Source organism: Spea bombifrons, chromosome 2, assembly GCF_027358695.1.
Source record: "Spea bombifrons isolate aSpeBom1 chromosome 2, aSpeBom1.2.pri, whole genome shotgun sequence".
NCBI lineage: Eukaryota > Metazoa > Chordata > Amphibia > Anura > Pelobatidae > Spea > Spea bombifrons.
The window spans coordinates 137148630-137207318 of record NC_071088.1 but is presented as its reverse complement, the minus strand read 5'-3'; the positions used below and the strand labels follow the sequence as shown (position 1 = coordinate 137207318).

The 58689-nt window shown below is 45.9% G+C and overlaps 5 protein-coding genes across 7 annotated transcripts in view; 3 read left to right on the top strand and 2 right to left on the bottom strand.

Annotated features, from left to right (window-relative positions):
- The first annotated feature begins 9936 nt into the window (after nucleotides 1–9936).
- Nucleotides 9937–17788, top strand: PLEKHB1 (pleckstrin homology domain containing B1). The gene is made up of 7 exons (XM_053456668.1): nucleotides 9937–10037; nucleotides 12061–12119; nucleotides 12810–12962; nucleotides 13560–13662; nucleotides 16306–16345; nucleotides 16946–17045; nucleotides 17461–17788. The coding sequence occupies exons 2-7, from the start codon at nucleotides 12083–12085 to the stop codon at nucleotides 17598–17600; spliced, it is 573 nt and encodes a 190-aa protein (XP_053312643.1). The 5' UTR covers nucleotides 9937–10037; nucleotides 12061–12082; the 3' UTR covers nucleotides 17601–17788.
- Nucleotides 17789–21968: 4180 nt separating this feature from the next.
- RAB6A (RAB6A, member RAS oncogene family) lies at nucleotides 21969–40323 on the bottom strand. Of its 2 annotated transcripts, none has more exons than XM_053456664.1 (8): nucleotides 40045–40323; nucleotides 31176–31234; nucleotides 29916–29969; nucleotides 29314–29419; nucleotides 27289–27400; nucleotides 25083–25176; nucleotides 24006–24072; nucleotides 21969–23072 (listed from the first exon to the last, which is right to left on the bottom strand). In XM_053456664.1, the coding sequence occupies exons 1-8, from the start codon at nucleotides 40112–40114 to the stop codon at nucleotides 23008–23010; spliced, it is 627 nt and encodes a 208-aa protein (XP_053312639.1). In that variant the 5' UTR covers nucleotides 40115–40323; the 3' UTR covers nucleotides 21969–23007. The 2 variants fall into 2 exon arrangements, with proteins under 2 accessions (XP_053312639.1, XP_053312640.1); XM_053456665.1 differs by lacking the exon at nucleotides 29314–29419 and adding an exon at nucleotides 29107–29212.
- A 3591-nt stretch (nucleotides 40324–43914) lies between these two features.
- On the top strand, nucleotides 43915–47403 carry MRPL48 (mitochondrial ribosomal protein L48). Its single transcript, XM_053456666.1, has 8 exons — nucleotides 43915–43970; nucleotides 44055–44107; nucleotides 44568–44605; nucleotides 45109–45197; nucleotides 45440–45609; nucleotides 45971–46073; nucleotides 46370–46459; nucleotides 46968–47403. Exons 2-8 carry the CDS (start codon nucleotides 44055–44057, stop codon nucleotides 47040–47042), a joined length of 618 nt encoding a protein of 205 aa, XP_053312641.1. The 5' UTR covers nucleotides 43915–43970; the 3' UTR covers nucleotides 47043–47403.
- A 1162-nt stretch (nucleotides 47404–48565) lies between these two features.
- Nucleotides 48566–50198, bottom strand: LOC128474356 (cytochrome c oxidase assembly factor 4 homolog, mitochondrial). The gene is made up of 2 exons (XM_053456669.1): nucleotides 50168–50198; nucleotides 48566–49117 (listed from the first exon to the last, which is right to left on the bottom strand). The coding sequence occupies exon 2, from the start codon at nucleotides 49105–49107 to the stop codon at nucleotides 48847–48849; it is 261 nt and encodes an 86-aa protein (XP_053312644.1). The 5' UTR covers nucleotides 49108–49117; nucleotides 50168–50198; the 3' UTR covers nucleotides 48566–48846.
- Nucleotides 50199–50379: 181 nt separating this feature from the next.
- Nucleotides 50380–58689, top strand: part of PAAF1 (proteasomal ATPase associated factor 1) — an 8645-nt gene continuing 335 nt past the window's right edge. The window contains exons 1-12 of one of the 2 annotated variants that reach the window (XM_053456655.1): nucleotides 50380–50456; nucleotides 51376–51416; nucleotides 52053–52156; nucleotides 53171–53260; nucleotides 55190–55288; nucleotides 55574–55724; nucleotides 55973–56167; nucleotides 56890–56981; nucleotides 57558–57673; nucleotides 57755–57837; nucleotides 57918–57997; nucleotides 58688–58689. The exon at nucleotides 58688–58689 is cut by the window's right edge and continues 335 nt beyond it. In XM_053456655.1, coding sequence (XP_053312630.1) covers nucleotides 50410–50456; nucleotides 51376–51416; nucleotides 52053–52156; nucleotides 53171–53260; nucleotides 55190–55288; nucleotides 55574–55724; nucleotides 55973–56167; nucleotides 56890–56981; nucleotides 57558–57673; nucleotides 57755–57837; nucleotides 57918–57997; nucleotides 58688–58689 — 1100 coding nt within the window. In that variant the 5' untranslated portion in view covers nucleotides 50380–50409. Of the gene's footprint in view, nucleotides 50457–51375; nucleotides 51417–52052; nucleotides 52157–53170; nucleotides 53266–55189; nucleotides 55289–55573; nucleotides 55725–55972; nucleotides 56168–56889; nucleotides 56982–57557; nucleotides 57674–57754; nucleotides 57838–57917; nucleotides 57998–58687 lie in introns of those variants that run through there. The other variant, XM_053456656.1, reaches the window with a different exon arrangement.

Sequence of the window (58689 nt, the reverse complement as noted above, 5' to 3'; positions counted from 1 at the left end):
AGTCTTTGGGACGTTAATGCAAGTAAAATGTTCCACATATTAATATTTTGGCGTTCACTGAACCCATGCCTTTGCAATCCTTTAAAAAGTGCGTGTACATACAACTTAAACCATCCTAAGACAAATGGAAGGGTCTATATATTCTTTATGAAGCAATAAAATATTCTTCAGGACCGGGTACAGAGCCACAGCAATAAGGGAGGAATAACACCAGATCTGCTAGGAATGGCCAGCGATGTGCAGTCTTCTTTAGTTATAAACAGAAATAGGTGCCTATATATAATGGATCCTCCAGTTGGTTTTCAAATAAAAGATCCAGGTATAATCATAAAAAATAGTAAATAAATATTGTGTAGAATGTAATATAACTTAATGGTAGAGCAAAAATACTAAGGTAGCCCCTTACAATATTAAGGGCATCGATACGCCCAATAAAAGTGTGTAGAAGGGTCCCGCAGCATCAGCCAAGACCCCCTCTAGAGCGGCCCCCACTCAGCTGCAACGAAATCGGGAATGGCTGAGTCGGCGTCTTTGGTCCGTAATAATGAAAGAATTGCCCTGTAGATAAGAGGGTCCCTCGCAGCCAGGCGGACCTGCGGTGCTGGGGTCTTCCAGAGATGTGGAGCTGGAGCCAGGAGGCTTCTTCCTGTACCTTACTGAGAAGGTAGAGGTGGTAGATCAGTGGAACAACTTTCCAGCAACAGTGGTAGAGGGTAATACAGTAAGGGGATGGAAACACGCATTGGATATGACTATGACCGGGAACTAATCAGGAAAACAGGCAGAGCAGACGCCCGATTGGTTCTTATCTGCTGCCAAATACTACGTTTCCATCTCCATTGCTCCAAACCCCCCCGTACCGCCGCCTGTCGGCTTCTCCTGCCGTAGCTTCACCTTGTGAGCGGCGATCGATATACTGTCACGGCATAAGATGTCCGGACGCTGAAGTCCTTCCAGACACAAGAATTACCCGAAAATGTAAGGGGGGCATTCAGCCGGCTTGGTGCCGATTTACACAAAATCAACTTGGAGGGCAGGAGACGTACTGGACTCCAACCGCCCCTCCCCCCAAAAGATACAAAATAACACTTATAGTAACGCTTATCACGCAATATAACAATGTAACAAAATGACTTCCTACATCTGGATACTTCTGTAAGTAACGTTCCGGTTGCCGTCTCCTGCAGACTGGGAATTCCTTTTGGCCGCGCCGTCTCTATGATGCCTCCTCAGCCGGGAGACGGAACATGTTCTGGTCTCTGAGCCGGACTTCCCTGCGCTCCGGCCACGGAGAATCGGCCATCTCTGCGGGATTCTCTTCACTTTCAAAACCAACTGCCGGAGGCAAACTGGGAAAATAAATATTATTGGAGTTTACTAACGTTCAAAGATTCAATACTTTTATTAAATGAAAATAAAAATGAGTTGTTTCTCGATTTGTCTCTCTTTATACTTTTATGTAATTGTTGAATTTATTCCTGTTTACCCCTAATAAAAATAAGCGTGGGGTAAGACGGCAATCTCTGACCTTTTTAATTTCCCGCGTGGCATTATAATTATGTTAATGATTTAGCGCCATCATAGTCAATAAGGTTGTAAAAATGGTAAATGCCGAGGTTGGCGTCCCCTCCCTGCCACAACTACCCACATCACTTATCTGCCCAACCAGCCCATTTATACCATTTCTACACCTCGCCCTGCCAACGGCCTCTATTACACCTGGACTGCAATTAAAGGATATTTACTGGGGCAATAAGACATAAAACGCAGCTTTCTTCAGTCCTGCACCGCTTTGTAGAGTTTTGCAGTTAAATTTATAACAAAAGGGTGTTTTACCCCATAAAGACTCAATCATGTTTAACCAATATTCCTCTTTTTGTGTGTTCCTGTACCTGCCAAAGACTCAATTATTTCCAAGTTTAATATTCAGCCATTTTCATGTTATTAAATAGTATTTATTAGCACCAAAATATAAAGAGTAAAACGCGGCCAGAATACGTCACGGGCCGGATATACAATAAGGCTGCTTAGCATTAAAGGAAAGTGGCTTTTATCTCATGTGGTTCTATGGGCTGATTATTTACGGCAGTGGAACTAAAGTCTTAATATCTAAAAGCCCAATTCCTCATTTACTGAAAGTCCCTGTAAGACATCGTCTGGCTCCCCGCAGGCCGTATGATACGGAGTCCGGGGGCTTCTAAAGTACATTGTCTGAAATCACAGAGACAGAACTCAGACAAACGGCGAATCTGCAGCTGCCCCGGCATATAAAGAAACCCCAAAAACAAACTTTTACTGTAATAATAGTGAAGGATTTTTAACACCACGACGAACAGGAGATTAAAAGAAGTTAGGGCTGAAAATTGGGACGGCAAGAAAAGAGGCAAATCAGTAAAATAATAGAAAGTAAGAGGATTTATGGGTTTTTCATGCAGGAAACATTTATATGCAGCATTTAAATTCACCAAACATTAACACCCCGGTCATTTTATATGATGGATACAAAAACCCCCATCAATAAATTAGAAGAAATCCACCAGAGTATTTACATCCATAAAGCAGACGCACGGAACCCTCACTATGCGGGTGAGTGAATTGTGACATCATAGAGTCTGTGACATCACAACACTGTAAAGCCGGAGCGCGCTCCTCTGCTTGCTCAGTGTAGTTGGGCGCTCGCACTTGTAAGCAGCTATTCATAGCGGACTTGAAGTGTTGTTACCAACGGCATCAGAGATTGAGGAGATTTAAAAGAAGAACCTGTTAAAAAGGAGAGCTATGGGGGGCTGCTGTCTACTCCATGGACTGAGGTGGGTTGGAAGGAGTTGCTGCCCCAAAAAAGTGCGGAAGTTTTTCAAAAGAGTGAAAACAGCTTTCACCAAAACCGCTAAAAAGACTGAGGACCTGGCCGGTGGAGACCGGGTCCTGAAAAGGAAGAGAGAGAGCAGCAGTACAGAGGAAGAAAGAGGGAGAGCGAGGAAGAGGACCAAGCGTACTGCTAATGAGAGGGAGGAGAGCAGCCTGTGTCTGAGGGCAAAGCAGGCAACAAGATGCCCAAGAACCAGCACAGGTTTCTCCGAACGGTGTAGATCCAACGAGAAAAACATCCAGACTCTGGGGCAGCAGGAGAAAGAAGGAGCGGAGGAACATCTGGAGGAACATCTGGAGGAGCGCAGAAGGGGAAAGGTTCCCATTAAAAGACGCAGGAGTGAGATAGAAAGTGGTGTTGCTGCGAAAAGATATCGGAGCCTCCTCCCCATGACGCCCTCCGGCTTCCTCTTCCATTCAGTGCTGGGTGAAGGGTCATTCGGAAAAGTCATGTTGGCTTCTGTACCTAGAAGAGACTCTATGGTAGCGGTCAAAATCATCCGCAAGAAAGCCGCTAAGCCCCGGTCCCTACTGAAGGAGAGGAGAATCCTGGAGATGGCTCGGGACAGCCCGTTCCTGTGCCACGGATATGCAGGCTTCAAAACAGAGACCTGTGTGTTATTCGTGATGGAGTATATGGCTGGTGGAAGTCTCCTGTCGTATATGAAGAGGGTCGGCCGCCTCCCCGAGACCACAGCTGCATTTTATTCGGCTGAATTAATCTGCGGCATCCAGTTCCTCCACGCTCGCGGAGTTATACATCGGGACCTGAAGCCGGCCAACATCTTGCTTGACGTAGAGGGCCACGCCAAGATCTGCGATTTCGGTCTTGTCGCAGAAGACATTTTTGGAGCAGCAGAGACAACAGGACACCACGGAACATTCATGTACATGGCCCCCGAAATACATCTAAAGCAAGCATACGGTGTTGCCGTGGACTGGTGGTCCTTCGGGGTGATTCTATTCCGCATGCTGAACGGAAGGTTACCGTTCTATCACGGTAACTGCAAGAAGGTAGCGATGAGTAACATTGTAAATGGAAGCCCTCGGTACGTCAAAGACCTCTCCGAAGACGCTGCGGACATCCTAAAGCATCTTCTGATGAAAGATCCTCAGCATCGCCTCTGGATCACGGGGGGCATCAGGCGGCATCCGTTCTTTCAGGACATTAATTGGGAGGATATAGAGAGCCGCCGTTCAACCCCCCCGTACCGGCCGACATCAGCATCAGATCTCCGCTTGAAGACACTTCAGGAGATTCCATCAGTCTTGTTGAGCACAAAGGACTCGTCCTCTTCATCTTCATCGTCCTCTTCCTCGTCATCGAGCAGCCAGAGTCTTTCTGGCTTCTCCTTTGTGACTCCAGACTGGATGGCCTGAAGGATGGACTAAGCCCCGGCCAAAAGCTGAAAACATAATATTCAAGAAGGAATTTTTTCCCTAGTTTGTGGCAAAATTGGAAAAAGACACAAACTAGGGTTTTTTTTTCCTTCTTTCCAAATAACATCATAACATCATAATAAATTCGAGAAACACCTACATTTTCTGTTATCGTTTCCTTCGTGTTGTATAACTACAGCTGCCATTGTCCACAGATAATTCTACAGAACTATGACCTCACAAGACAGATAGTATAGTGTGATTTATGGAGATAAGAATGGCCCAAATAAAAGTGAATTTTAAGTAATCCACTTAATGTGGCCCCAAATCTAATTTCATTCATGTAATATCAGACCCTATAATTCTCCATTTCTAAAGGTTTTTTTATTTTTCCATAATTAAGAAATTATGGATTTTGAAATAACTTCCGCTACTCAATGCTGTTCAGTCTTTGATTCCTTAGCATGTCTTTAATAACTTTCAATATAATCCATTACCTCCTTCCTCGTCAGCATCTCCCAGTCCCGGGGCTGAACCCGGTATCATCGGCCCTTGAGTGACACATTTTGGGGGCCACATCCCTGCTATATGTATTCATTTAACTAGACTATAATATTCACAAATCCATCACAGGTGTCAATTCTATTCCCCCGACGGTCGTGCAAACCGAATTTAGTGGCCTATTGACCTTTGTACACGGAAAACATTTAAAAGCGTCCATCATAGAAGCGCCGGTGAAAGTGCCGGGTAGCAGCAGAGGTTGTCTACGAGCATCGCGCAGATGTTCACCGGCAGAATGTCATATCTGGGGGGACAGAGTAGCATATAGGGGGGTTTAAGGCATACCGGGGGGGGGCAGAGTGGCATTTCAGTGGCATATAGGGGATATAAGGCATACCAGGCAGCACTATAAACCATATCAGGGGGCAGAGTGGCATATCTTGGGGGTATAAGGCATATCGGGGGGGCACAGTGGCATATCTGGGGGGTATAAGGTATATCTGGGGTGGAGTGGCATATAGGCGGGTATAAGGAAAATCAGAGAAGCACATTGCAATATAGGGGGTATAAGGCATATCTGGGGGGCAGAGTAGCAAGCCGTTTTTTTCAATCATAGTTTTTATGAAATATGGAAAAATAGTTTATATGTGAATTAATATTTACTAGTAAAACTTTTTTAGGTATTAAAACCTAGTTTGAGAAATATCGTGTTTGGGTTCTTGTAGCGTTTATTATGTCAGTTAAATAAGAAGGCAAGTAGAGAAATGCCAGTGTGATAGAGATAAGGGTTGTGTGAGTGCAATGAAACGTTAATGTAAATTTTAAGTTTTTTATTCTCCTGTTTGGTTTTAACACCCAGTTTGTTCATTAAATTATTTTAAACAAATGAAAAATGTGCAACAAATAGATTATGAAAATAATTGTTAGTTGCAGCCCTATGGCTGAGCATTGTGGGAAGTGCAGTCAACAGTAAAGCTGCAGATGCTAGCTGTGAACTACAATTCCCATGATTCTCAGCCAGCCAGGTGGTCCACCATAATGCTGGCTTTGTATCATTGGAAGAGGAGTCAACAGCAGAAGAATTGTTTTTTAATTTTTTTTTAAAAAAAGGCTAATAGCCTCCCTCCCAGGACCCCTACACACACTGCCTTTACACACACCTGCCCATAAACACATACACTGCCCTTACACGCACACATATGCACATACAAAGCCCTGACACACACATACCCGTATTGGCTCGGATATAGGCCGCCCCCGTATATAGGCCGCACCCTAAAAGTTTGGTGCTTTTTTAAAGAAAAAGTTTTTTTCTTTAAAAAAGCACCAAAAAAACATGCTGCCACTCTGCCCCCCCCCGAGATATGCTGCCACTGTCCTCCCTCCCCGAGATATGCTGCCACTGTCCTCCCTCCCCGGGAGGTTGTCTAAGCGCATCGTGCGGACCTCCGCACAATGCGTTTTACCTCTGCCCCCGCCGGACATCTACGCAATACAACTTCCGGTGCCGGCCCTGGATGTGCCGGCACCGGGAAGTTGTATACGCGTATTGCGTAGATGTCCCCACACGATGCGCACGATGCGCTTAGACAACCTCCCGTGCCGGCACCCCCCGTGGGAAGTGCTGGCAGGGGAGGCTGTCTGAGCGTAACGGGGAGTAGGATGCAGGTCCCCTGCACCGCTGCGGGGGATCTGTATCCTAACCCCGCTGCCTGCCTGTCGGGCGCTAGACCCCGAATATAGGCCGCACCCCCACTTTAAAGACTTAAAGTGGGGGAAAAAAGTGCGGCCTATATTCGAGCCAATACGGTATAAATACACTGTCCTTACACATATACACATACGCTGCCCTTACACGCACACAAACATGTACACTGCCCTTGCCCCTTCTCCCCACCTCTTACCTCTTCCGCCATCATCCATCCTGTGGTGGGAGCGCGAGGTCTGTCACTTCACTGCTTTACCGCTCCCTCATCGCTACGCGCCGGCTGTTGATGCAGAGTGCGGGGGCACAATGTCATATAGTGATTAGGGAGCACAGAAGCCGAGGTCTGAAGTAACGTTGAGCCGACTAGAGGGAGATTGTGATCTCCCCAACTAGTCCTACAGGCTGTAGCTGATCGGGCGGCTATGTGCCCCCTCTGGTGAGTATCGCTCTCGCCTCACCCTTTCTCCGGCCCTGCAATGCGGGACAGAGGTGGGGATAGGCAGATGAAGTCATATCACACGCAGGATGTATCCGCTGATCTGTCAGATAACGCGCTCCTCCCTCATATACATGAAAGCTCCGCACTCCGGTAATTACGGAGATCTGTTCTGATGACGCTCGGAAGGGCTTTCGGGGCTTACGTTTTTTCTTGAAGGAGCGCAGATAATAGAGAGAGATTTGGAGTTTATCTCTGTACTCTAATTTTGGTTTAAAAGTTTAGGTATTTAAGGGGCACTTATGATCCAAAGATAACTTGTCGGCTTCTTTTGAACGGATATTCGGGAAGGTGAGTAGGCAGGAGAGTCAGCTTTTAGCATTATGGTCGGTGACTAAGCCTAGGGTGGCGGGTCCAGGGGGACAGTGTGAAACCAGGGGGCAGGTCGCTCTCTCGGGTGATCGGGCCACTCGGGAGCGTTACACTGCGGGGGCTGCGCAGACTGCATTAAAAGGCGCCGTGTACCTTTAAGACACGAAGCGCGGGGATATGACATCATCATACCTGGGAACTCTCCCAATTTGCCCGGAGACTCCAGGTGAATCGCCCTTGCCGGAAAACCCTGGGTGGTGGAAGCCCCCACTCCCCCTCCAAAAATGTGCCCTGTGGCATAAGTGAGTCCGCCCACAACATCGGTGGGACCGCCCACCGACGCCAGCAAGACCTTCTACGCACATCCCGCAAAGGGGGCTCCGGGTAGCTGGACACAGGGGGGCTTTTATTGTAGTGAAAATGGCAGACCTGGAGGGGGTGGCTGGGGGTGCTGCCCTGAGTCGGGGGCTAAAGTAGCGTTAATGGTCGTTTCCCCAGTATCCTGGACGGCCAGTTCGGGTCCGCTGCCCCCATTTAACCCCTTAAGGACCGGGCTCATTTTTCGTTTTGTACCCTGTGGGACCGAGGCTGTTTTGACACTTTTGTGGTGCTTGTGTTCAGCTGTAATTTTCTCCTCACCCATTTAGTGTACCCACATAAGTTATATATTGTTTTTTTTCAGGACAAGATGGGCTTTCTTCAGATACCATTATTTTGATCGTATCATCTTATTTACTATAAAAAAAATAAAAAAAACATGGTGAAAAATTGAAAAATAACACATTTTATGACTTTTATTTGAAAAATCTTTTACTCACCTAAAAAAGCAAGTAAAAAAACTAGCTAAATAGATTCTACTACTTGTCCTGAGTTTAGAGATACCCAATGTTTTTATGTTTTTTTGCTGTTTTTTGTACGTTATAGGGCAATAAGTACAAGCAGCGTTTTATGATTTCCAAATCTTTTTTAACAAATCTGGTCAGTCTGCCTCCATCTCCTCTTTGGAATATCTTTGAAGCCGGTTAACTCAATTTAACCCATTCAAACCATATATTTTTGAAAACTAGACACCCCAGGGTATTCCAAATGATGTTATTTTAACCCTTTCCATGCACCAATTATAGAACTACACTTTGTCAAACTTTGTAATAGTAATTTTTTTTATTTTTTTTTTCCACACAAATTGTACTTTAGTTATACACCGGAGCGGTCACAGCCCACCCAGAGGTAAGTGTTTGGTGTCGCTGGATGCCTCCTGATCGAGGCATTCCAGCGACACCATTTAAGTTTAGGAGGCGATCGTTGATCGCCTCCTAAACGCTTTTAAAACGGGCGTCCGCCGCCATACATTGACGCCCCGGGGAGGGGCCAGACATGGCCCCCGATGCCGATCTCGGCCTTGCTGAATGCCTCGACATCGAGGCATTGCAGCAAGGCCGTTTAAGCGAAGAAAGTGATCCTTGATCACTTTCTAAGCTTATTTAATTTCTTGACGGTTCAGGACCGTCAAAGGTCATTTAGTGACCTTTTTGTCATGACGGTCCTGAACCGGCAAAGGTCGCGAAGGGGTTAATGAAGACTTTATGATTCCGTATCTTCATGCTTATCCACAGTTACGAGCGGATCTGTGATAACGCTTATTAAGTGGGGGGAGGGGCATTTAAATTTTTATTATTTAGATTGCAGAAGAGATTTGGGAAATAAATACAGAATTAAGGGGGGGTTTAGTGGCCAGCTCAGCCAATCAGGTGCCCAGAATACGCGCTGTATGGATAATATTAGCCGGGTGTAAAGGTTGCTGTTCACGAGGCATTAAGTCAGGGCTGATACGGGGAATAATCGCAGCTGATCTGCAGCGGCTCTATAAATAGACGGCCGCGAGACCGTTAGACCGCGGATCTGTAATCTCTTTCTGTAACTTGGTAAATCGCACAGGGTCCACGCGGAAGGGCCCTCCGGGGATTAACGCGGGGTAATAAACACATTATAGATGAATGGACGCAGATAGTAACGGGGGCCAATCGGGTCTCCTTCGCTCCTCAGGTTTCATGTATAACCAGAGGCTTCTGGAATATTCCAGCGCTGTCTGCTGCTGTATTAACCCTTTGGAGCCAGGCGTGCAATATATACCTCAGAACCCCAACTTCATACTTGTGTCCCTTTTTTTCCTCCCCCTACAGAAGCGCTTTCCACTCAAGCGCATAGACCCCTGTCCACTGGGCCAGCACTGGGCCGGACTGGGGGTAACTATTCCACACGCGTGTAAATGTTCTCTGCCGCACACATCTCCCGCGTAAACAATAGCCGGGAAAAGGGCAGATGCTGCAGAATCCCCTCATAGATACATTAAAAGGAACCGCCCACCTCTCCTACATTAATCAGCAAATGACGCAGTAATTATTTAAAGCTAGATCATAATATTATTGCTCACACCACTCAGGCACACAAAGGGTTAGCTGGCAATAATATACAGTATGGGCGTCTGTAGTTACTGGACCGGTTCTATATAACTCGGGCTAAGCCCGGGATACAAACCGCCCCACTGAACGAAGATGCTGGATCTTCTGGAACAAGCCAGGTGGTCGCGGTGCATGCTGGGATATGTAGGCGGTCGGCGACTCTCTCCCTGCTGCGTGAAGCCGGCCTCGGACTACAACTCCCGTGATGCTTCGCGAAGGCGCTGATCCTACCTGATGACAATCGTCAGGGTTTAAATACGCAGACACGGGACGGGTACCGGACTCCGGCGGAGGCAGGTGAGCGGCGATCCAGGTAAGTGCCGAGTATCACCGGGCCGGGCTTTCAGGGAAACTTTCTGTTTACTTTCCACACTTTGTCCGGGTTGGTGAGCCGGGTATACGGGCCCCGTGTCCTTAACCTGCAGAGACTTAATATTTCTTTATTCCCATTCACTTTTTCTAAATTATTACTTTTTTCAGGTTTTTTTTTTCTTACCTTCCTAATTTTGTAAAAAAAAAATGTACATAAGGTGCTTGCGAATATTCAGAAATAATGGTGTAAATTATTATAATTATAGATATAAAATCTGTTTTTTTGTAATTGTTACATTTTTCAGTATATATTTTTTTTTCTACTTCTGCTTTGTTTAATAAATAATATTGCAATAGGAAACAAAATGTACATCATTCTTATTGCACTATTCAGAGTGTGAAATAATATATATATATATATATATATATATATATATATATATATATATATTAATTATTTATTATTATTATATTTTTAGATAAACCGGGTGTAATTGATGAATATAACATATATATACATTAAATGGGACAGTTCTGGGGAAAGGGCTCTATCGTTTCTCTTTTTTGAAATGCATTTCCTAAGTAGATTTTATTTTATTTTTTTTGCTTGTTGTTATTATTATTTTTTTATTTTTTCCCCCGGATGAGAATCATTTGATGGGGTTGACGATCTGGTAGAAAATCGCACATCGCTCATAGACGCTAAAAATATTATCGATCCTGCAAGAGAAGTTTCAATTTTACCAAGAATTGAGATAAATTCATATTGTGTTTTTCTATTAAAAAGAAGAAAAAAAATTCTGGTGCAAAGTTTCAAAAGTGATCTTATCACCATAGTAACGAATAGAATGGTCCAATCAGTAGGATGTTTCCACTGGTTGCTACGGTGACAGGACTGGTTTTCCAGCCTCGCATCAGAATCCCTTTTGGTGTATAAGCTCCGTAGGGTTAGTGACGCCGCAGGAAGGGTCCGTCGGTGCAATAGATGCTCTGCGTCTCTGATGACTTCCTTGCAGTTGATCGCACTTTGTGGGGTCAGGAGAGCCGAGCTGCGGAACCCTGTTTCCTGATCGCTGCGATCAGTAGGCAGGGAGATCAGTAAGATGAAGAAAAGAGGTTTTTTTTCTTCTTATTTATTTTTTATAATAATTCTGTTTTTTTCTTTTGCTGGTAGCGGCCAAAAAACAAAATGCAATTTTTATTTTTAAATGAAATGTAATTATTTATGTAGACGCTTAATTTCTTCTGCAATTTTGTTACGGAAACAAATATTCCTTTAAATTTTAATCTCTAAAAGTTTTTACAATTGTATAAAATGTCTCTAATTACGTTTAATGTTCCTGTTATGTTTGTAGAATCCGCAAACAAATCTCTAGATTGCCATGATGGATAAAAGCTCCTAATGATAGTAATTGCCGCTACATTCCTTTGCTGTAAGATTATTCCTCCCCATTAAGTTATAGCCCCCTTATTGTTACTTTATTGGCTGTTGTTGATTGGTTCGTGCAGCCGCTGTAAGGATGGTAGGAGGAGAAGGGATCTTCATGGTGGGTATTATATATTAATATGATGGGTATCGGATATATAATCACATAAAAATCCCTTTAACCTAAAAATGGCCAAAAGATCCATATATATATCAAATGATTCATTATGTTAATAAAAGAAGTTCCATAAAACATCATCAGTTCCCCTTAATGAAAGTGTACAGAACAAAAGGCCAACGAGGGGTACGCGTGTTCCAGGGTGCACTCCCCCCGAGGAGCCTACAAAGGACTCGGGACCCTGTGGGCGATCGCAAGCTATTCTATTATTTATATATAATTATTATATAAGTCCATAAAGAGGTAGGTGTAAGGATCAGCCATCGGCTTCTAGAAGGATAACGCAGACAATTATGTAAAGAAGGTTGATGATAATCCCCGGTATTGGGAGTTTTAATCCATCCTGATTCACGTTCGCTGATGTCACTTAACCTGCCTTCTGGTGGAAAGCACTGACCGCGTCTCTCTCGCTCTCTAAAGCAGAAGGACGTCTCTCAGCAGTATGGCGTTGGTGAAGAGCGGCTGGCTCTGGAGACAAAGTAAGTGCTCTCTCCGTGCGCTCTCTCCGTGCGCTCTCTCCGTGGGCTCTCTCCGTGGGCTCTCTCCGTGGGCTCTCTCCGTGCGCTCTCTCCGTGCGCTCTCTCCGTGGGCTCTCTCCGTGGGCTCTCTCCGTGGGCTCTCTCCGTGGGCTCTCTCCGTGCGCTCTCTCCGTGCCCTCTCTCCATGCGCTCTCTCCATGCGCTCTCTCCATGCGCTCTCTCCATGCGCTCTCTCCATGCTGCTCTCATGTGCTTTTTGGGGCATCTTAAAACCCCATCAAACCATATATTTTTGAAAACTAGACACTCCAAGGTATTTCAAATGTTGATACTCGGCATTGAGGCATTACACCAAGACCATGTAAGCAAAGAACGTGATCTTGGTGCGATTTCTAAGATCATTTGATGCCAGGCACGTCGTTGGTCATTAAGGGGTTAAGATGATTAAGTCGCCCACGACCGGGTTTTTCTTCCTTGTCGCCAAAACCTATAATTCCGCACAGAACTTGTTGGCACAAAAACCATGACACTCGGCATGTACCAACAGTCCCTTCTTCCTTTGCTTTTTTGGATATTTGGCTGACACTCGATACATTCTCACACTCACACTCACACTCTCTCCCTCCTAAAACTAAATGATGGATTCTGAACCGAAATACCGTGCTGAAAGCGGTCCGTCTCTCTCCGCAGGCTCCGTGTTGCGCCGTTGGAAGAGGCACTGGTTTGACCTGTGGATGGACGGCGGTCTGGTCTATTACCCGGACGAGACCCGGCGCAACATCGAGGAGCGAATCCTTCTGAAGTTTAACTGTGTGAATGTAAAGGCCGGTCTGGAGTGCGGAGGTGAGGCTTCCGCGGTGCGGAGCGAGGAGCTTTGGGCAATGTGGGCGATCGAACGAGCGCCGCCGCCGTGGACTGCTTTCTAGTGCTGGCGGGAGGGTCATCAATGACCTCTAGGACCAGTCCTGGTTTGTATCGGGTGTTCAAGGCGGTCACCGGTCCTGCGTGTCGGCCAGACGTGGATCTGTTCGTGCCTTGGTATGGATTTAGGGGACCTAAACAATTGGCAATCTGCACGGTTATTCCTCCCCATGAGGTTCTCTCTGCTATTAAGTTGTTGATTTAGTTCCGTCGGCCTCTCCTTAGTGTAATTAGAGGGTTTGTATGTCAGGGAGCGGTTAGTCCTCCTGACTTTCAGATGTATGATAGAAAGGGCTTAAGATTTATCCCGCTGATACGATGTAACCGGGTCGCCGCTGAAAACAGTCTAACCGATCAGTCCCAACGCCGAGACCTGCCCTACAGGGGGGCAGAATCTCCTAAGCAGACCCGCGAGCCGGGACGTAGGATGACGATTAACGCGGCTGATTATTTAACGTGATTTAGTTCAGGAAAGCCGTCCCGGCAGCTGCGGTTTAAACAGACGGTCGTGTTTTGCAGACATTCAGCCCCCGGAAGGCGGTGATCGGGAAGCGTTGGTGACGGTGGATCTGCGGGATCAGTCCCGGCTGCTGCTGTGCGCTGAGAGCCCTGATGATGCCGCGTGAGTATCGCCATGTTATATGCGCCCCCCCAAACGGAACAACTCCACCACTGATAAATAATCATAATATTATATATACACTGCAGTTCAAAGGTTTGGGGTCACTGTCTGTAACATAATTACAAAAGAGTTTCTAACCATCAATTACCGTATTGGCTCGGATATAGGCCGCCCCCGTATATAGGCCGCACCCTAAAAGTTTGGTGCTTTTTTAAAGAAAAAGTTTTTTTCTTTAAAAAAGCACCAAAAAAAACATGCTGCCACTCTGTCCCCCCCCCCGAGATATGCTACCACTGTCCTCCCTCCCCGAGATATGCTGCCACTGTCCTCCTCCCCTGCACCCCCCGAGATACGCTACCACTGTCCCCCCCCCCGATATGCTACCACTGTCCTCCTCCCCCCCCCGATATGCTACCACTGTCCCCCCCCCGATATGCTACCACTGTCCCCCCCCCGATATGCTACCACTGTCCTCCTCCCCCCCCCCGAGATATGCTGCCACTGTCCTCCTCTGCCCCCCCCTCCTCGACTTACCGGAGCAGACTCCCGGGTGTCTTGCGGGGCCGGCGAGTGACATCTACGCAATACGCGTATGCAACTTCCGGTACCGGAAGTTGCATACGCGTATTGCGTAGATGTCTCCCGCCGGCCCCGCAAGACACCCGGGAGTCTGCTCCGGTAAGTCGGGGGTGGGCAGAGGTAAAACGCTTAGACAACCTCCCGTGCCGGCACCCCCCCCCGTGGGAAGTGCTGGCAGGGGAGGCTGTCTGAGCGTATCGGGGAGTAGGATACGGGTCCCCTGCACCGCTGCGGGGGATCTGTATCCGAACCCCGCTGCCTGCCCCGAATATAGGCCGCACCCCCACTTTAAAAACTTAAAGTGGGGGAAAAAAGTGCGGCCTATATTCGAGCCAATACGGTATCCTTTTAAACTTAAACTTGGATCTGCGAACTCAATGTGCCATTGGAACACAGGAGTGATGGGAGTGATAAAGGGCCATTGAAAGACAGGAGTGATGGGAGTGATAAAGGGCCATTGGAACACAGGAGTGATGGGAGTGATAAAGGGCCATTGGAAGACAGGAGTGATGGGAGTGATAAAGGGCCATTGGAGCACAGGAGTGATGGGAGTGATAAAGGGCCATTGGGACACAGGAGTGATGGGAGGGATAAAGGGCCATTGGAGCACAGGAGTGATGGGAGTGATAAAGGGCCAATGGGACACAGGAGTGATGGGAGGGATAAAGGGCCAATGGGACACAGGAGTGATGGGAGGGATAAAGGGCCATTGGGACACAGGAGTGATGGGAGGGATAAAGGGCCATTGGGACACAGGAGTGATAGGAGTGATAAAGGGCCATTGGAAGACAGGAGTGATGGGAGTGATAAAGGGCCATTGGAGCACAGGAGTGATGGGAGTGATAAAGGGCCAATGGGACACAGGAGTGATGGGAGGGATAAAGGGCCATTGGAACACAGGAGTGATGGGAGTGATAAAGGGCCATTGGAACACAGGAGTGATGGGAGTGATAAAGGGCCATTGTAACACAGGAGTGATGGGAGTGATAAAGGGCCAGTGGGACACAGGAGTGATGGGAGTGATAAAGGGCCATTGTAACACAGGAGTGATGGGAGTGATAAAGGGCCAGTGGGACACAGGAGTGATGGGAGTGATAAAGGGCCATTGGAGCACAGGAGTGATGGGAGTGATAAAGGGCCATTGGGACACAGGAGTGATGGGAATGATAAAGGGCCATTGGAACACAGGAGTGATGGGAGTGATAAAGGGCCATTGTAACACAGGAGTGATGGGAGTGATAAAGGGCCAGTGGGACACAGGAGTGATGGGAGTGATTAAGGGCCGTTGGAACACAGGAGTGATGGGAGTGATAAAGGGCCTCTGTACGCCTATGAAGAGATTCTATTAAAAATCAGCCGTTTCCAGCTACAATAGTCATTTACAGCATTAACCCCGTCTGCGCTGGATTTCTCATGCATTTGATGTTATTTTAATCGACAATATCTGCTTTTCTTTCAAAAACAAGGAAATTACAAAGTGACCCCAAACTTTTGAATTGTAGTATGTAGGGATATATATATATATGTGTGTGTGTTTTGTTTTTTTAAATACACACTTTTTAACGGATGTCATCACAGTGTATCCTACATATTACTCTATACACACACCTATATGTTTTAGCCCAATGTCTTTAAAGGAATCATGTTGTGGGGTTATTGGGGCCGGTCTAGCCAAGGAGATCGGCCCCATTCGGCCCTTGTCTAGTCGCCCGTTTCTCCTGCTGTAAAGACTCAAACCTTAATCAGTCGTTGGTCTCGTCTTAGATTCAGGAGCCGTATGACTATCCCATGCGTGTTTAATTCCCTCACTGTATTACCCTCTACCACTTCTGCTGGGAGGCTGCTTCACTTATCTACCATCCTGGTAGAGTTTTCCAAATCTCACTGTCAGAGCGTATTCCTTGGTCCATTGCAGTAAGATGTGTGCCGGGTAGTTTTATCTAGCAGATGTGTGTACAGGCAGAGCCAGTTATGTAATAACATATTAATTAAGACTAAAAATATAAAGATGCTGCCTTTTAACCCGGAGACGATGAATTAACCCCTGTATGTTCTGTTTTTCAGGGCCTGGAAGTTGGCTCTCCTGGATGCCAAAATGTATCCGGTAAGAACAGCTTTTGGACTCCTTTTTACACGTAATTAATTGGATTATAGTTCCGTTTTATAATATTTAAGTGCCGTTTAAGGAGAGATTTATTTAATGTCTAAAGCTGTTTCTATGCACATTATTGGGGCTTTTAGGAAACCCTGTTCTATCAAATAAGTCTTAAAAAAAATAAAAAAAAAAAAAGTGGCCCTACTGTCATACCTGCAAACATCCCCGGGAACATTACACGTACTGCTCCTCATGGGAGGCAGAGGGGAATGGGGCTGGCTGTGCATCATGCTGAGGGGTGGGGCCAGGAGAGTGGGTGGGGCCAAATGTCCCTCCCGCTAAAGATCAAAGGCTTGGTGATCGGCTACGATTCCTGCATCCTCATGAAAAATCCACAGCATTTCCAGGGATGCCTGTTGTTAGCGTGTGCGATTATTAACTTTATGGCTGAAAATATCGAGACAGGTGGCAGCTATGACTGACAAGGCCTGTTGATACATTGAATTAAACGCGTCCGCCGAAGCGAAATGAGTCGGCAGAACGTAAACCGGGTAAAAGTTTTGGTGAAAAGTTCTCGGAGACGTTCTCTCCTTTATTTTTCCCGCGCAGGTTTACGTGTACGATCCTTACGACGACCATTACCAGGCGGTGCCTCTGAATGCCCACCATGCCGTTTACATAAATCCCGGATACGGCGGCTGTGGTTATGGTAAGTGTAATAATTATTACGTGGTGGGCAATTATATGTAAAGGGCCCGATAGGAAAGGAATGCCGTTTGCCAGCTGCTGCAGAACGGCTTATGCCCTCTTGTGGCCAGAGTTGGTATTGAAGCATTCATGTGGTTTTCCTTCAGCCTCCATAAGCCGGTATCTTCAGGCTGGTCTTTAAATCCCCCTGGGGTGTGTTGAACACTGAGGGTTAATACCCCCAAGCAGTTGAAATGGGGACTACATGACCATTTAAAGGGACCATTGCATTAAAGTGCGTATGATGACTGCCCCTTTGTAGGTTTATTGATTTTGGCCTTGGAGGTGGCCCAGCTGGCCAACCCCGGCATGAGTAGCCAGGGCTGTAAAGTGTCTTCTGCCCCTCCATAGTAACCCGCTGTCCCTTTCACCTCCAGGTCCTGGGATGACCCCCGTCATTATTCGAGACGACCCTTACCGCAGCACGTACGGGGAGCAGCTAGCCCTGGGCATGCTGGCCGGGGCTGTCACCGGATCCGCGCTGGGCTCCCTCATGTGGCTGCCGTGCTGGTTTTAGGAAGCGGCGTGTCCTGCGCTCATCCGCTGGGGTTTCAGCGGTAGCCTCGACACGCGTGTGCACCGGGTATGACGCGTTCCATGTCGTTCGCTTCTGGATTACAAACCGCGCCCTCCCAGAGATTTTATTAGTCTCGTTAATCAACCGAGTAAAATATCTTTGCGGAAGCTTCCCGAAATAAAAAAAAAACATTCTTCTTTTGAAATTTTAGATTTTTCTTTTCTGAACCAAAAAAAAAGTTTGTAGTAGTTTCTGGCGCCTGTGATTTTATTTTATTATATCGCATTTGGTTTGGCAGGATGGGTCGCTTGCTTATTTGGTCTTATAGGGGTTAATGTGAGCAATTTGTATTTTTTATTATCCTATAACAGGGCCAAGTTTCCATAATAAGATAATTTAACTAAAATAGATGTAGCCAAAACAACAACTTCCATCCAGCTCAGTGGTTCTGATAGATAGTGTTCCATGGCTAGGGTTGCCATATCAGCAGAAATAATACATTTCACATCTTGCAAGTGTACCGTGACATGCTGCCATGCCGTACTGGGGTGTGTTAGCTGATTGACAACAACGGCGGCCTCCGGGTCTCCAGATAAAGGGAGTTTACTGGAACAAAACGAGAGAAAACCAGGTTTTTGTGACCAACTGGCATACTGTATACAGCACGCTGGGGGGGTTATATTACTGTATACAGCACGCTGGGGGGGGTTATATTACTGTATACAGCGCTGGGGGTTATATTACTGTATACAGCACGCTGGGGGGGGTTATATTACTGTATACAGCACGCTGGGGGGGGTTATATTACTGTATACAGCGCTGGGGGTTATATTACTGTATACAGTGCTGGGGGTTATATTACTGTATACAGCGCTGGGGGTTATATTACTGTATTCAGAACTGAGGGGTTATATTACTGTATACAGCACGCTGGGGGGGGTTATATTGCTGTATACAGCGCTGGGGGGGGTTATATTACTGTATACAGAGCTGAGGGGTTATTACTGTATACAGCGCTGGGGGTTATATTACTGTATAGAGCACGCTGGGGGGTATATTACTGTATACAGCACGCTGGGGGGTATATTACTGTATACAGCATGCTGGGGGGTTATATTGCTCTATCCAGTGCTGGGGGTTATATTACTGTATACAGCACGCTGGGGGGTATATTACTGTATACAGCACGCTGGGGGGTATATTACTGTATACAGCATGCTGGGGGGGTTATATTACTGTATACTGTGCTGGGGGGGTTATATTGCTCTATCCAGTGCTGGGGGTTATATTACTGTATACAGCGCTGGGGGTTATTACTGTATACAGTGCTGGGGGGTTATATTACTGTATACAGCGCTGGGGGGTTATATTACTGTATACAGCGCTGGGGGGTTATATTACTGTATACAGCGCTGGGGGGTTATATTACTGTATACAGTGCTGGAGGTTATATTACTGTATAGAGCGCTGGGGGTTATATTACTGTATACAGTGCTGGGGTTATATTACTGTATACAGCGCTGGGGGTTATATTACTGTATACAGCGCTGGGGGGTTATATTACTGTATACAGCGCTGGGGGTTATATTACTGTATACAGCGCTGGGGGGTTATATTACTGTATACAGCGCTGGGGGTTATATTACTGTATACAGCGCTGGGGGTTATATTACTGTATACAGTGCTGGGGTTATATTACTGTATACAGCGCTGGGGGTTATATTACTGTATACAGCGCTGGGGGGTTATATTACTGTATACAGCGCTGGGGGGTTATATTACTGTATACAGCGCTGGGGGGTTATATTACTGTATACAGCGCTGGGGGGTTATATTACTGTATACAGCGCTGGGGGATTATATTACTGTATACAGCGCTGGGGGGTTATATTACTGTATACAGCGCTGGGGGGTTATATTACTGTATACAGCGCTGGGGGTTATATTACTGTATACAGTGCTGGGGGTTATATTACTGTATACAGCGCTGGGGGGTTATATTACTGTATACAGTGCTGGGGGTTATATTACTGTATACAGCGCTGGGGGGTTATATTACTGTATACAGCGCTGGGGGTTATATTACTGTATACAGTGCTGGGGGTTATATTACTGTATACAGCGCTGGGGGTTATTACTGTATACAGCGCTGGGGGGTTATATTACTGTATACAGCGCTAGTGGGGTTTTTTTTCTCTTTTTCCAAAGTAATTTTACCTACAATGAAAATTATTTGTGCAATAAACTTATATTGCTTTGAAACTATCGCCTGTTTGTGTACTGATAGATTTAACCCCTTCCATACCGGCGTTCTCGTACTGCGTCTTTCCTTGAAGACCGCAGTTTTATTTAAATATTTTAATTCCGTGCTCGTGATTCGCTTCAAAGCGATCACGTGAGGGGGAGTGGCTTCTATGGATCGCTGACATACCTGGTACGTCCCTGTCTGTGGGTGACACCCAACCAGGAAGTACCAGGTACGTCACCGGTACGGAAAGGGTTAATTTTATTTCCTGATGGCCGTCCTCTAATGGGGGGGGGGGGTCAGACAGCGATGTGAACCCTACAGAGGAGCTGCTGGGACGAGGACTCGCAAGTCTTTTTGCCTAAAGCATTCTTTTCCTGCCCTGAAGGTTACCGGAGATCTTCCAATTCTGGTATAGAACTAAAATATCAGCGGGGCGACTCCAGTTATCCGCGATATCGCCGGCTGATATTTTCTCACCTCCGTCTCTCCATCACGTTGATCGTTTACCGGGCTCCGCAGAGCTCCCTTTAACACCATTGCCGTTGTATGAGTGGAATCAATATGTTATACATTAACTCTCTCACTGCTAGAGGGCGAGAGGCACATATCGTGGTGTAACTGCACGCGGGTTGTGGAAAAGCAGAAACTGAGAAGGACTTGGGTATGATTGTAGACCAGAAACTTAGCAACAAAGTGCGGCGCCAGTCAGCGGCTGCAAAAGCCGGTCTGGTATTGGCATACAGAGGAGAATTAAATCACGAGATGAAAATATAATGTGGCCTCTTTATAAAGCGATGGTGAGGCCTCAGCTGGAGTAGGCCGGGCAATTTTGGGCTCCGGTTTTTAAAAAGGATGTTAGAGAGCTGGAGAGAGTGCAGAGGCGGCTACAACGTTAATAAGAGGAATGGAGAATTTAAGTTCTGAAGAAAGGCTAGAAAAACTGAACTTGATTTCACTTGAAAAGCGACGTCTACGAGGGGTTCTGATCACATCGTACTAATACATACAGGGTCGGTATAAACAGCTCTCTAGTGATCTATTCACCAAGAGGTCTCTACAAAAGACACGAGGAAAGGAGATTTCAGCGCCAGCGGAGGAAAGGAGATTTCAGCGTCAGCGGAGGAAAGGAGATTTCAGCGTCAGCGGAGGAAAGGAGATGTCAGCGTCAGCGGAGGAAAGGAGATTTCAGCGTCAGCGGAGGAAAGGATTCTTCACAGTAAGAATATGAAATTCTCTGCCTGAGGATGTTATCTAACTCTGTGGATATGTTTAACCCCTTAATGACAAGACTGTTTCTTACTCGTAGTACATTTTGGGACAATGGCTCTTAACATTTTTTGGTGTTGCTGTTTAGCTGTGATTTTCTTCTTTCTCATGTTGTGCTCCCACACATATCATATATTGGTTTTTTTTCTCACTTTCTGCGCATGTACGGAATGGTATAGCTCCACAGCCATTAGAACCACCCTGACAGGCAAATAGCATAACAGCCCAACCCTGCGGGGTAAATTAAGGACGGCGTCTCCTTCTGGGGGGCTCACTATCCTCAGCAATCCCGAAGATGTCTCTGAATGAATTTAGCACGGTGCTGGCTGCACGATGACCTCTGTTCATGAATTTGCCCTGAGTACCCCCTGGATCCAGCGAGCTGCCCCTGATATTAGGCATCTGCGGGGCAGAGCGCATACAGCTGGCTGCGGCAACAACACATAACAAGGCGGCCCCATCGAGTCGCCCGTTTCTCCCGCTGTAAAGAATCAAACCTTAATCAGTCGTTGGTCTCGTCTTAGATTCAGGAGCCGTATGTCTATCCCATGCATGTTTAATACCCTCACTGTATTACCCTCTACCCCTTCTGCTGGGAGGCTGTTCTACTTATCCACCACCCTCTCAGTAAAGTAAAATTATCACGGAGGAACATTATGTCATAATACAGAAATATCCAATTAATTGGAAAATTGCTGAAATTCTGGATCCAAAAAAACGGAAATTTCCTCCAGCATTCCTTCGATCCAACGCCCCACATTTATTCCGCCCCATGATATTCATACCAGGTTTTACAGTCCGCTGGCTAATAAACGCGATCACCTGTTAAAGAACGGAAATCTTTCAGGCAGAAGGGGTCTGGATTTTCGTTTAATACCAAGATCATTGGAGTTTAACGCCGATTCGTAAGTCTAAGTAAAGAACATACAGAAGTCGGTGGCCGTTGGCCTTAAAACACTTGCCGCCGGCAGCATGGCATGGAATACATGGTATAGAACCGCTTCGAAGTCTGTGGAGGCTGGCAATTATAATATAGCCCCCACCCCCCCAAATTTAAACCGTGGGGCTTCATGTGCTTCATAGACGAAGGAGAAGTCTTGCGGCTGCTTCCAAACCATCTCAGCCGATAGCAGGATCAAGTCAAGACGTTACCGCCTTATACACAAGGAAGTCGCGGGTATCTTATCGGCGGGAAGGGTCTGTTTTGCCCACGCGTCGATTCTTAGTGATTTTACAAAGTGCTTTATTTATACTTTATTAAAAAAAAAAAGTTAATAAAAAGAAAATGGTTTAAAGCCGCCGGACGCGCCGCGATATAAAACAGTAACGAGTACGACTGCAGCTTAATGCTTCGTTGTTAACCGTTTCTACCCCAACCCACTAGATTAATCTCTACTGACCCTTCGCAGCCATCGGCCACAATCAGGGGAAAAAAAAAAACACGGAAAAAAATCTCAAGCACATTCATTAAAGTGTTCTCGGTAAAACGCGGCCCCCGCGGGACCAGACGCATTGTACGGGGGGGGTCGGGGGGTGAGATACCCCATATCATTGCAGGATGCAGTTGGTTCCCCCTCCCCTGGAAGCTAAAGTACAATCCCCCCCCAAACTGGAACTCTACGATGGGAGGGTAGCCATTTTGATTTAACCCTATCTGTGCCGCTTAAATAATGAAGACACTATAGATAATGTACATATGGACGAGCCGGTGAAGTTGTTCACAGGTTCACGAGACAGCCAGCGGTGGAGGATTACGAGATGGGCGATGATAGGGAGATTGGGGGGGGGGGTGTTTCAAGCCGATATCCACACGGTTGTTAATGAAGAGTTAATAGGGAGAAGGAGTTCGGGGAGGACAGCGTGGCCCCGAAGGCTGCTCGGGGGTGGGGGTTATTAACACGAACAGCCGCCTTCAGTGACGGGTGCTTCTTGAGGCTTTTCCAGTTTAATGTCAATCACTGGGAAGGAAAGAGTTAAGGAAATGGGATAAAAATAAAAATTAAACATAAGAAAAGCGCAATGATCAATACCCCAACAGGGGGCTTTAAAGGCCCTGACAGTCAGACTTCTGGCCCTAATCCATATTGATGAATACACTAATATCGCGCGTCTGCTTTTATTGAATAGATAAAGCTCTGCCTGTCGCCGGCCGTCACACGGTTTAAAGGGACACTCATTATGTATACACGATGTGATGCAGATAGCCGCTGCGGGGTCCCTTTAACTTTTCATGGTGATCATTTTACAAACGCGTGGGGTATTCTCAGGGCCGGCCCAAGACAAAATGCCGCCTGGGGCGAAGTTTAAAATGCCCCCCCCCCCAATTATCTTCCCCCTCCGTACTTACCTTTCAGCAGTCCTGCGGCGAGTCTCCCTGCTCGGTCTCGGTGCCGGCTTGTAATGCTGAGCGCAGGAAATGACGTCATCTTCCGGCGCTCAACATTACAAGCCGGCACCAAGAGCGAGCTTGAGGGCTCGCAGAGGAGAGGGGCGCCTCTCTCTCTCTTCTCGGCTTGGGGCGGCAAAGTGGCGCCTGGAGCGGTTGCCCCACTCGGCTCCATTGTCCGGCCGGCCCTGGGTTTTCTGCAGAACCCTCCTGCCCCACCACCCAGCAACACGCCGTGCAGAAGATGTGCATGCACAGCCCACAGTGCAGGGAGAGTACCAGGAAGCAAGCTGCAGCTTCACCGGGCTACACCTTTGCTTGAATAAGTTGCATAAACCCCTTTGTGTAACTGATCTAATAAGCAACGTGCACCTTTGGACTACAACTCCCAGAATGTCCTGCTATTCCAACGAGCTATACAGCCCTCCGAGCCGGCTGATCATTGGGGGGTAGAAGCTGCCGATGTGAATGCGCAGGGAATGACGAAACCCCCCAGAAAGGATACTGTCTTCTCTGCTCTTGTCCTGTGAGCTCTCCATCCCGGGCAAGGCGGCCGCCACACGTCGGAAGAGCTGGAAGAGACAAAAACGGGCAATTAAAATACATTTTCTTGGCAGAGCTAAGAGCGGGTCACAGAGAGAGGTCCTCCAGATATTAAGACCCAGGAATTCTACTGTAAACTGCAAAACAAAAAAGGAGCTCGTTCACTAACGGGCACATCTGCATGGTTCCAAATCACTGAATTAACTTTACGTTATGAAGGACCGCATTATAACGTATAGGTCAACCTGTGAGCCAGCCCCGCATTATAACGTATAGGTCAACCTGTGAGCCAGCCCCGCATTACAACGTATAGGTCAACCCGTGAGCCAGCCCCGCATTATAACGTATAGGTCAACCCGTGAGCCAGCCCCGCATTATAACGTATAGGTCAACCCGTGAGCCAGCCCCGCATTATAACGTATAGGTCAAAAAGGTAATGTGATCACATGATCAAACACAGGCTCTGTCACCTGTAATTGATAACGTGGCTCACACAACCACGGAGGATGAACACAGACAGGTATTAAGAAAAGAGCCCATCGGACGCCCAAATACCATCAAATAACGGGCGGCGCGGGTTTTTAGATTCTGGGACTGTGTTACAGAAATAATATTACAACTCGGAGTTAATGAAGCGTCAGTATGTTTCAGGAGGGTATCAGAGGCTGGAAGGGAAGCCTTGAGGTCTTTAGAGATCATAAACTGAAAACAAATTTGGGAATTCTTCCACCAGAAATGTCTAATTATATCATTCATTAAGAGAGAGAGAGTTTAACGTCATGATGTGTCTCGCCGGCATCGGCCCCCCAGGTCCTCTAACTGGAGCCTCAAAGCAAAGTTTGCCCTAAGTGGTCCCTTAGAAGGATCGATCACCTTCACGGCTTTTAGCATAAATACAACAAGTAAAACCAGCCTGCAGTTTAACCGTTAGTTTCCCGGGCAGTTATTGAATTAGCAGAGTTTTTGCGCTTCTTCTGGATCGGCAGTGAGTTGGAACTCGATGGATTTGGGTTTTTTTTTGCTGCTTTAATTACTTTACCTGTTTTACGTTGTAGCCGGCTTTCGCGCTGGTCTCGATAAACATTACATTCAGTTCCTTCGCCTTCCTTTCACCTTCCTCGATAGACACTTGCCTACGGAGAGAACACCAAGGAGAACACTTAACCTCAGATCCTTTCACGCTTAGAGGACTTATTCGTCCTGGGAACATCACAATGTTCTCTTTAGTTACCCCAGAAGATCAGCACAATGTACTAAAGCTTTGAGAACATTCTGGAAAAGGTTTACGAATCACCAGGACAATTCAGGAATATGAAGAAGGAAACTACGTACTTCTGAAGAAAGGAATCTTGGATGGGATATGATATGATATGATAAAATATAACAGGTTTTAAGGACAGGATTAGTTATACGGCCGGAGAGTATATAATATATAATATGAGGAATATACAGGGATATAACGGGTTATAAGGACGGGATTAGTTATACAGCCGGAGAGTATATAATATAAGGAATATACAGGATATAACGGGTTATAAGGACGGGATTAGTTATACGGCTGGAGAGTATATAATATATAATATGAGGAATATACAGGGATATAACGGGTTATAAGGACGGGATTAGTTATACGGCCGGAGAGTATATAATATATAATATGAGGAATATACAGGGATATAACGGGTTATAAGGACGGGATTAGTTATACGGGCCGGAGAGTATATAATATATAATATGAGGAATATACAGGGATATAACGGGTTATAAGGACAGGATTAGTTATACGGCCGGAGACTATATAATATGAGTAATATACAGGATATAACGGGTTATAAGGACGGGATTAGTTATACGGCCGGAGAGTATATAATATATAATATGAGGAATATACAGGATATAACGGGTTATAAGGACGGGATTAGTTATACGGCCAGAGAGTATATAATATATAATATGAGGAATATACATGATATAACGGGTTATAAGGACGGGATTAGTTATACGGCCGGAGAGTATATAATATATAATATGAGGAATATACAGGGATATAACGGGTTATAAGGACGGGATTAGTTATACGGCCGGAGAGTATATAATATATAATATGAGGAATATACAGGGATATAACGTGTTCTAAGGGCGGGATTAGTTATACGGCCGGAGAGTATATAATATGAGGAATATACAGGATATAACGGGTTATAAAGACGGGATTATTTATACGGGATGGAGAGTATATAATATATAATATGAGGAATATACAGGATATAACGGGTTATAAGGATGAGATTAGTTATACGGGGGGAGAGTATATAATATGAGGAATATACAGGGATATAACGGGTTATAAGGGCGGGATTAGTTATACGGGGGAAGAGTATATAATATATAATATGAGGAATATACAGGGATATAACGGGTTATAAGGACGCGATTAGTTATACGGCCGGAAAGTATATAATATATAATATGAGGAATATACAGGGATATAAGGGGTTATAAGGACGGGATTAGTTATACGGCCGGAGAGTATATAATATATAATATGAGGAATATACAGGGATATAACGGGTTATAAGGACGAGATTAGTTATACGGCCGGAGAGTATATAATATATAATATGAGGAATATACAGGGATATAACGGGTTATAAGGACGAGATTAGTTATACGGGGGAGAGTATATAATATGAGGAATATACAGGAATATAACGGGTTATAAGGACGAGATTAGTTATACGGGGGAGAGTATATAATATGAGGAATATACAGGAATATAACGGGTTATAAGGACGGGATTAGTTATACGGCCGGAGAGTATATAATATATAATATGAGGAATATACAGGATATAACAGGTTTTAAGGACAGGATTAGTTATACGGCCGGAGTATATAATATATAATATGAGGAATATACAGGGATATAACGGGTTATAAGGACGGGATTAGTTATACGGGCTGGAGAGTATATAATATATAATATGAGGAATATACAGGATATAACGGGTTATAAGGACAGGATTAGTTATACGGCCGGAGAGTATATAATATATAATATGAGGAATATACAGGATATAACGGGTTATAAGGACGAGATTAGTTATAGTTTATTGATCCTGTTAATCATCTGTTGGCATTAGTTTAGGAAGCCATTTCCCATGATAAAAATCAGCAAGCCCCCTTTGTCCAGATCACCAAGACACAAGATTTCAGGAAAACGACCAAATTGCCAGCAAGTCTTACCTTTTGTCTGCAAGATCTGTTTTATTTCCAACTAGCATTATTATGACGTCGCTCCCCCTCTCCGTTCTGACATCATCGATCCATTTTGTGGTTTGCTGGAACGAGTTTACATCTGAATAGCAGAGAATAAACAAACAGTCAACGTGCGTCTTCCCAAAGAACCGGAATAATCCACTGTTCCTCCCCTAATCCCGGAGCTTCCGGGCCCCAGACGCTCGGTGTGGTGTATGCTGGAGCCGGGTCTCTGGCTCTCCGACAACGGGCTTGGGTTGCTTTTATCATTTTATGAAACGTTTTTTTAATGTATAAGTCTGGTTTGTGGAATTTACAGATCTGCTGCGTTGGGACTGAGTCACGGCGTGCAAGGTTATTTATTTTTACAGGAACTGGGAGGTCTTGATGAAAAATTGAAAAAGTCCACAAAAGTTTAAAAAGAACAAATACAAAAGCTCAGAGTGTGGTGGTTGTCTGAGAGGGTGGTAGTTAAGTGGAACAGCTCCCAAGCAGAAGTGGTAGAGGGTAATACAGTGAGGGTATTAAACATGCATGGGATAGACATAAGGCTCCTGAATCTAAGACGAGACCAACGACTGATTAAGCTCTGAGTCTTTACAGCAGGAGAAACTAGTGACTAGACGGGGGCCGAATGGGGCCGATCCGCCGGCGGGTTCTATGTTTCCATTTGAGGGGGTAATTCAACGGTTTCCAGCTACGCAACTTTATTATAACTCTTTGGGTGCCAGATAGGCTCTTCACACACCTTCTGGGTCCCAAAAGAATCTAAACCTATTTATAATGTGTGTTTATTAACCCGTAAGGCTTTTGTCAGTGAAGGGTTAAACCTCAGAACAACTCAGAAGGTCCGTCGGCATCTTTTCCCAGGAGCTTCGCTGCTACCCTGCAGGATTTTAAAGGGGTTTTTAGTTAAAGGACGACCCTCCGCTTGCGCAGCTCCAGGGTGCATCATGTAACATACACTGCGTGCAGAACAAGGATGCAAGCAACACGTATGACACGAAGCTGGCACAAGACAAGCGTGCGGCATGCACATACACATATATATACACATACACGCACATATATACACTGTACAGTGCTTCCCACTTATAACGGATCGTGGCTACAGGTGGGCGGCTGGTAGCGATGGACGCTTCTAACACACACCCTTATTCCGTATGGTGACAATCGGGACCCCAAACCAAGACATAAGGGGCAGCGACATAACATGAATGACGGGACAGGCGTGTGATAACACAGCCGGAAGACGCACTATGGCTTCATCATTATTCTACGGGTGCCGCTAGCGTTTGGGATACCGCTGCAGGGTTTATGGCATTAAGCGGTCCGGCCGCATGTATGACGCAGGGGATGGCGTGTGCGTCCTACGACACGCTGCATGGGCGTACAGAGACCCGGACACAGCATTGGATGGCAGGCATGTCCCGAAACCACAAGAGCTCTGAACGCCGGAAACAAGCGCCGATATGTTATTTATCGGGATATAAGTCATATTTTACGCCTCATATATCTACTAAATATTTGGGGATATTAGTCTGTTAATAGGACACACAAGCATGCATCGCTGCAAACAATCCTACGCCTGCCGCTGCCCCGTTACTATAGCTCGCCTGTCACAGGAATTATAACCTATACAGATTCCTGTCCCAGGGCAAAGAAGGGAAATCTTAAGGGCTTCGCGGGCATTAAATATCCGAGTCCCGCCGGTGATTCCGTTATAAAAGGGGTCGCACTGTGGTTGTTTTTCGGCTACCAGACCGTAGTAGAGGAAAATGAGAAGTAGTTCCTGTCCAGACTCACTTGTTATATCAAAAACAACAACTGCCACAGTGGAGTCGCGAATGTAGCTAGGGATCAGACTCCTGAAGCGCTCCTGACCTGCCGTGTCCCATAATTGCAACCGGATCTAACAAGGGGGCGCAGCGTCGGCACAGCAGAAGGGGAGGAAAGGGGAGAGAAAAAAATGAACAGACCGTCAGAAAGCTGGCACGTGTCGGGGGTACCTACTTGTGATATCGTACACGACTACAGCGGCTGCGGAATCGCGGATGTAACTGGGGATCAGGCTGCGGAAGCGTTCCTGACCAGCGGTGTCCCAGAGCTGCAGTCTGATCTGTAGGACGGGAGACAATGAAAGAGACCGAAACAAAAGCAGACGGCCGTCACACCGAACGCCCCCCCACCATTATTTTTTAATTTCACCTTCCGCGGTCCATAACGAGCTGATCAATCCCGTGTGGGATCCGTGTATCCCGCCGGCTCAGACCCGGCCTGTTGGATTAATGCCCTCTCTCTACCCTCTGGGACTTAAACCGCTGCGTGGACAAAAGTAAATGCCGATTGCCGCGCACACATGGTTGCCGGGGGGGGGCTGCCTCGTAAGGAATATTCTATTTCTAATTCTATAGCGGAAGAAATACGCAGAGAAAAATGCATGGCGTTTCCCAGTTTGATCAGGATAAATATTCCCAAGAGAGCTCTTAGGTTTTAGGGTATAGATGGAGCGAAGTCTACGCGGAAGCAGCCGTGACGAGGACCCCTCGAGTCCTGGCGGGGGGTACGCAGACACCTGCCCGGTGCGTCACAAAGATCGCCAAACTAGCACTTACTGTCCGATCTTCCAGATACATCGTTTTTGATAAGAAGTCGATACCAATTGTGGCCTAAAATATAAAATATAACAGTTACTAGGATTCTCGGAACAAATAACATTCTCAACACACAGTCATAACTCCAATTATTTTGTGCATTTCCCCCCCCCCCTATATATGTTTCGCTCTTTCTACTCCACTATATGCAAGAATGTAAAACACTATATAAGAGGCTTTTGGGTGATTTTGTTTTTAATTGCTCCGTTTGTCACGGTTAACCCCTTAGATACCGAGTGAGAATTTTTTTTTTTCCAAAACGGCATCTCAAGGAATCTTCAGAAATCAGAGATTCGCGTGAATCACATTTCCGGTTTGCTTTAAGCTCCAATATACATCCAAACAGCGCAACAACGACCAGAGAGGGGTATCCGTCCCCAAAATCAACGCAGACATTTTAACCCCCCGGCCATTAAGTGATCAGAGCTTTTTTGCCATTTTAGCACATCCTTGTTCAATCACGACTCCCTTTTTGATGTTTAGGGCACCCATAAAAATAAATACATTGTGTTTTTTCAAGCACAGCCAGGGCTCTCTCTTTATACCACTTTTTTTTCTCAAAAAAATTATTTTAGTATGAATATTATTAACCAATACCCCTGATTTATGCCCAGGAGTAGAATATCCCACGTTCATAGGTTTTTAATGATGACATCACTGGAGACATTGCTTAAACGTTTTGAAGAGGGAGATGCATTCTCTCTTGTTCCGGTGTAACCGGTGCTCGCTCCTTCTGACAGACGAGACCCCAGGGTGTTAGGTGCCATCAGGGAAATGTCCCTGCCGTGTAAAATCCATGGGACGCACTATTACGTCCTTGGTCATCTAGGGCCTATTTTATTGGACGTAATAATACGATCTATGGTTGCAAATAATATATTGTCTCAAATTCAACAAATACATAAAATTTTAAAACACACCACAGTTAAAAATCGGTATTAAAAATGAACGTCATAACCCGACGAAGCATTTTAACAGCATAACCCTACCCTGAGGTTAAAGCTCGACTGACAGACGTGAAGCTTTTGAGTGACTTTTCAAACTGCTACTAGAAGTTGCAGCAAAACCAAGATGTGTGTGGCCCATTTCTTTAAACCAACCGTTTTATAGCTATATTAGGAAAATGCTGTATTATACAAGTCTCCAGAAGGAAAGAGAAACGATATATATATATATATTATAAGTAATGGGTGCAAGCGGGCCCACCGCTGACAGTCTTACCTGGTAGGTGTTGTCAAAGCTGTCGTACATGAACCTGGTAATTAAGGAGGTCTTCCCGACTAAAATGGAAAAAATAAATTAAAAATGATTAGGAGGCTGCCGGTTAACGAGCTCACATACAGCACAACCGCATCCAGGCATCCCGCTACAAGACGCCTAAACCAGGTATATAATTTTATATATATATATATATATATATATATATATATATATATATATATATATATATATATATATATATATATATATATATATATATATATACACACATATACACACACACACACACACATAGACATACAGAAACAGTATACATATTACAGAGCCGCAGAATATAACAGAGCGCATTATAATTCAATAAATATTATGCAAAACATCGGATCATAGAAGAAGAAGAAAAAAATTCTAGTAAAGTCTTGATCAGTTCATTACATGCTTTTCCCAGAAGGAGAAATGTTATAATGTAAAGAAGTTTTACTTTACTGAGAGGGCGGTACAGCCTCCCAGCAGAGGTGGTAGCGAGATACGGCTCCTGAATCTAAGACGAGACCGACGACTGATTAAGGTTTGAGTCTTTACAGCAGGGGAAACGGGCGACTAGACGGGGGCCGGATGGGGCTGATCTGCTGGCAGACTCTAGGTTTCTATGTGTTAACCAGTGTTTGGCCGATGCTAAGATGATTGCCGGTGCTTTGCTCCCACTAGGGGGCAGTATAGTTTGCTGCTCTAATAAAACCCCTCGCTCAAGGTGCAGAGCAGCAGTTTACCGTTCATACGAAACAGACCGAGACATTCTTTCGCTAGCCGGATTAACGCAATCAGACTTAACCATCCCCATTACGCCAGATATCAAACAGGTCTGTGTAAACAGGACTCGGCGGTCTCTTTGTCCCGTGATTGGCAGTAAGGACTCTTGCCGGAGGAAGGTACACAAGCCGTCGGACAATGGGTTGAAATGTAAGTTTACTCTGCCACGTGTCGTCTGCGCATCTAATGTGACTGCCGGCTGTCATTCCTGCTCATGTACAAAGGAGATATATAATAAGTATATATATATATATAACTCAGCAGACTCCACTGACAGCACTTATCAGTAAGCGTATCATTTTTGTGTAATGTGTATATATATATATATATATATTTTTTTTTATATAGGGCTCCATAGGGCACAGTGAACGTATAGAAAAGGGTACAGTGAACGTATAGAAAAGGGACGATTAACATTAAGACGTCCTGGTAGAGACCTGGTGTTTTTTTATGCGATTAAATGTCAAGCTTCCACGACGACCGATTTTAAAGCCATTTGGGGGACACATTTGATGAGCCACTACATAGACTCTGCCTGACGGGCCATGAAAGGGTTAATATTTAAAGACTCTCTGGGTCAGATATGAGAACGAGGCTCCTGAGCTCTTCTCCCGGCCGGCCTTTACTGGAAGAGGAACGTGTGAGCCGCACAGCACGGGGCCCGGAGCCAGAGGAGCGCCACTGAGCATGTGCAGGAAGTGAACCTACGAATGCTTCCTGCTTTCAGCAGAGGCAGCCGGTGGGAGGAGCTAAACGAGGGCCGATTCATTTTCAAACTCTGGTAACGATGCAATGTCTGCGCCGATTTGCATATTTAATAAGAAAACTTGCTGGTGTTAACCTTTTAATTGCCAAGGGAGACAAAAGGAGGCGCTGCCAAACCGTCATGTGAGAGAAGCTTCTGTGATTAACCCTTCAGTGGAAATAAAAGATCTGCTGATCATACCAGACATACCAAACCCCCTTACCCTCTCATAACAGGACTGCCCAAAAGGTACACTGCCAGCCCTCCATTAACTACAATACCCATCATCCTCCTGTAGAATCAGAGCTTTCTGTGGGTCATTACAGACTGAAACTCATCCTGTCCGCCTCATTCACAAAGCCACATAAGGCTCTTTTATTATCATTGTCTGCATTTCTATCATTTGCAGATAATGCTGGCATCGTAGGAGCGATGGGGGGGGCGGTTTGAGAATGCGCCCCGATGACTCCCCAAACCCCCGAATATCTATACAGGGAGAGGAGGGGGTACATACAATTATTAACCCTTTACTGAAGTATGCAGTGGCCAGGCATATTACCCCAGCCCCCGGGTGTAAGAAGAGTAATTATGGCAGCCAAGACCCAACATGATAGAGATAATAAATTAAAAGCATTTTAATTGAATATCGGGCACTCTCGTTATTATGGGGACGGCGGGTCAGGAGGAGGAGGGCAGCTGTAGCAGCAGGGCTGGAACTTCTAATTGGGAAAGTGCTTTGTGCTGTAACGGGGAGGAATAATCAGAAGCCAAGAAGAGGAATTTAAAACGGCTGCTCCCGCAGTATACACAAAGTAGGTTTCTAAAGCATACACATTAAATGTACACACAGTCACAGGCTTTACTTCGTGAATAGAAAGTGACGGATCTGCCTTAAACTGATGTATTTCGGGGGGGGGCAAGGGCCCTCATTCGCCCCCCGTCTAGTCGCCCGTTCCTCCTGCTGTAAAGACTCAAACCTTAATCAGTCGTTGGTCTTGTCTTAGATTCAGGAGCCTTATGTCTACCCCATGCATGTTTAATACCCTCACTGTATTACCCTCTACCACTTCTGACGGGAGGCTGTTCCCCTCTACCACCCTCTCAGTAATGTAAAACTTTCCTCAACTCCGAAATCTGGAACGGTAATGATTATGGAGTACACCCTTTCAGCCATGCGCAGGGAAGCGCCAGGGCCGACGAGGCTGCGATTCTGGTCGTGTTGGGGAAGGAGGAGAGTCTCATGTCTCGGGAGAGACCGTCCACGGCTTTCTAGGACGTATTCTAGACGGAATAAATGAGATCATTAGAGAGCGGCTACGTAAATAAGCGCTGCTATCGCCCTGCGGGTGAGGAAGCCTCAAAACGCTCAATGAAGTCAAACGAGGCTGCAGGAAGCCCTAGAGAAAGTTTCTGTTATTCAGGATTTATCAGCGTAAGAAATGGAATGCGGGGGGATTTAAAGGGGAACCGCTGGGCACCTGCGCAAACAGTGAGCCGCTAATCCAGATCCCCTGCGACATCGGCATAACACGCCAGATCACGACTTACAAACACACACAACCCGCGCCAGGTCGGCCCCATCCGGCCCCCATCTAGTCGCCCGTTTCTCCTGCTGTAAAGACTTAAACCTTAATCAGTCGTTGGTCTCGTCTTTAGTCTCTGCCACTTCTGCTGGGAGGCTGTTCCACCTATCTACCCCCTGTGAGTACAGTTTCCTTATTTTTCATCCGAGCCTCTGACTCTCTGTTCTATCATTTCTCTTTGAAATATATAAGTCTTGCAATCAACCTCTACCACTTCTGCTGGGGGACTGTGCCATTTACCTACCACCCTCTAGGTAGCAGAATATCAGCCAACAGTACTGAGATCTGGGCTTCAGTCTCCGCAAATCAACTGCTTCTTGGACTGATTTATGGCAACATTACTAATATATATATTATATTATCATTATTATTATATTATATATTATATTATCATTATCATTATTATATTATATATTATATTATCATTATCATTATTATATTATATATTATATTATATCATTATTATTATATTATATATTATATTATCATTATCATTATTATATTATATATTATATTATATTATCATTATTATTATATTATATATTATATTATCATTATCATTATTATATTATATATTATATTATATTATCATTATTATTATATTATATTATATATGGATGCGACTCCTTTGGCAAATACCATTCCTTTAAATTTGAGGAGCAGCGCCCCCCTTTATAAAGCAGGGCTCCAGACCCATCTACTTTCCGGCAGTAAAGCAACAGGTTAAATATTGGGACCCCCAACCCCCCCGCCCCCCTCATTACTATTCAAGGTCGCGACTACAAGCATCAGGCCCCCGCTCCCTGCTGCGTTTCGCCGGCCAACGCACCCATCTATAATTCATTAGGACGAGTCTCGGACGCCGTGCTCCGGCCTTTTCATAATTCATTAAACCTGTTTGCTTACACCTTAAACAAGCAATCGAGCCGAAGCCCACCGGGACGCGAGCAGATCCCGTGCGGCCGGACAGACCCCGGAACCACGCGGCCCCCAGCGGAACGGCACAGAACCCTCACGATAAATACCCCAATAGAACGTGGTTCCGGTTCCGCTGACCGTAACACCCGCGGCATGACGGGAACGGGCTTCACAGAACAACAAGACCTCTACACGTTACACATTAGGCTGTCCCTTTAATGCTAAAACATTTAATAAATTAACGTCCCATTACAACGAGAAGCATTAAAAATAAACAAACAAAAAAAAAAAAGAAACGTCCTCCGTAACATGCCAGCCGGTCGCTGCAACCCGGCCAAGATGTGAAATCCGAGGATTTGTATAAAAACAGGAGGAACGGACTTCATTAGCATCGCCATAAAGCGTCAGCTCAGTGCGGTGCTTGAGCCGGAAAGTCACCCAAAATATCACATGACTGACAGCCACGGCGGCTCCGGGTCTGCAGATCTTCATGAGATTTTATTGATCCGCCAATAAATCCCGTTTTACGAACGCTCTTTTGTTTGAAGTTTATCGGGATTCGCGGCAGCGGCTCGGGGTCTCTCCGGCCAGCCAGCAGGCCTCACCCACGGACCGCCATGAGAGCGAGCGAGAGCGACGAGAGGAACCGTTTGCCACAAACAGATAAGACGGCACTCTAATTAACCCTCTCCTGCCAGAAAGCACCATCTAACCCAGCCCCGCGGCGGGAACGTGACGGGAAGACGTGGAATATTTTTCAGCTCCCCCTCTACCATAGAAACAGAACCCACCGGCAGATCGGCCCCCATCTGGCCCCCTGTCTAGTCGCCCGTTCCTCCCGCCATAAAGACTCAAACTTCGTCTTAGATTGAGGAGCCCTATGTCTATCCCATGACTGAAAGAGGAGTGAATCAGCAGGACTGGTTCCCCAAAATAGAGATAGTTGGGGTGTATAAAAAAGGTTAGACAAGGATAAATGCTCTACAGCAAGAATTTGACAGAACATTTGCCCCGGCGGAGGACATAACCCGTCAGTCACCGAAGGACGGCATCAGAGCGCCACAGCAGCTGCATTCAGGGCGATGTAACGCGATCTCCGGCCGGACGACCTGGAATCTGAATAATCCATAACTACCAAAGACGGCTTTCAAGTCCCGCTGCGAGGCAAGCTGGCACATACTACAGAGCCACGACATCTCACTGCTACATAAACGCGTTCACTTATTAAGGCAAGTCCTGGTGTCTGGCTGGGTGGTTGAGACAGAGCCATTCTATTGTTGCAGTATGATAAGGAGTCGGGGGGGAGGGTTAGAAGAAGCTGATCGCTTCCTAAATGTTTTTTTTGGGGGGGGTCTTTCCTCCCATGATCCACGGCCAGCATCACTTGCGAGCAAACGCTGAGATCACGTTGATTGCAGGTAATTGGAAGAAACCCGTACATGTACAGGCTTTGTGGTGAAGGGGTTAAGGGGGCTTACAATGGTGGGTGGGAGATACGACCAAAACGTTAATATATATGAAAATAAAAACCAAGATTAAAAAAAACCAAACACGTGCTCCCGGATCCAAACCAAATCTGTCGTCCCCGGCTAATATCCCGGCAGTCCTTAACTCCTCGACACTCGCTCTTCTGTTCTGCAGCCAACAGGTGCTTGAAACCAGGCTGGGGCGGGGGGGGGGCAGTCGGGAACGGGGGCGACTCACAGGAATCCGGGTGATTTTGATAAGCTGCACAGCATCGCTTTACTGCTGCCGCAAAACAAGAACGCGAGCGGACAAAAAGTGCCACGGTGGTCACCAGATCATCTCCTTTTGTTCGGGGGGTCGCACTCGGGATATGTGGCCCCTTCTTTGCCTCCCCAACCAAAAAGCCTGCAGGAGGGCCAGATCTTCTTGGTCCCTCCAAAGAAAGGGAAGGACCGCTGGAATATGTATGTGTATGTGTGTGTGTGTGTGGGGGGGGGGCCTTATGGGCTAACTGCCCCTAATCAGAAAACAATAGGCATTTAAGAACTATATCCAGAAAGGGCCCCCCCACAGAAGCCCCGGACACTTCGGCCAGCGTGATGAGGTCAGTGAAGACAAAAATGAAAGCGAGCCCTATGGCTCCTAAGGGGGCTGGTGCGCTTACCGGTGCGAGCACAAAGCGTGCGCCCTGGCCTGGGGGGGGGATCTAAAAGACCTCAGGGCTCCAAGCTGCCCGACCTAAAGGCCAGAGGACCGGGCTTCTCCTCACTCACATGAGGTCAGTTCAGCGCATGCTGAAGTGCTTTCCCGACACTGAAACCGAGTGGACGACGTACTTTAATATGCTTTATATTATGGGGGGGCTGCGTGGGACCCCATCGAGACAAGTCTGAAATTCCATTAGCTCCAGGCGTCGCCGGTGTATGTTCCGATATAGAGTGTAGATTGTAAGCTCTATTGTAAGATGCACGACTTGGTTTATCCTGCTTACCCGCTGTACTGCGCTACAGAATATGAAGGCGGTATATAAATGAAGTGTTGCACTTTTATACCCTCAGTGCCCAGAAGTTACCTGATCTCCCTGCTGTGGGATTATTTTTTGGGGTTTATGCCCTAAATGCTCGTAAAACGAGTTCTGTGACGCTAAATATTTTTAATCTTTTTATTTTTTTCATATTTTTGAAAGTCTAAAGCTTTATAACTCAGCGAACGAAGGTGTTTGGAGGAAAGCCTTCGCCTCCCAAATCCACCCAATCACCCCTCAGCAGACATTCGGCGTGAGTAACAGGGTAACAATACACGGCGTGACCGAGTCAGACCTCGGGCTCCACTCCCTGAGACTACTTAATACTCGTATTTTTATAGATTTTAACCCCGTGTCCTCCTACACAGGAACAGGCATTCTCACTGAAAGCACGTAATACCGCCTATGGGACCTTTATAATAAAAATAGTAATAAGGAACAGATATATTAGAGTGTAAGCTGACGTGCCAAGCCCTCAAAAGCCAATCACCCTGACTAGATTGCAAGCTCTTGGGCACGGTCCTCAGCTAGAGATCCTGTCAGATCTCTAGGTGTAAGTGTTTCTCTTTGATATTTAACGCATTCAGTGCCAGGAGAGATCTTCTCCCAGAGGCTTCTGTTGAGACCCCCAGGGACCCCATCTGTTGAAGGGAACGGCAGGCAAAGGAAGCGATGGGTTAAGCGGTACGTTTACTGTTTTCTAAGCCCCCCCCCTCCATCCCGCTCTGTGTATTGGGGGGAATTCTGGCCGAGGAGCCGCTCCACCAGTTCCCAGGAAGTGGGCCAGCTTGGGGGCCTAAACACGGCGGTACAGCAGATCCCAGGACGCGTCTCTCGAGATGTAAATCCGCTGCCTGGCAGGAAAAACCACGGTGAGGAAACCTCAGCGACACGGTAACCCGCCAGATCCCGCGCCGGGAGATCCTCGTTAACAGCGCATCCCACTAGAGAGCTCCGTCCGCGCATCACAGAGCTTTAAATAATGCATTCAACGGGGGGGGGGCGCAGAACATCTCAACGCGTCTGCCTGGGGAGATCCGCTCCGTGTGGGGAATGTCACGTATGTATTCTGAATCCATCCATACATGTCACAATCCCATCGCAACACGAGAGCGCTCTTTACTGAACAACAGTGATAAACAAATAGAGCCTAAACACATCAACACATCACCACCAGTCAGTTCAATATCGCATAACAGCACCTGCTTTTATAAAGGTGTGAATATATACACAGAATCTGCCCATAGATCGGCCCCCGGCGGCCCCCGTCTAGTCGCCCGTTTCTCCCGTCTAAAGACACAAACCCTAATCAGTCGTTGGTTTCGTCTTAGATTCAGGAGCCGTATGTCTATCCCATGCATGTTTAATCCCCTCACTGTATTACCCTCTACCACTTCTACCGGTATGCTGTTCCAATTATCCACCACCTCTCAGTAAGGTAAATGTATATAATAGAGTTACGTATTGCATTTCTTTAGTCTGAGGGATGTAACCGAGGGGCGGAAAGGAACATTAAATTTAAGAGATGGATAGGTAGATGGATTAAACCTTTCAGATGGGGGTGCTGGGGCAGGTAAAGCGTCTCTATAGACACCAGAGTAATGACACGGCTGCACGTGCCTGTGGGGCAATCTGTCACTGGGGCAATCTGTCACCGGGCCCTGGATGTACGACAGAGACAGGTTTAGCAGCCTCTCTAGATATGCGAGTCTGTGTGACGGCGCTCTCGCCTGCGCACTCCCCAGCGCTCTCGCCTGCTTCCCTGTGTCTCACTGCATCCTTTCCCATCAGCTGTCTCTCGCTCTGCCAGCTCTGAGTGTTTGTCTCGGCTTGCGTTCCTTTACATGACTGTCTCTGCAGGTCTCGGTGTCTGTCTGTCTGTCTGTCTCTCTGCTCCTGCCTGTGCCAGCCTGTCTCCCCCTGTCAGTCTGTCTGTCTGTGCAGCGTTTGTATCTCTGTCTCCTCACGTCGCTCCCGTTCTGTCCGTGTCTCGGTGTCTGTCTGTCTGTCTCTTCGTCTTCTCACGAAGCTCTCATTCCGCCTGCATCTATTCCGAAAGGCTCCATCTCCCTAACCCTTTGTATCTGGCTGTCTCTACCCTCCAGTCAGCCTTCTCAAGTCGCTCCCAGTCTGTCTGTCTGTCTCTGCGACAGTCTCTCTCAGGCAGCCTCACTCATGTGTCTCCCTTTTTGCCTGCGTGTCGTCTGTCTGTCTGTCTGTCACCGTGTCTCTATCTCTCTCTCTCTCTCTGGCAGCCTATCTCATGTTGCTCTAATTTTACCCGCCCGTCTCCACCTCCCTCTCCCGTCTCTGTGCCGCTCTCACCGCTCTGTTCTCCCAGGAAGACCAGCTTGAATTTCCTCAGAGGGTTCCCGAAGTCTCCTCCCGCGGACATGGCGCCGGGCACCGTGGGCTGGAATCCGGAGGAGGCTAAGCGAGGCTGACTTCACGTCTCTTGGGCCTGTCCGACGGGCCGTGCTCTTGGGGGTTGTTGCGGGGGAGGGTCAGCCTGGGAACCGGGGAGCGGCCGCCGGGATCGCGCTACTGGAAAAAGGCTGCTTCCCGTGACCTCTCACACGCACCTGATGCGGAAACCCCGCCCCTCGCTGCATATTTCGCCGCACACAGACCGAGCCCTTAACTGACAAACTTTGTCTCCATGCCAACTGAAGGAGGCAGCCAATCAACGTGCTTGAATTCCAGCCAATCCATGGAAAGTGGGTGGAGACAATATAGCAAGACCTGGAGTCCATTAAGAGTGTGGCTGATCCATGGGAACGTGAAAGCTGCTTGAAGATGACGTCACGCACGTCACACAAATGACGTGATGTGAACAAAAAATCAGTTTACCTCACATGGCCAACCCATTAGTCCCATAAAGTTGTTTAATTAAAATCAAAATGTAATCTCCCACAATATGGAATTTTGTTAATACACTAAATCTTGAGCAAATTTGGTACAAAAAAGGTTGCCATTGTTGGCTCACCAGAGTGTAATAGATTGCAAGTTTTAGAGACGGATGAGATCTCTTGTTCGGAAGGAGACACCTCGACGGTCTGGAAACCTTGCAATCTACTACACTCTGGTTAGCCGGGTATTGTCAATCTTAACCAAATTACCCCCCTTCCCTACGCGGCGGCTTACGCGGTTCAGTTCCATGTCTACACTACCTCTTGGCTGAATAACTTGTTTAAATCTTCTCTCCGCACATTAATTTCTGCATCAAACCCCATGATTTGGCAGCTTCCTTATTGTAAAGTGGCAGTTTATATCACCGAGGGTAGCCCTACTTACATAGGGCAGCTTTAGTGTCTTTGCACATCCACACTTGCACCTCTTAAACAGCCAACGTCCGTGCCAAAGGAAGGAAGGGGTTCTGGAAGTTGGGAATGGACATCTGGGTTACTGGACTAATGCCCAGCGGACCGCCGGCTGAAGGCACCAAACGCTTGCCCGGTTAGACGCAATGTGAGAATGGAAGTGCGGCGTGTGGCCTTAAAGTGCCAGGGCCACCCAGTCATCACCAGTCGAGCTCTGACATCATGTGGCTATTGCTATTAAAGCAAAATGTTCTTACATTACACGCTCAGACAGGCGTCATTATGGAGTGAAATAATAATATAACACCAGGCAACAAGGTACATAGATCACGGCAACCATGTTTTATTAACATAGAGATGGCAAATGCAGTATTTACCACATGCAAAGCAAGAGGCAGGTGTGCTCTAGAGATCCTACCGACCCGGGCGCGCTCTAGAGATCCTACCGACCCGGGCGCGCTCTAGAGATCCTGCCGACCCGAGGGCGCTCTAGAGATCCAACCGACCCGAGGGCGCTCTAGAGATCCAACCGACCCGAGGGCGCTCTAGAGATCCAACCGACGCTGCTACGTTGTAGGAAGTTCTGGGAACTCTCAGGTTTTTGCCTATTAGGTTTTAGGCTATTAAAGGGTTAATAGTTCAAGAGTCTTAAGAGTCATTTAGAAAATTCCCGCATATAATCACGCTTCATTACAATTATACATTAATGTTATATAGTGTGCATGACATCACAGCATAATTACAATGTAGCATGATGTCATAGCAAATTATATATATATGCATTAAAATCAACACTGCAGAGTAATGACATGTTGCTATAGTAACGCTATCACTGAGATATTATACATTACTATGATGAATTAGTCTTTTATTACTAAAGTTTCCTTTTTTTCTTAAGCCTACGTAATTTTTTTCTGTAGGTAATCCTGGTTATATGGAACATCTCACTCCATACATTCAAAACATCCAAATATGTCATTTATTGTGTATATTATTTAATGCTGTAAAACGTGCCACACTTAACATGGCCGCCGAGACGCCCCATGTCTGGCCTAGACCGTATAAAGCCAGAGCAATGAGGCGTGCCATTGGTTGAAAAAGCCTATCCTGCTGGTGCGGTCGCCCAATAAATGAACAGACAATAGGCGCGGCTTTCTGCGCTGGAGGGCGGTGTCGGGGCGGTGGCTTGGCTGCAGCAAGTATAGGGGACGCCACGTTACTCGCTGCAACTTCCGGGTGACGTAATCGGAGATCTTTGCTCCCTGAAGTGCCATCATCAGCAGCAGGCGGAGCTAGAAGTCATATGGGAGGGGGGATTGGAGAATGTGGTGATTGGCTAGGTATATCATGTGACCTTCTCGCTTGTGTGGAAGGGGAATTATCCTGCCCCTAAACAGTAGTTATGGCAGCGCGGCTTCTTGATGCGAGCGGCTGTCGTGCATTATAAATGAGAGACATATGAGCACATCGGCCATGTTTTCCATATTGCTGACCGGTATACGTAAAGTGCTGCCCCCTGCAGGATGTATACCGAGTAACTGATTCCCTCTGCTGATGTTGTACATCCCACATCCAGAAGGGGGCAGCACTGCTCTGCAAAAAGTGAAAATGATATCAGTCCAAGGAAATATGGCTGATGGGGTCACCCTAATCCATACATTGTGCATTTGTTTCTTCAAAAAGAGACTGCTGTGCTAGGACAAAGACATATATTACATATATGTCATTCGGTGAGTCCGGCCCTGCAATCAATAGCATGTCCCGTTTAAAAGCTGCATTCATTACACAGAATCTTCCTGGCCGGCCCACAAAAGAGGGACAGTAGGGCAGTTACCTGAGCCAGTGCCCAAAAACTGGGACTGTTGGGTGGTATGAATTGGAAGTTTTCGAGGAATCTCCCCACATCATGCTTTTCTCGCAGGAGACCCTCGCTGTGGTTGTCCCTTCGTAACCCCCTATTGTTAACTGGCATTGGAATGTTCCACTCTCCTGGAATTAACTTTTTAATGACTAAACCCGCAACAATGTATTTTTAATTGTGATTTCCATTTCTACACAGCAGCTTCGTGTATACCGGACTCATCATTGCCATACCTAGAGGTGTGTGACGGCTGAGAGTAATGAGACTTCCCAGAGCCCCTTTACCCAAGTCTGCCACGTGATAACATTGCAACTAGAGAGTTACCTAGCGGTGACTGATCCTGTGTACAGCGGCACGCTGCGCTTTGAGTAACATGTATTCAGCACCGCTTGCTACGTGCACACAGAACTCTTAACATCGCAAGATAAAACTTAATTATTCTCCTTACTGAGAGGGTGGTAGATAAGTGGAACAGCCTCTCGGCAGAAGTGGTAGAGGGTAATACAGTGAGGGCATTAAACATGCATGGGATCGGCATACGAATCCTGAATCTAAGACGAGACCAACGACTGATTAAGGTTTGAGTCTTTACAGCAGGAGAAACGGGCGACTAGACGGGGGCCGGATGGGGCCGATCTGCCGGCGGGTTCTAGGTTTCTGTGTTACTTCTAGGTTACAAATCATTCACCCCAACATGGGCTATTATACCGTATTCCCTATTACATCATCGCAGCCATGTTGGAAAGCCTTCTGAACACTTTATTTATAGATGTGATGTCAGCGCAGGCGCAGCCCGGTGACTGAGGGGGAAAGGCTCCAAAATCATAGCAATGGATGAGGAGCCTATATCTGTATATAATAAAGACTGAAAAACACCTGCCCCCAGCCAAAGGCCTGCTGGGATTACTGAGAGTTTCAGTCCACATCCTCTACCCCCCTGAATCACGTTTATCACCGTGTCTCTATCTGTGCATCTCGGGCGGAACCTTTGTGTGCCAGCAAAGCGGGGGACATAATTAGGCGCCGGACGGACGGTCCGTTCGTTCTTCTGTCCCCCGAGCGGAGGAAAGGTGAGTGTGTGCGGCTTCTCCGCAGTCATTCCCCCCGTTCAGTGGTCATTTCTGGCTCTGATGTCGGTTTGTGTTTCCCGTTAGATGCTGTCGCTCCGGGCCGAGGCGGTAATCAGACGGAGCTTCGCCCTTGGCAGGTAACAGGCTTGGGTGGGGAAGGTTATTCGTGTCACACCTGTCACCGGGAGCCTCCATTCATTTTATTCCGACGTATAAAAGCACTTTGTTAGGTCTGATCCCACGTATGGGCTGCTGTTATTTCAGGCAGTGAATGGGTTAAAAGTAGAAATTTGTTCATTAACCCCTTGCCTTACAGTGAGAAATGAATGGCCTGGACCGGCTCTGTTACAGATTATTATTGTTTTATATAGCGCCATCGTATTCCGCAGCGCTGTACAACGGGGAGACAGGACATAACAAGTAGTATATAACATAACTGTTTTATTTACAGGAACAACAGGTGAGAAGAGCCCAGTTTAAAGAGCTTACAGTCTAGTCATTAGGATGACCTTATTTAACCATATTGAGTAAATTTGAATAAATATATATTTTTGTTGTAATCAAAAATGTATGTAATATATATTATTTTTATTGCAGGGTTACAAGAGGCTGGCAGCTCCAGAGCAGCAGTTCTCGTACGTGTCTTAAAGCAATTCTTCATATGAACCTATAATCTGCTGGCAGGTCGGCCCGTCTAGTCGCTCGTTTCTCCTGCTGTAAAGACTCAAACCTTATTCAGTCTCGTCTTAGATTCAGGAGCCGTATGTCTATCCCATGCATGTTTAATCCCCTCACTGTGTTAGCCTCTACCGCTTTAAAAGTATAGTAGTAGATAAAGGGAATAGACTCCTAGCAGAAGCGGTAGTTAAAACAGTGAGGGGATTGAAATATGCATGGGATAGACATATGGCTTTAAAACAGCTTATAAAGTCTCATAAGGAGTCTTGGTAAAGCAATGAGCCTGCGCTCAATAAATCGAGCGTAGGCTTGGATCTGTATATATGTTTGTCACGCCATCTATCTGATACCTACATATATATATCTTTTTTATTTATTTATGTTCCCTAGTCTAGCACAGGATAAATAGCCGAAGAAATGCATTTTGCAAAAATAAAAGTATTTTTTTTTCTTCTTCTAGGCGTTCTGAATGAGATCAGCACTCGGCATTATCGTTCTCAGCCTACCCATGGCATTGGAAGATACCGACATTTACTGCCACCAGAGAAAGTAACGAGCTTTTACCGGGTTTCCAACACTACATAGTAGCTGCTTAGTGTGACTGTAATTAGTAAACTTCATGTTAACATCCAATATTAATGCCATTATTATTATTATTATTATTATTATTAAAAACTGGATTTATCAATCTTAAATCTTGCTCAATCTGACAGTTCTATAGGTGTGAAAGATCAGAGCCCCTTAAATCTCATCCAGTATTGAGTAATATTTTCTATTTTTCTTCCTGCAAGGACCCCAAAAAGAAAGAAAAGCTCCCGACAAAGGACGCTAAACCCACATCGGAGTATGAATATGGGCTTGTAAACATCCAGGTGTCTGGATACGACATGACCAGCGTTGAGCATTACTCCCAGTACATCCACAATCTCTGCAACCGCCTGTCCGTTAAAGTAGAAGAATGGTGTGTGACGGTTTTATTTTTGTGTTCGTGAATGTGATTAATTATTATTTATTATTATTAAGGAGTCATCTTGTGGGTGTTCTGCACAGAAAGCCATAGTAGTGCTTGCAGAGACAACAGGAAGATGCTTGACAAATCACTCTATAGATCAATACAGAGATCTTTTTGGAGATCCCTTTATAAATCGTATTCCGTGAGCAGCCATTGAGATTGGAAGAAAGGAGCTTTCCTCTTAAACGAAGGCTGCTCTACTGTCGGTTAAATAGTAGAACAGACACCATCTGCATAGAGAACTGCCCTGACCGTTAACACATTTAAGCTGAGAACATCACTTTATTGCTGATCACTCTTGGTATTGCAGCTATGCCAACCCAACAAGGACCAAGGAAGTTATGCTGTTACAGGAACATACGAACAAGATGCTTCTGGATTCCGTGCTAACCACTCACGAGAGAGTCATTCAGGTGAGAGAAACGCCAGCGATGCGGGTGGCTTCTGGTTCTTTTAATGATTGTGTCGTAAAGCATAGACTCGGTTACTGGAAATAAATGTCGGTGTACAGTGAAAATACGGCAATTACCGTAATGTGAGGCTAATGTGCTGCATTTCCATTGAATTACACTTTATTTCACTTTTATGCAGGGAAGCTGTGTCTATATGCCATTTTCACCCAAAAGCCTTCAAAACTTTGCTGTGTTTACTGTCCCCATATACACCAAAAAATATCGGATAAAATATATATTTTTTTTAATCGTTTTAGGTGCGTGGAGTGAGTTCCATAATGGTTCCCATTCTTATTGAGGTTCTGATGATGAACCAGCCTGAAGGGGTCCAGCTTCTGTTGAAGGAGGTCAGTAAGCCCCCATATTATACCCATATGAGGGTATTATGTGCCACAGCTTTTGATGTACTAGCGGACACAAGCAATATTGCTTCCCCATGTTGCACCAGAATTGCTCTGTACATGTAACCCGAATGGGCTTGCGTGTAGAAGAGTAGACGGTCCCGTCCGCCCCGTCCATATTATTCAGTGCGGGTGTTACAGGCTCCAGAACGTGCGTGTGTGTGTGACGGGGGCCCGTTCTAAACCGAATGGCTAAATAATAAATATATACTGTATTCTGAATGTTTCCCCAGCGGAATGCAGGGTTTTTATTGTCGTTGATAAACCAACAAACCCATCTGCTGCCAGTTCTGTGCATCGTGTATAGCCCTGGCCCTCGGGTAATACACAATCGTGCATATTCTATCCCAGCGCTGCTCTCGTGCCTCCTCCTTTTCATTACAGGGTTGTGTTTTGGCTACAATATGTTACTGGGGCTTCCATTCTAATAGCAGTTTATGGTCTTTCTCCACAGCACACCGAGGCAGATTACCAAGCCAGATTTAAGGCCCGTCCAGACCTAGAGAACCTGATGGCTTCAATGAGCTGAGACCCTATAGACTCATCCCTGGAGAAGTCCGTATCATCACGGACACGTTTCAACACCTTTCAACCAGCAGCCTGGCCTTAGCCTGCAGGCACGCGGCTAGCTGCTCGTCATGCCTCCAAGGGCAATACTCCGGGTATATTATACAGCAGGGGTAGCCAATCCGTAATGTTTAAGGAATGTATAACTCCAGTAAGGCTAAGCCAGCAAAGAAATGCAGCGTACCTGTGATTTAGCCTCTTGCAAGTTGCGATTCTTTATTCTCCAACAAGTGAACAACTTATTAAATTACCACTTTTATACACGATGCAAACGTGGCTTTAATGAAAGAGACGTCTACTATTTAAATAAAATATTTTCTACATGGTTTGAGTCGTTTGTGAATCGTCGCAGCTGAGTCAGCAGTTGCCCTTAATGGCGTCAATGGATGGATTTACTAAATTGAATTTGTAGGTTAGAGTATATAAAGAATATGATGGCGCTATATAAATCAATACATAATATTGGTCCAGCATATTGCCTAGGTACCGCTGTGAAAAAAATGTTTTACCTTCTTTAAAACTAAATGCGTGGGAGAAGATTGATTTCCTATAAGATGTTTACAGGTAAAAAGAGCAATTACCTGACAACTGTGGGTTTAACTTACTTCGCTATTCATTATGGGGGGTCCAACACAAACAAGCTTCCCCCGAAAGAAGGGCTATGCTGGCCCTGTGTAAGGAGACTGAAGAAACCCGAGTGATTTGACTATACATTATACAGGGCCAGCTAAGCTCTTCCTGTGGCAGAAGCTCAATGGGGTCAGCTCATCGTAATGCGTAATGAAGCCAACGAGCTGAATCACAACTCTCCCTTTAGTGAATAAACCCCACTATGTAGGTAACTAGCATCGGTGCTTTGGTTTGAGACTATCTTGGGAGGTAGCTGTTGGTTATACCTGAGGTCAAGCACGTAAGATCATCTATGATAATGTCATCATTTGACAAATCTGTCCAATGCATGCCTTTCTTGCCTGAGAGGGCGCTATAGATTATAAATTATACTCTATCCCCTATGTTCACAGTATATGTCACCTTTACATGACAATCTTTTTAATGGCTTAGAAACGTTAAAACAGCAGGTGATAAATTTTAATTTACCACATTGAGGGCTGGGAGGGCCATGCAGAGTGTGTGTGTGTGTGTGTGTGTGTGTGTGTTATGCAGTTTCTTAATCTCAACGCAATCTGCCTACATATCAAGTTAAATTAACGGGGAAAAGAAAGCATAAGCCTCAAACCGGACAGTCATGGAAACATAACATTTGCTGGCAGGTCAGACCCATCTATTCTGCCCGTGTTTCCTGCTCAATCCTTATCTTCAATGTATTGGCCTCTACCACTTCTGGTGGGAGGCTGCTCCACTTATCTACCACCCACTCAGTACGGTAAAACCCCTAGTTTTAGATTATTATTAGCTGGATCATTGCTCCTAAAAGGAGATATATATGTATATATCTTGTCAAGTAGATTCCTGTAGTTTTCACACTAAAACGAAATACACTTTTTTATTCTTAGAGAGAACTTTTGTTCCATCACATACCGCCTTGTGTAGAAAACCCCTTCCCTCTAGGATGAGTTAAATCCGAAAGTTAACAGTATCAAGACAGCAGCCTTGGATGTTACAGAAAGCGTCCTCTCTGCATTAACCTGTTGCTTTAAGAATGTTTTTTTTGGAATCAAAGCTCCATTAAACTGCTTCAGTGTCCCCTAGGGAACAAAGTATAAGTCCGTGTTGAGCTAGTACAGGGATCTTCCTTCTAAGTGGTGCTACGAAGCCGTTATCTGCCGCTGGGTCCTCCTGCTCTTCAGTTCCTCTGCTCTCTGTTTTTGATAGTCCTGCATACAGTCCTTGAATTTCTGGACCTGCTGTTGGCACTTTCTCCAGTCCTGGTGCTCGGCCATGCATTCCTGCACGGCATAGTGAAAGGTGGCGCATCCGGTGCGTACAATCATCTGATCCAGAGGGTCCTCGTCGTCATCCTCCGGCTTCCCGCTGCGGTTATGAGGCTGCGGAGATGGGGCAGACATTTCCTCGTATCTAAAATAAATAAATAAAACAAGCAAGGGGTAAGATGCGAAGGTGCAGGTAATCCACTTAAAAGACCGACACCGGCTCAATATGATTAATGATTAATCAGCATCATATTGTACCGTGACGTATACATAACAATTCGGACCTACAGAAGAATAAAAAAGCAGAGGAGGGCCCTGCTCAAAAGAGCTTACAATCTAGAAAGAGGTAGGGGTCCGTTACAGGGGAAAGTCTGGATGTGTGAGGTGGGCCAGCCACACAACTCTATCTCAGGAAAAACATTACAATAAGGTGGGCTACACACAGCACCGACGGGGCAAAGACAGAACTAAGCGACTACAGAACAGCTGATCATATAGGAACGTTAAACGAATTCTGCAGTGTGTCTTTTTTTTTTTTAATGCAACGGAAAGAGCCAACCCTGAGCGGTTCTTAACCCTTAACCTTTTCAATGGCCAATCGTATAAACTCTGTGCAGGTATTCACCATTTGCAGCACTAAATGGTTCCAATAATGGAACGTCAGCAACAGAATCCCCAACGGAGAGGAACAAATATTGTCTGCTAAGTCTCCAAAAAGTTCCTCTATGGGTCCTGCATTACTGTGAACCTCTCCCCCCCCCCGATGCCCCTCTTTTTCTAGGAGGTCAGAATGTTTGCCGGGTACGAGGGTATCGCAGGGTTCTATAGCCCCGATAATACGTACAGAAACCCTACTGAATTACATAAAACGCACTCCATGGGGTGCAGAAGTCTCCAACCAAACCCCAAAACCAAGCTATCTCCTGTCCAAAAGTCATATGAAAACCTGCTGAGCTCCCTGATCCTGCAGCACCCAGGGGCCACAAACAGCAGCTGAAGGGTCAGACACTGCTTACCCCAACCAGACACACTAACCTTTAATTAAAGGGACACGAGTCCTCATACACTTTAATGTATAGGACAGCTGAGTGGTGCCTTTAAACTTCACTCCAATGCATGGGGGGGGGGTTCTAGAGACGCCCCCCATATACATTCCCCCTCTCCCCACCTATTTATATACACAGAATAAACTCACCTGAATTTTAAGCGCACTTTATTTTTCCTCGCAACTTTCTGGCTTCTTTTTCCTCGAACGCCACTCTTCCCTCCTTCAGCAACTTCCTGCGGTGCAAGGACAGCAGCTGAGAGGCAGGTAACACGCACTTCCGGGTGAGAGCAGCATCTGCGGCAACGAGAACCGACACATCCTGGTAAGAAGGTCTTCAGTACTGCAGAGCAAGTGACGTCTGCTTCCGGGTGAGCTGTGCCTGCAGTAACATGGCTGCCAGAATTTACATCCAGAGTGATTGGGCTCAGAGCCTCAGGTGAGAGGAAATACCTGCCTTATCTAAACTAAACTAAACTGTCTGCAGGAGCCGCGGGAGAGACTGAGATACATAATAGCAATAATAAATTATAATAACAACAACAAATTATAATAACAACAACAATAATAAGGGTATAGTGATCGTTGTGCACAGAGAAGTTATAAATGTGTGCGTGTGTATATATATATACCGACAATTCCCACTGATGCCCTTTTTTCCTCCCCTGATGGCCTGGTGTTGAGCAAATGGACAAGTTCCTGGTGGACTTCACGAGCCCTACACATACCCCGAAAGTGTCACCTCTTTGCCCCTCTCTCCTCCCCTGATGCCCCTCTTTTCTAGGAGGTCAGAATGTTTGCTGGGTATGAGGGGATCGCAGGGTTCTACAGCCCTAAAAGCCCCGATAATGTGTATAGAAACAGCAGGAAACGGCTTTATAAATTAACCCCTTAAGGACAATGGGCTGTCCCCAAACCCATTGAAAACAATGCATTTTGAGCCCGTACATGTACGGGCTTTGTCATTAAGGGGTTAAACAGGGGAAATAATAATAATACTTCATCTTTTTGTCATCGTTGCGCCCGTCACATGCTTTCTCTAAAGGAGGAGTCCCACCAGTAAAAATGAGCTTTAAATTTTTTGGGATCGTTTTCTGGTTTGAAATGGCTCTAATTTAAAATCTATTAGACGAACGCTCTTATTGTACTGCCTTATGGTTAAACAAAAGTAATGGCTCGGTCTTAATCACCCAGCCAGACTTTCTGACTAATGAAAGTCTATGGAGAAACGGACTTCATTAGCATCGCCGTAAAGCATCAGCTCAGTGTGGTGTTTGAGCCGGGAAAGTCACCACAAATATCACATGACTGACAGCGATGCCTTTAATTAATAACCTTTCACTCTGTTTTATTCTCAGGAAGGTTGGTGGAGAAGCCTGGCTGTCCTGCAAGATCGCAGGTAAGAGAAATGTCTGTATGGGGGGCTGAGACATCCTTCTATCACCAGCAGGGACGGGGGTCCGGCCACTGCCAAAACATATTAAACAGACCATACAAATAAAACAAATTAACTATGATTATACAGAGCGTAAAAGTCACATTGACCTTTTTTTTTTTCTCACTTGTGTGTAAAATATATATATTTTTAAATAATACGGTTCATTATTTTAATATAATAAGTTTTGTTTTTTTTATTAAATAAAATAATACAATAGTTATACTATGGTTACCCGTGTTCTGTGGATAGCTCCTCCTATATCCCAGCATACACCTGGCCTCTCTTCCTGATTGGCCGCGAAATTTAATTAATGGAAATATTAGCAAAGTAGGTTTCATAAGTTTTCCCAAAATACTCAAACCTTAATCAGTCGTTGGTCTCGTCTTAGATTCAGGAGCCGTACGTCTACCCCATGCATGTTTAAATTCCCTCGCTGTATTAGCCTCTACCGCTTCTGCTGGGGGGCTGTTCCACTTATCTACCACCCTTTCGGTAAAGTAAAACTGTCTTACATTATTGTAACCTCACATTGTTAAGTCTGCAGACACTTCCTTCTTCTGATTGAGAAATATTTCATGGAATTCTTCTGTTTTTCAGGGAAACCTACAGTGTACGGGGGCCTGAAATGCCAGGCAGTCGGTCCGGACGGAATTCCGGAAATCACTTCTTCTGATGAGTTTGTGGTGCGTGAAATCTCCAAGGTACGGTCTGCCTCCTCGGGATACTCCTTGTCTGTTCCACAATTGAACCGCCTGACAGTAGAGCGGCCTTCGCTACGTTTAAGAGGAAAGCTCCGATCCCCTAAAGCTTTTCCCCTTTTAATACCCGCCAGCATCTCGCTCGCCTTAGGAACGGCTGCCGGAGGTTGTGCACAGCGGTGTGTTGTCAATATCCACATCCCTTACTATAGAGGATTCTCCCGACACGCAACCATTTATGGGTTTCTTACCCAAGTGCGTCACTTTACATTTATCTATGTTATGACCCATCTGCCAATTAACTGAGAAATGTGGAGAAAGGACATCTCGCTGGGACTTTATTCCCCTTACAACATGTTGTGTCCTCCTCCTCCTTCGATATTTCCGGTGCTTCCTTCCAAGTCGTCGATAAATAAATTTTAAATAATCGGCAAGACCCAGAGGCCGCGGTAACGAGGCTCGAAGTGAGAACTTGTTGGACCGGTGCTATTTTAGCCAACCAGCTTCGATATTTATTACGAAGGGCCAACCTTGGCTGGGGTTGTCTTCAATGTGGGGCAAAAGGGGCAGCTACCCTGGGACCAGACTTCCCTTAGGGGCTCATGACAGGATTAAACGGCCACCGTAGCCCGTAGGTGGGGGTCTGTGCATCCTCCGACAGGGACCCCCCCAGCTGTTGCAGAGCGATACACCGACCTCCGCTAAGACACAGCGGGGCTAAGTGGCTCTTTAAAGACGGTCTTGGAGCTGGTCCTGCCAGTCTACGAGGTAGGGGCCGATGAGGTTCAATTCTGGACCCTGGCATTAAGGGAAGTAGCCCCCCCAACACGACCCCCAATGCCTGCGCGCACATTGTCGCCTAGTCATACACGGTACCAGCCAGGCCGCGGGGGCACATGTCTTTACTGACCCTCGCGGCGTCAGAATGTCCGCTTTGGGTCTCTTTTAACCCTTTAAATGAACGTCGTATGGCATGAAACGGGAATCACGAAGCGTCGGGTCTGTTGTCTCTTGCAGAAAAGTATAGCTATCTCCTGTCCCGCAGAAAACGTATCCAGTACATTTCTCTCTCCGTACACCGGCTTCTCAAGGATCCACGCAAAAAGTGTAAGGTATTTTTATTCATTTACTTATTTAAAAAAAAAAAAAAAGTATTTCCCAAGTTAACTATTTCCGCTCCCATTATTTGATGCACATACTTGTGCTGCTTACCCATCGTACAGTGCTGTGGAATACAAAGGTGCTATATATATATATAAATAAATAATAATATCGTTAAATAACCATATAAAAAAATATATTTTTTTGTTCACTGTGTGTATATATATATATATATATATATATATATATATACAGACACACACACACATCAAATATATATATATATTACATACACATACATTATATATATATATATATATATATATATATATATATAATATACACATACATTATATATATATATATATATTATATACACGTACATTATATATATATATATATTATATACACATACATTATAGATATATATATATTATATACACATACATTATATATATATATATATACACATACATTATATGTATGTATGTATGTGTGTGTGTGTGTATATATATGTGTATGTGTATATATATATATATATATATATATATATATATATAATATACATATATACCGTATTTGCTCGATTATAAGACGAGGTTTTTTTCAGAGCAAATGCTCTGAAAAATACCCCTCGTCTTATAATCGGGGTCGTCTTCTAATCAGACCTCAAATAGAGGTCTGATTAGGAGACTAAGATCCAGATCCCCCGCACCGCTGCAGGGGACCTGGATCCTCCTGTCGTCGCCCCCCCCCACACACACACACTTACCGGTGCTTCCGGAGGTGAAGTTGGCAGCGGGGGTTTGTATGCGTCCGTCGCAAATACCTTCCCCGACTGTCAGAGATCATTGTTCCAGAGTTCCTGATCTCTGACAGCCGGGGAAGGTATTTGCAACGGACGCATACAAACCCCCGCTGCCAACTCCACCTCCTTCCGGCTGCCGCGGAATGAGACGTCAACCCGCTGCCCCGGCAATACAGCAGGAAATTGGAAGCACCGGTAAGTAAGTGTGTGTGTGTGTGTGTGTGTGTGTGTGTGTGTGTGTGTGTGTGTGTGTGTGTGTGTGTGTGTGTAGGGCATTTCTGGAATGCCTTACACCCCTATATGCCACTCTGGCACTTAGGGGGTTAAAAGGCATATTATGGGGCAGAGTGGCATATAGGGAGGTATAAGGCATTTCAGGAGGCAGAGTGGCGTTAAGGGGGCATTTAATAGTGCACTCTGCCTCCTGAAATGCCTTATACCTCCCTATATGCCACTCTGCCCCATAATATGCCTTTTAACCCCCTAAATGCCAGAGTGGCATATAGGGGTATAAGGCATTTCTGGAGGCAGAGTGCTCTATATAATGCCTTTTAACTCCCTTAATGCCACTCTGCCTCCTGGAATGCCTTATACCTCCCTATATGCCACTCTGCCCCATAATATGCATTTTAACCCCCTAAATGCCAGAATGGGATATAGGGGTATAAGGCATTTCTGGAGGCAGAGTGGCACATAGGGGGTCAAAAGGCATACCATGGGGCACAGTGGCATATAGAGGGTTAAAAGGCATATCATGGGCCACAGTGCCATATTGGTGTGGCAAGCCTGGGGGCAGATGTGCGTAACTGGGGGACAGGTTGGAAAATACAATAGAAAATATAAAAGAAATAAAAACAAAAAAAAAATATTTTTCTCAATCATAGCTTTTATTAAAAAAAATAGTTTACATGAATTAACATTTACTGGTAAAACTTTTTTCCTTTAGGGTCGTCTTATATTCAGGCTTTTTCTTTTTTTCCTAAGTTAATATTCAGATTTTGGGGGGTCGTCTTATAATCAGGGTCGTCTTATAATCGAGCAAATACGGTAATTGGCTGCACTGTCCATCCTAATTCGGGACGCGTATTCTCTGGATTTACTGTCACTTGGTTATTCCCGTCTTGTAGATAACTTGTATGGATATCTCCAGCGGAGGAGGCCTCGGAGTCTCCACCAGCACAGACGGGTCAATGAAGATCTGGCAGACCAACAACGGGGAAGTGAGAGTAAGTGAATTTCATGGAATTTTGTATCCAGCTGTAGTAGTCTTAAATTTCAGCCATAGAAGCATAAGAATCTGCAGGCAGATCGGCCCCATCTAGTGTGCTGTTTTTTTTTCTGCTTTAAAGACCCAAACCTGAGTTAAATTAAAGGGCCTGTTAGAGTGTAGCCTATAATCAGGACATTACGGTAATTGTACATTAACTGCATTAAGTAAAGATTTGCGGTGGTTAGCTTCTCTATATACACTTTGCTGCCTGTTTAACCCCACGTCTTCCACTTTGACGCAGAGAGTTCTGGAAGGCCATGTCTATGATGTCAATTGCTGCATGTTTTTCCCATCCGGAATGGTGGTGCTCAGCGGGGGGATGGACGCGCAGGTGAAGATATGGTCCGTGGAAGATGCCAGCTGCCCCGTTACACTCAAAGGTCACCGAGCAGGTAGATATAATGTAAGAAAGTACGACTTTACTGGGAGGGTGGTAGATAAGTGGAACAGCCTCCCAGCAGAAGTGGTAGAGGCTAATACAATGAGGGGATCTAAACATTCATGGGGTAGGCATATTGCTCCTGATCGCCATGATCGGGCATTCCCTTTCATGGAGGTCGTCACCGCTGACATCGCCCAGAAGGTCATCGGAGGACGGGATATCCCCGCAGACTCTCTGATGGAATACTTCTCTCCGCAGGGATCCTGGACCTGGCCGTGGTGGATCGCGGGAGGAACGTCGTATCGTGTTCTCGCGATGGGACCGCCAGGTTGTGGGACTGCGGGAAGTCGTCCTGCCTCGCCGTGGTTGCCGAATGCGGCGCTCCGATTAACGGTATAGCTTTAGGCGTGCCGGACAATACCGTGAATCTAAGGACCCCGGAAGAACCCCCGAGTAAGTCCGTACTTTGCGTTTCTCTTTCTTTTCCAACTCTTCTGACACTGCGGCACCTGAAGCCACTACATTCATCTTTCAGTTGTAAACACCAGCGGCTTGCCCGTATTCAAGCTGTATGGGAACGTATAGATCGAGAAGAAACGAGGGTTCAAAAACAATGAGTTAATCCAATTGTACGTAAGAGGTTTCCAGAACTTCTCGACTGTAAGCTTATGGGCCAAGATAGAAGAGGCTAAATAAAGAAGGTTTCCATTGTGCTTCAGTTTTCATGGATAGGGTCCTTTTAGTGGCCCCCAACGTAATATTGTTCAATTCATCTTTTTTTAAAAACCACCCAAAATCTTAACTAAAGTCCAGGGAGCAGCCGTGTTTTTTTTTCCCCCCCAGTAATTTTGTAAACGCTATAATCTTAAATTGCACGTAAAGCAGTTATTTCGTATGGAAATGCCTTTTGAACGTGTTATCGGTTTTAACAATAATGTCGTTGTGAAAGCCGACCCCTCACATAAACCAAAAAATAAATAAAAATACAAAGTAATAAAAAGTACATCGGCCAGAAGCGAGTCCACGCGGCTAAACCGGTAATGAAACTAATAGGCTAAAACGTAATAAGTAAAATAAGACACGGTGTTCATATGTTCCGGGTTCCGTATATTTTATATATATATAGAAGTTGTTCGCTTTTTGATGTCTTTCAGTGATATTCGTGTTCTTTACAGGTGACCGGGAGATCGGGACGGAACAGAAGCTGCTGCTCCTCGCGAGAGAGGATAAGAAGCTGCAGGGAGTCGCTCTGCACAGCCGGGCTCCGGTAAGTCTGACACGCTCCGCTGCGCCCCCCCAAACACGCTCCGCTGCGCCTTCCCAAACACGCTCCATGCCCCCCCAAACACGCTCCATGCCCCCCCCCGACACGCTCCACGTCGCCCCCACCCAAACACGCTCCGGAACCCTCCTCTGCTTGCGTAACGCTGGTGCTCCCTCCCTGACGGGATGGTTTAAAGCTGCTGTTCCACTTCAACAAGTCATTAATTTAGCTCTCCAGGCAGATCCGGCATCGAAGGCTCTCCTTTCACGTTTATTAACGTTATAAAAGTATAAACCTCTAAGGTCCTGTTTTCAGTTTATATGGTGACCTCCCAGTACCTGCTTTTGTGTCACATGACACGTGTTTTCTAGCTTTACATGATTAAAGAAGTCTGGGAAGGGTTTGAGCGTTCAGCAGAACGTAATGCTTTATCTTGTTAGGTGGGACAGCATCTTTAACGCCAGACTTTATTATACCTTCTACAGGGCCGTGTTCTGGTAACATCTTTTAAACGGACACTAAATGTCCTCGGCACAGACTCTGCTCTGACTTTCAAAACACCCTCCGCTTGCGTTTCAGGTTTTTGTCTTTGAAGGCTCTGACGCTTTTAACTGCTGCACCTTCCTGTCCAGCGTCGGCGTCCTGGCCGGCTGTCACGATGGCAACATATACCAGCTCGATGTCCGCAATACAAAGTAAGAAGGCGGGAAAGGGTGGGAAGGACAAAGCTTGGCTCGAAATGATTGCTTGATGCCGACTTCGCTGCTTGTTCTCAGGGCCCCAGTGCGGAGCGCGTGCAGATCCGGGGCCCCGGTGCTGTCGTTGCTCCCCTTCCAAGACGGATACGTCGCCAGTCAAGGTAACCCGCAGCCTCGTGACTCCCCCGGCGCTCCGGGGTATTGTCCGTTTGTGACCCTTTGGCGGTTCTTCTCCTTTCAGGGGACGGGACCTGCTTTATTCAGCGCGGTTCTGACATCGTTCTGGAACTCACCGAACCGGACTGCGACCCGGTATACAAGGTACTCCATACCCTCATACGCAGTCCGCGTGGACACCTCCCGTCTTTGCAAAGGGAGATCGGGTTGGCCAGAAATAGTATTTACCATCGCAGCAGTCATGTAATTTGTCTTCTCATCCTGATATTTGCCGTCATCGTAGATTAAGTGTGCCTTTGGAATCTTCCGGATGAATTGCTTTGGAACATCCCTATAGTCTTAATTATCCCCAAAAGCGCTCCGTATTTCTCTAGAAGTCTAAATATCTCATAAAACATCACACTAGAAGAAGAGAAACCTTTCCGAACACTAAATATGTCGTTTAATACGTCTAACGCTCAAAACTGCCCACCCCCCATTTTATTAGAGATGGAAGATGCCTCTGTCTCATGTAGCTCCTCCCCCGGGTTTATCGCTCCTAAAAGCATACCTAAGTATGCTTTCTGCACATGCTCTGTAGCAGTCTGTGCTCCCAATTAAATAAAGTGGGAATAGCGGCAGCCAATCATATGTATGCTGGCCGAACATCAATGTTCAAGTAGCATAGATGGGATTGGCTGCTGCTGCTACCCCCATTCTATACTATGTACTACTTTAGTACACTTCCTGTTTCCGGTAGGAGGAGTTAAATGCAACAGATGTTTCTACAGAATGCCTGCACCGATTTTAGACCCTTTAAACATCTTTTTGGTTACTGATGTGTTTTTCTCACAGGC

Coding starts and splice junctions, on each gene's coding strand:
- MRPL48 (XM_053456666.1), top strand. CDS start 44,055: ATGCTGTCGCTCCGGGCCGAGGCGGTAATCAGACGGAGCTTCGCCCTT. Junction 45,610..45,970: donor TCCGTTAAAGTAGAAGAATG/GTGTGTGACGGT, acceptor TTGGTATTGCAG/CTATGCCAACCCAACAAGGA. Junction 46,074..46,369: donor CTCACGAGAGAGTCATTCAG/GTGAGAGAAACG, acceptor TAATCGTTTTAG/GTGCGTGGAGTGAGTTCCAT.
- RAB6A (XM_053456664.1), bottom strand. CDS start 40,114: ATGTCCGCGGGAGGAGACTTCGGGAACCCTCTGAGGAAATTCAAGCTG. Junction 29,970..31,175: donor GCTTTGACAACACCTACCAG/GTAAGACTGTCA, acceptor TTTATATTTTAG/GCCACAATTGGTATCGACTT. Junction 27,401..29,313: donor AGTCGTGTACGATATCACAA/GTAGGTACCCCC, acceptor TCTGCTATTCAG/ATGTAAACTCGTTCCAGCAA.
- LOC128474356 (XM_053456669.1), bottom strand. CDS start 49,107: ATGTCTGCCCCATCTCCGCAGCCTCATAACCGCAGCGGGAAGCCGGAG.
- PLEKHB1 (XM_053456668.1), top strand. CDS start 12,083: ATGGCGTTGGTGAAGAGCGGCTGGCTCTGGAGACAAA. Junction 12,963..13,559: donor GGCCGGTCTGGAGTGCGGAG/GTGAGGCTTCCG, acceptor CGTGTTTTGCAG/ACATTCAGCCCCCGGAAGGC. Junction 13,663..16,305: donor GAGAGCCCTGATGATGCCGC/GTGAGTATCGCC, acceptor TCTGTTTTTCAG/GGCCTGGAAGTTGGCTCTCC.